This window comes from Lepidochelys olivacea, assembly GCF_965140295.1.
Source record: "Lepidochelys olivacea isolate rLepOli2 genome assembly, chromosome: 15".
In the NCBI taxonomy this organism is placed as follows: domain Eukaryota; kingdom Metazoa; phylum Chordata; order Testudines; family Cheloniidae; genus Lepidochelys; species Lepidochelys olivacea.
This window is the reverse complement of record NC_140425.1, coordinates 9027194-9099282: the sequence shown is the minus strand read 5'-3', so window position 1 is coordinate 9099282 and position 72089 is coordinate 9027194.

The following is a 72089-nucleotide window of genomic DNA, read 5'->3' as shown; positions in this document are numbered from 1 at the left end:
ATTGAGAGCATGTGATGAGAGAACCTTTGCTTTGAATGTATCAGTTTAAGATAGGCACTAATGGTGGCTTAGCTTTATTTCTCTTGTACTCAGTTCTGACTTTTGCCTCTCATTACTTGTACTCATTCAAAATCGCTCTCTTTGTAGTTAATCAACTTTGTTTTGTTGTTTTAGCTAAATCAGTGTGTTTGTTTGGGAAGCTCCATTTGGGGCAACAGGATTTGTACATATTGTTTCTATTACTAAAATGGCGGACTTTATATGAGCCTGTATTGTCCAGGAGAGGGGGGACCCTACGAAACATACATTTCTGGGGAAAAGTCTGGGACTGTGAATGTGCTGGGGGAACCTTGCAGAGTAACTCAGGCTAGTGGAAGCCTGAGTGTGACTAGCAGGTTGCAAGTGCACACATGCCGAGCTAGGAGTGACTTACATGCTAGACGCTGTTTGTGGAGGAGTGGGGGCAAAACCAGCCAGGCAGGGTAAAGGGCACCCCAGATTAGGGGGCAGGGCTGACACAGCTACTCACTACCCTAGATATTGTACCCGGGTATAGGTCAGATGCATTCATAGACTCTCAGGGTTGGAAGGGACCTCAGGAGGTCATCTAGTCCCACCCCCTGCTCAAAGCAGGACCAGTACCCAATGTTTGCCCCAGATCCCTCAATGGCCCCCTCAAGGATTGAACTCACAACCCTGGGTTTAGCAGGCCGATGCTCAAACCACTGAGCTATCCCTCCACACTCTGCCCAGTGTGGTTATTTTGAAATGGAATTTCAAAATGAATGACAAGGTGATTTGTGTGGCCTAGATGACCAATACGCTGATGAAGAGGCATTGACAGGCAATCAGAAATTGCCACTTGTGTACGATCATTTGTTTCACAACTGCGCCAGTTGCTTCTGGTTAGGTTCCCCAGCACCCCGCGGTCTGAACAGTACACACCATCTATTGGATACAGAGCATGGGATGTAAAAGGGCCATATGCTTTGCGGTGCCCATGAGCATTGAGCTGAAACGTATTTCACGTATGGCTATAGATGGACTAAGGAGGTGATGTGTTACAGGGGCACTAACCGAGATCAGGCTAGGCACATAGTAAGACACAGTCCCTCCTCAGAAGAGCTTACAGTCTAAAGAGCTAAGTGGTGCGAGAGGAAACAAAGGCATCGGGAGGAGAAGTGACTTGCCCAAGGTCTCAAAGCAGATCGACTGGGAATGAACACAGATCTTTGGAGTCCTCATCTAGTCCCGTAACCACAGGACCAAACTGACTGTAACTGAGGCAAAATGAGTTACACCATGGGAAGCAGGCAGAGAATCAAGCCCCCATTGTATCCAGGCAAACTCGACCTTCCGGTAATACGCACAGATCTGATGCCATTCCACCCCAGAACTTTTCAAGGCTAAGTTCTTCTTGGGGACTAAAGCACCTTTCATCTGGGGCTATCAGAGCATAGGTGGGAGAACGGCGACTATCTGAGTTCCTACGCAGCGTAATTGTCGGTCCCAGGATAATAGAGGCAAAGTGGGTGAGACAACATCTTTTTATTGGACTAACTTCTGCTGGTGAGAGCGACAAGCTGTCTCTCTGTTATCCTGTTTGGCAGCCTGGGCACTGACCCTGATTCTAATCGCTACACAACGCTGGGCCACCTGTAAGCCTCAGATCAGTGGCATTACCCTAGGGGCCAGTCTGGCTCACTGTCTCGGTTCCCTCCCCTGCCTTGTGGGGTTAATAACACCTCTCGGAGCTATTGGGAGGCTTAATTAGTCATTGGGTGTAAAGCGCTTTGAAGATCAAGCGTGCTGCGTAAGTGCTAAATGCCATCAGTGCCGAAAGCCTGTGCTGTCTTGTGCTACTGAGGGAGTGAGAACTCAAGGGCAGGGAATGGAAATCTCCCCCCCAAATGCTTCTTTGCCTGTGGAAGCGGAGTTGAGGCCTAAAACTGGACCTTTAAAGTACATGGTGCTGCTTGGTGCATACGCCCCATTGCCAGTAGAAGTTAAAGGGGCACAAAGAACAGACCCACTTTGCAGGGGGTGTGGGGCTGGCTGTTAAAATGACCACAAGGCAAAGACATGGGGCTGGTGGGTTACTGTCCATCCCCTGCTCCATATAAGAGAATTTACTTTGGTGCGCACATGTAGCTTAGGTTTCAGAGTAGCAGCCGTGTAAGTCTGTATCCTCAAAAAGAACAGGAGGACATGTGGCACCCTTAGAGACTAATCAATTTATTTGAGCATAAGCTTTTGTGACCTACAGCTCACTTCATCTGATGCACGCAGTGGAACTTAGTAGATATGCACTTCTGAAGGCAGAATCTGGCTTACCTTTTCTGTACCTCAGATTCAGTCATTGGTGGTCAGCACCTGTCGTAGACCTCAGGTGATGACCACGGAAAGCTACCATTTGCACCTGTTGTGCTTATCCCCAGCTTGAAACTGGATTAAACTCCATCAATGCAATTTCTGGCTGTCTCATCTACACTTGCGCTTTGCCCTGGTGCAGCTACCCCATTGGCTAAACCAGGGCTCACCCCAGCCTAAAAAAGGGCGAGGATGCCCTTGGCTAAGAGCACTGCAGCACGGCTCATTCAGGAAGGAGTCAGTCTTATGTCACTCGTGAGAACCCTCCTTACTTCGGCAAGTGGCTGGAGAGGTTCCAGAGGAAGTGTGAGACTAGCCCTGTTTGATTGGAGGGATGATCACTGCGGGACCAGGCATACATAGGGGAAAATGGGAGTGAACTCACGTCTGCTCCTAAAAATAATTGTTCACAGCACAACACCTCGGCTACAAATAACTGCCTATCGTGTTTCAACTTATCCTGGTTTGGTGGCTGCTGACTCTGTGTTTTTGATGGGTTTCACTGATTTCCTCAGAGCCGTTTGCTTTAGTGAGTGCAGCACAGATCCTCAGCCGGTGCCAGCCGGCTCAGTGCCATTGAGGTGAAGAGAGTTAGGCTGGCTGACACCAGCTTAGCACCTGGCCTAGGACTCTTAACCTGGGAACCCAAAGCACCTGTAAAGAAAAGGGAGTTCATTGACTATTTTGGAGACCGTCAAAGAGCCAATGGCGGAGAAGAGTGGTCCCTAAACTCACTCCACCGTCGCTGGGAGCTTGGAGTGGGTGAGAGAAGGAAGGCAAGAGAATATCAGACCCACACCCCAAATGCACTGCACTTGGTTATTGGTTTTCCACGTAGAGCAACAGACCCCATCCAAGGCTGGCACCCTGTTGTGCAAGATGTTGTGCAAACACGGTGTCCCTGCATCCGGTAGATAAGGAGTGAAAAGGGAAATAGAGGCTCAGAGAGGAGACATGATTTGCCCAAGGTCAAGCAGCAGCAGTAGCATGGAGGCACCCTGACCCCCAGCCCAGTTCACTCTCCAGTAGGCCAAACTTAGGGGTGCCAATTTTGGTTGGCTATATTCCTGGAGATTTTCATTACATGACATTATCTTTAATTAAAGATTAATATTTAATTCCTGGAGACTCCCGGAGAATCCTGGAGGGTTGGCAACCCAAGCCACACTGCCAGTCTGTTGGGTAGGCAATGCAGCCTTTCTGAAATGCTTGTTGTTTAGGAAGGGTGTTCTGGCTCCTCTGTGTTAGAAGAGGGTCACCAGCCACGCCCAGACTCCTACGAACGTTCTGCTGGAAGAGAGAAACCGTTCAAACTTCTTTGGCCTTCCATGATGTCAAAACTCATTGATGCACCTGATTTCCCAGCTGTGGATATAATTACCACCAGAACGATAAAAATTACATTGAAAGCAAGTTGCCAGATATGACCTGTCTTGTACCATCCCAGAGAAGGGACTTATTACAGAGTTCTGCCTCAAATGTTTTATGAATTGTGTCTTATATAACTAAGGAAGGCTAGTACACTTTTATACTAATGTGCCAAGTTAACATTTCTGTTCTTGATTACACCTTTGATTTCAATGACTTAATAGCTACGAACTCCATTGCTCCTGACAGATTATATGTACATGGAGCAGGGTGAATAATCGATTTTTTTTGGGTTCTCTGACAGTTCTGGAGGTGCGGGGGAGAAATTTGTTTCAGCTCAATCCAAAAACAACATTTTAAATAAATGTTGGTGAATTCAAAAGTTGGGGGGGTTTTTAAGTGCCTCGTTTGACCCAAAATGAAATGTCTAATTTTGATTTTGAGCGTTTTTTAACATTAACATTTTAAAAATTAAATTGAAGGAAATTTTCAAACAAAAACCGGTTTTGAATCAAAACAAAAATGTCAAAATAAAACAGTTTGGTTTTGGGAGGATTTTTCTGTTTGGTTTTTCAAACTAAAGCAGGCAGATTCAATGGGAATTTACAAAATGTTTTAGTCAATCTGAATCTACAATTTTTGACCAAAAAAAAAAAGTTTCAGTTGAAAAATGTCACCTTTGTCACCTGCATACATCCTCCTGAAAGGAGGGCCAGATTTTCAAAAGAACTCAGAAGGCATAATGGGGGGTAAATCTGAAAAGAGATCTGCATTAGAGAGGTTGGAAAATGAGGTTTTCTTCATGATAGTCTTTTTCATTCACAAATTGAAATTTTCAGCAGAATTTTTTTTCTTTCGTTTTGGTTTCCCATCAGACAATCAAAAAAATTTGAAGGAAGCAGGTGAGCAGATGAATATCTGAATGCCCCCTTCATCCTCTCAATTTAGGACAATATGTATTTATAGGGTGGGATTTATTCCCCTCCATTTTTTTTGTCCTAGACTCTGATTTCCAACTCTTGTTCTTTCCCAACCTGGTCCCATCCCCATCTGGTACAATCCCAAGGGATAATTCATCCTCTGGCACTGGTGAAATAATTCCTTTCTCTCTCTCCACTTCATTCCCTCTGTCCCCTGAAATACACCTTAGATTGGAGCTCTTGCAGTTTGAGGCAACCTGGATAGGATGTGGGGAGGAGCCAAGATCTGGCATGAGCTCAGAGACAGCAGGAGCTCACAAGAACCAAATCCCAGCAGAGGACTCCCAGAGCCTGGGCCTTGCACCCTGGAGGCATGGGAGCTCAGAGGGGCTGAGTCCCACACAGGCTCTTGGGGAGCAGGAACCCAGTCCTGGCACAGTGCTTAGAAGTAGCTGGGAAGTACATGAGGACAGGAACTGAATCCAGTGTAATGCTTGGGGTGAGCTATCTCTCACAGGACTCCCATCTCTCCCAGCACTCGTCCAGATCTGCCGCTGAGTCGGTCCTGGCCTTTTCTTTTTCTGGTGCCTCAGTGGAATGATGATGATGATGATGATGACAATAATGATGAAGACTATGCGTTAAAAGGGATCATGGATACGGAAGCTGCGAAAGGTGAAATGCAGACTAAAACGGTAAGATGTTTTATGGAGACATTTCAGAGAATCAAGTTGAATCTGTTCTGCTGGGCTCATATTGCCTTCAGTACCTCGCTTTAACCCTTCGTACTTTAGCCTGGAGCTCAGCCCTGTTCTGCAGCACTGAAGAAGCCCCAACTTCTCACGTCTCTTTAAGAGCAAAGTTTGCCTCATTTCTCTCTTATTAAGGCCACTAGTTCCAGTGGGGGTCCGTCGTTGCCCCTACAGCAGTCACCAGGATTTGCACTTGGGACCTTCACAGCATCATCACACAGTCTGCCACTTGAGCTAAAGCACTGACTTCATTAGATGGTGACAGTAGTAGGCTGTTATTCCCCACCCACTAGCAGGAAACATGGTGCACACTTTGCATATATATTATATGTGCATTAAACCAGTCCTTATTAAAGTACTAGGCAGTCAAATCTAATCTAAACTAATGTATTCACTATCTCTGTTTGACTGTGTGTGTATTGTGCCCATCACCAGGGCATCTGATTGGTACGGTATGCTGAAGCAGCTTGGACTATTACCATAGCATATTGTAGCATTTCCTGAATCAGACAGTTTCTCCCCTCACCCTTCAAACTAAGGGCTAGGTTGTTTCTTTGGGCAGAGCTCTGGGCAAAGGTGGTACATAGCTGCACTGCCCCAGTTATTAGGGAAGTAACTGTGAGTCAGAGTGTCACAATTTGCTCCCTGCTCCCTTCATGGTCCAGGACGGACGTAGCCTGCTGCAGTATGTTGCTAAATGCGCAATCCTTACCCCCCAAGAGCTCAGCTCCAACCCTTTTGCTCATGGGGGCTGTATATATGACGCAGCCTGTTTATCCCTGTGCCCTGACCTAAAGTCTGGGGCTGCCATGCCGAGGTGGGTCTGAGTGGGTCTGACTCCCCCTTCTGGCTGTGAGTGGGTGTGTAAGGCTGGGCCATAATCTAGCTGTAAATCAGAATGCAATGATGAATGCGATGGTCTCTGAATGAAAACTTGCTTTTATGACAAAGCTCGGGAAAGGGAAGGGGACGGAGGAGCTCTGCAAGTGTCAAGGTGAGAAGGAAGAGCTATGTTCTGAGATGTAATTTCCGTCCAAATAATTTTCTCAAGCTATATAAACTTTCTTTATTTAAAATAAATACCTTCAAAAACACATTCTGTGTCCCCAGCTCCCTGACAACGTTCCCAGTAACAACTTTCACTTGCACTTATCCCTGAGCCAAAAGCGAGCAGTTTTACCTCCCCCCGACACGATTAATCTGAACAGTAAATTTCCTTGAGCAAAGTTTCCTGGTCCCAGACCACAGAATGAATGTAAGTAAACAAGGTGTACAATAACAGACTTGTGTTAGGGCAGGTTTTTCAAGTGGCCTCTAATATCTACTGTAAATTCTAAATCTCTCCACACTATGGAAGGGTTGGTGTGTGTGTGTGGAGGGGAGCAAATGATTGAAAATACCTCTAGGTAACTGTTTGAAGCAACCTGCCTCATATCCAGCAAAAGTGGATCAGGTGTCTAATGACCAAAGAAATCAGGTGAAAAATCAGTGCCTGGAGTCCTGTCAAATTGAGGCTGAGCTTTCCAAAGCAACTAGTGATTTTGTGAGCATCCATTTTTGGGAGTGTCCAACCTGAGGCACCTTAAAGGGGGCCTGACTTTCAGAAAGTGATGAGCCCCCAGCTTCTGAATACCAGGTTCCTATAAGGTGTCTCTAGTTGGGCTCTCAAAAACTGAGGTAGCCAAAATCACTAATTGCTTTGAAAACTCTTGGACTAGTTAATCTTCAGGATTCAGCCCATTAAAAAAAAAAATCCTCACAAGGAGCGGTAATAAGAAAGCCATAAGAGATGTGAAAGGCTTCCAATTCATACCTGTACATCATAGAGCAGTGAGTTTGAAGACTGAGGCACTCTCTTTATACCATGCAGAAGATGTGCAAATTGCTCTGAATTGCCTCAGTAAAGTGTCTGCACTTGGACCCAGAGGGATCATCTCAGGGATGAGAGAATTCAGTCTCCTTTATGCATTCATGCTTTGGTGTTTCTACTGAGTCTGCTAATAAGAGGGTCGCTTGTGGTGAGAAGGCTTACTAGGAATGGACCAACTGTTTTCATAGACCATCAAATGGGTCACAGCTTTCAGTTAAGCACTGGCCAGGCGAATTTGATCTGACAAATCAGAGGTGGATACCAGAGCCCATTTCTCTACCCTGAGCTATCCAGTTCCTCTCATCAAAGGGCTTCAAAGGTGGACTATGGATGTTCTCTCAAGGGGCTTCTGTTCCTCCTTGGCTCCTTTGGCCTGTCCTGGTGAGTTGTGCAGATAGACCCATACCAGGGCACCTCCAGTATTTCTGCATGTCTGGATGAGGAATGTGGGTGTTTTAGCCCTTTCCTAGCTAATGAACGAATTTTGGTTTGGTGTATGGTGACGTGTGTAGAGTAGTATGGCGAGGACAACAGAAGCATCCTTAATCTTTTGCTTGCCAGTGTGGGCATGTCCATCCATTAAATTTAATAATGAATAGTCAATGGAAACAATGCACAAAGGGAATGAGAGGAAAGACAATGCAGGATGTTTAACGTTTCAGCCCATGGGGGAAGCTTATCCATGAAGATTTTCCATGTCCAGGGGTCATGGAAAGGGATGGGAGGGGAGTGAAGCTGGTGCAATAAGATTGGCAGTAACTGGTTTTCCAGCCATCACCTCAGATCCAGGTTAATTTCTTACCTCACAGGCACTGAAGAAGGACCTTTGGTGGAGAAAGCAACAAGAAGAAAGTCAAGGAAAGCGTGGGCCCCTTACTGAATGAGGGAAGCAACCTAGTGACAGAGGATGTGGAAAAAGCTAATGTACTCAATGCTTTTTTTGCCTCTGTCTTCATGAACAACGTCAGCTCCCAGACTACTGCACTGGGCAGCACAGCATGGGGAGGAGGTGACCAGACATCTGTGGAGAAAGAAGTGGTTCGGGACTATTTAGAAAAGCTGGACGAGCACAAGTCAATGGGGCCGGATGCGCTGCATCCCAGAGTGCTAAAAGAGTTGGCGGATGTGATTGCAGAGCCATTGGCCATTGTCTTTGAAAACTCATGGCGATCGGGGGAAGTCCCGGACGACTGGAAAAAGGCTAATGTAGTGCCCATCTTTAAAAAAGGGAAGAAGGAGGATCCTGGGAACTACAGGCCAGTCAGCCTCACCTCAGTCCCTGGAAAAATCATGTAGCAGGTCCTCAAGGAATCAATTCTGAAGCACTTAGAGGAGAGGAAAGTGATCAGGAACAGTCAGCATGGATTCACCAAGGGCAAGTCATGCCTGATTAATCTAATTGCCTTCTATGATGAGATAACTGGCTCTGTGGATGAGGGGAAAGCAGTGGACGCGTTGTTCCTTGACTTTAGCAAAGCTTTTGACACTGTCTTCCACAGTATTCTTGCCAGCAAGTTAAAGAAGTATGGGCTGGATGAATGGACGATAAGGTGGATAGAAAGCTGGCTAGATTGTCAGGCTCAACGGGTAGTGATCAATGGCTCCATGTCTAGTTGGCAGCCGGAATCAAGTGGAGTGCCCCAAGGGTCAGTCCTCGGGCTGCTTTTGTTCAATATCTTCATTAATGATCTGGAGGATGGTGTGGATTGCACCCTCAGGAAGTTTGCAGATGACATTAAACTGGGAGGAGAGGTAGATACGCTGGAGGGGTAGGGATAGGATACAGAGGGCCCTAGACAAATGAGAGGATTGGGGCAAAAGAAATCTGATGAGGTTCAACAAGGACAAGTGCAGAGTCCTACACTTAGGATGGAAGAATCCCATGCACTGCTACAGACTAGGGACCGAATGGGTTGGCAGCAGTTCTGCAGAAAAGGACCTAGGGGTTACAGTGGATGAGAAGCTGGATATGAGTCAACAGTGTGCCATTGTTACTGTGGAAGTATAACATTGTATAAGGGGACATGCTGGACACATTGTATATAAGAGGGCATGCCAAAACATGTTACAAAGTATCTGAGGGAGCACACATAGGGACAGTTAGCTTTTGAATGGAGAAGCAATTAAGATAGAGCCAGCACATCTAAGAAGCAGGCATCAGGATGGAAGGTGTGAAGGGCAATTAGTTAAGTTAACTGGAAGCTGTTAAAGGAGATTGTTAAGGGTGGCAGGTAATTGAAGATATGTGACTGGTCTCAGGGATCTCGAAGGGTGGTGACTAAAATCTTTTTCTTCTTTTGTCTGTAACTTCTCTGTAACTTGTTCTCCAAAAACTGTATAAATTAAAAGACACAAGCCCCACTCGGGGGGCTCACTTCTAAATGTATTAGCAGAGCAACTTTGCTAATAAAACAGAGTGGTCTGGTAAATTGTGAGTCTGAGTCAAACTTTGACATTACCAAGAAGGCCAATGGCATTTTGGTCTGTATAAGTAGGGGCATTGCCAGCAGATTGAGGGACGTGATCGTTCCCCTCTATTCAACATTGGTGAGGCCTCATCTGGAGTACTGTGTCCAGTTTTGGGCCCCACACGACAAGAAGGATGTGGAAAAATTGGAAAGAGTCCAGCGGAGGGCAACAAAAATGATTAGGGGGCTGGAACACATGACTTATGAGGAGAGGCTGAGGGAACCGGGGATGCTTAGTCTGCAGAAGAGAAGAATGAGGGGGGATTTGATAGCTGCTTTCAACTACCTGAAAGGGGGTTCCAAAGAGGATGGATCTAGACTGTTCTCAGTGGTAGCAGATGACAGAACAAGGAGTAATGGTCTCAAGTTGCAGTGGGGAAGGTTTAGGTTGCATATTAGGAAAAATGTTTTCACAAGGGGGGTGGTGAAGCACTGGAATGTGTTACCCAGGGAGGTGGTGGAATCTCCTTCCTTAGATATTTTTAAGGTCAGGCTTGACAAAGCCCTGGCTGGGATGATTTAGTTGGGGATTGGCCCTGCTTTGAGCAGAGAGTTGGACTAGATGACCTTCTGAGGTCCCTTCCAACCCTGATATTCTATGAAAGCAAAGTCTTCTACCAGATTTCTGATTATATCTATGGCAGGGGTCTCCTAAATGGTAACTTCTGGGCAAAGCAATCATTGATTCTCAATGAGACTTGTGCTGCTAAGTCATTTAGGCACTTTTGAAAATCCCATCATAGATCAAGTGGAAAAGAATGCCTCTTTCTGCTTAACAATGGAAAGCCGTATTTTGAGTGAAAGGGTTGTAAGCATTAGCTTGACATAAAGGTCCATTGGTGGTTTTCTTGGACCACCGGACTGTGATTCATTGTTTTTGGTTATTATTTACTCTGAACGAAGACTCTGCTTGTAAAACTGGTTCTGTTCTAGCTAAGTTGGGAGGAAGGAACAAATATCAGGTTTTGGCATTAAGGGCCTGATCCAAAGCCCACTGAAACCCTTAACTTCAATGGACTTTGGATCAGATCCTAAGTGTGTGGAGAGTAGTCTACTAAGGCAAAAATGAGCTCATGTCTAGCTACGCTTGTTTGATCTATAAGCCAAGAGGAGTTGCCAATTATACAGTCTGGGGGCAGTAGAAGGTCAGAACCTTTTCAGTGCAGTATAGAACATAGAGCCTAAAATGATAGACCAGGAGACAACATAAGATAGTGTGAATAAGGATGAACTTGAGGTATTTACAGTCTGGGCCTGTTGTCCCAGACATTAGATCTGTTTTTGAGGAGATGCGAGGAGAGAGAGCCTTGTAAACCATTTATATTGCCATTCTATGCTTTCTAATATTGGCTTGATTTCTTTGCTCCAATACACCCATTGTTTATCCTTGAAAGAGGTGTAAAGATCCAACTCCAATTTTTGGCTTGCCTTAACCTGTAGGAGAAAGGTGTCATAGCTAGCTAAACACTGAGCGTGCAACCTTGGCCTGGCCTACACTTAAAAAGTAGATCGACCTAGCTTCCTTGCTCAGGGCTGTGAAAAACGTCATGCCCTGAGTACCGGGCTTAGGTCAATCTAACTCCCAGTGTAGTTGCATTTAGGTCAACAGAAGAATTCTTATGTCAACCTAGCTACTGCCTATCTGAGAGGTGGATTAACGACATAGACAGGAAAACTCCTCCTGTTGATATACGAAGCATCTACACTACAGTGGCATAGCTGCATTGCCATAGTGGTGCTGCTGTAGCATCGGTAGTGTAGACGTACCCTTTGAAAGCCTTAGGCCTTGTTCACACTACAGACACTTTGCTGGTATAGCTATACTAGCAAAGCCTGCAAGTATAGTGTACTTATGCCAACAGAAGGAATGTTTCTGTCATACTGGTAACACACCTCTCTGAACAACATTAGCTATGCCAAGAGAAGCATTCTCATGCCAACAGAAGCTGTATCTACACTGGGGGTTTTGCTGATGTAGCTATGTCAGCTGTGGTGTGTTATTTTCATACCCCTGAGTACATCGCTAAACCAGCCTAACTTTGTAATGTAGACCTGGCCTTACTCATGTTGGCTAGAACTTATTTCCATGAGTAGCCCCATAGACCTCTTGTGTGAGTGAGTGTCATTAATATGCACAAACATTTGCCAGTGTGAGTGAAGGGTTGAGCCCATTGTATATTAGATGTAATTAAGTGGTTTTGTGCGATATGACTTTGCTAATGTTTTTGCTTCCAAGGGGTAATTTTCCCCTGGGTCAAAAATCATTCAATGTACTTCCAATTCTTCTTAAATTCTTATTCTTGAATAAATAATTTAAAGCAGCCAACATTGCCCTAACTTGGTTCCCACTGAAGTTAATGGGAGTTCAGGGAATCAGTTTTGAACCTTAGGCTATTGTGCTAGTACAATACATCACTGCAAAATTTAATTTTTCCTAGATTTGAAAGAAAATATCACATCTGATTTTCCATCGAACGTCTATTTTTACTAAGGCAATTAACACCTTGGATCTAAGCACAGATTGTTTCCATACAAGTAATATTAGCCTCAGACAAACGTATAATTGGGCATGTGGTTTTGTGGCTTTGCAAAACTTTTTCAAAAATGAGCTTGATGGGCCAAATGCATCTCTAGGATAATTTGTTTTAATTCATCTGAATTTCACCAGGATGAATTTGGCCCAATCTATCAAACTCTCTTCTTTCTAAAACGTCACTTATTTATGTTGAATAGGGACATTCCTAAAATGGGTAGCTCCACATTTATTTATATTCTTTGGCCCTGATCTGATTCCCTCTGAACTCAGTAGCAAAATGCCCATTGACTTCAATGGAGCAGGGTCAGACATCTATACAGTATCCCCAAAATAAAGATCTCTTCCTTGGATCAGTGCTGGTCCACTAAGGCCCTGGTTCAACAAGGCACTTGAGAACATGTCTAGCTTTAAACATGTGAGTAGTCCCATTAACTTCAATGGGACAACTCATGCACTTAAAGTTCAGTACATACTTGAGTACTTTGCAGAATCAGGGTCTAACTAGTTGAGAGACCTATTAAAAAGCAAGAGTTCTGTTGCGCAATGTGTCCTAACTTCAGAGACACCTGAGGGCTAGGATGAGAGGACCGACAACACACTTCTGAGTAAGCACACCTTTTAAATTGTGAAGTGACTGTCATTCCAGGAATAACCTCATCCAGTGTCAATTACTTTAGTATGGACAGCCTATCAGTCAGTGAAAAACACAATCCCTCATTGTAGGCTAACAGATTTTAAAGCTAGAATTGAACCCATTATGAGCATCTACTCTAACCCTGCGTAATGTAGGCCATAAAATTTCACCCAGTTGCTTTCTATTTTGCCCAGCAACTTGTGGTTGAACTACAGCATAGCTTTGATGTAAAGACTCTAAGTGGCAGAGAATCCACCATATTCCATGGTGAGCTGTTCCAGTGGTTAATTACTCCCACTGATACAAACTTGTGTTTGCAGTTTGAATTTGTCTAGCTTACATATCTAGCCTGGAACATGTCCTTTGTCAAACAGATTAAAGAGCCCTCCACTATCAAACAACTTCTCCCTGTGCGGGTAGTTATAGACTACCATCCCCTTAACCTTCTCTTCAATGAGCTAAATAGACCAAGCTCTTTGGGGCTGATTTTTAAAGATATGTAAAAAGAACAGGAGTACTTGTGGCACCTTAGAGACTAACCAATTTATTTGAGCATAAGCTTTCGTGAGCTACAGCTCACTTCATCGGAGCTGTAGCTCACGAAAGCTTATGCTCAAATAAATTGGTTAGTCTCTAAGGTGCCACAAGTACTCCTTTTCTTTTTCCGAATATAGACTAACACGGCTGCTACTCTGAAAGATATGTAGGCACCTAAAGTTGCTATGTGTAATAGTATTTTCAAAAGCACATAGATGCAAATCAATGGGAAGCTTTTGAAAATCCCACTGCATCTTTAGGCACTTAATTACCTCTAGCAATCTGGCCCTTTATGTCTCTCAATGTTGGGTGTGTTTTGTAGACCTCAGGACATACTTGTAGCTAAAAAAAAAAGGAAACTTTTTTTTTTTTTGCCCATAGTTACAATGAGTACATTACAAAGTAATACAAAGCAGCTCATATGCATTTTACAAGGCCTGGAAAGTGCTGCAATTGGCTGATCATTGATTACTGCTTCCTAAAATAAACTCCTGGCACCAGCAACACCATTGGACTTCCCCTTCTTGACAAAATTTACAGCTATTTTCCTTCTGGGAAATTCTTGTGGCTGTAAAATGAAGGCAAGTCTCTAGCTTTGCCTTAGGGGAATTAAAAAAGCCTCAATGGATTGATAGCATTCTGGAACAATTGCATACACAACACTCTCTTGATTATGTGAATTTGTCCCTTTGATCAGACACATCTTCCCCTGCTCTCTTCTGGGTCATAAACATAGGTGAGTCCTGATGACATGGTTGTAAACTATGCTATGAAGTGAAGGGCTAGAGCAGAGTGAAACACAAGCTTTGGTTGGTGTCCAAACAGGGAATTGCAGAGGGAACTGTTTTGAGAACAAGAAGTGACCAAGCAATCCAAAAGCCATTGAGTTTCAATGGTAGTCACTCTACTGACAGATCTCCGGTAAGAGGCAAAATAATTCCGTCATCATGGATTCCGATTGTCTCTGATCTGCATCCCAGATGTCTGTAAACTACAAGGACATTAGTCTGTGATTAATTGCCATTTGGGTTTCATATTGTGCTTTATCTGCACTTGATTGTGTAAGGAACAAGTTAATAGTAGCCATTAATACTAACCCCTACCATGTGACTCCGATCCATATCACCTGGCTGGGGCTAGGAAATAAAGTTTAGACTTTTAGCAGCACTCCTGTATGTCACATCTTTCTTACATGTTGGCCGTGCTATCTGGTTCTCTGCTTGTTTGGATGTCACCCTCCTGCTGGTGTCTCCCACTCAACTGACTGTTCCAATGGGGACATCTGTTTTCTCTTCATCTCCCCTTATGTAGCTGCAGTGCCTGGTGGAAACAGCTGGGCTCAGTCCCTGGTTTCCAGATGCTTTTGTGACTTTCCAAGGTTATTCTTTCCAGTGAAGAACCTGGATGCCTGTAGTAGCATCTGTAAAAATGGAGGAGGAGCCAGCTCCATGTGACCTGTCAGTTTTCCATAGACCCCGAGAAAGTGCTTGACAGGGCACAGTTTGAGACTGTCTGTATTAGTACCTCCAAGATTAGGTTTGGAACAGAATATCCATTCCTGGAGTCGGGGGGTTTATAGCATGTGCAAGCTGATTCACCGGTACGTGGATTTATTTTATCTGCAGACTGTTGCCTATTTGTTATATTGAATGCATTTGCTAGATGTCACTAGTTCCTACCAGACTGCTGGCAGGTTTGTTCTAGGGCCAGAGGTGAGCACAGAAATAACTAAAATTATCGGGAGCGTTAGCAGTAGGGATGGGTGAAGCGCTTCAGAGGAAACAGAATAATCTGAACTTTTGCCAAAAATTCAGACTGAAACCAAATCGAAACTATTTGTTTTTTTTTTAAAGGAAAATCAGCTGATTCTCAATGGTATGTTTGTTATTTCTGTTGCGCTTTTGTGCTTCTGAGATTGACTGCAAATGGAAGCAGAAGAGACCAAATACTATGAGGAAAGGTTGTTCTCTGTCTGCTCCCAGTTAGGTCAGGAATACACAATGTGAAAAACCTCCCGAGGGAGCCTGTAGTTGAGAGATTTCCCATGCAGTTAGGCAGGGCCATAAAGAGGAAGTATGGTCCAATGGTTAGAGTGCTAGCTTGGAATTTGGGAGTTAATTTCCCTGCTCCGCCACAGATTTATTGTGTGACCTTGGGCAAGTCACTAAAGTCCAGATCCTTGAAGGTATTTAGATGTCCAGCTCTCTGGGTTCAGGTCCCCATCAATAAAATGGAGATAAGAGCCCTGCCCTATTTCACAGGGGTGTTGTGAGGATAAGTCCATTAAAGATTGTGAGGGGCTCACTACTATGGTAATGGGGGTGGGGAGACTGTGAGGTTGTAGGGTCCCAGAGCTCAGGCTGCAACCCCAGCTCAAACCTCGACACTGCAATTAAACAGCCCCTTAACCCGAGCCCCATGAGCCTCAGTCAGATGCCACCAGCCAGCCACAGGTGTCTAATTGCAATCTAGACATATCCTCTTCGTTTGGTCCGGGTGAACCAAATTCATCCCTGCTGTAATGCTATTGAGAACAGTAGAGTTACACCAGGGATGCATCTGACGTGGTCTTTCCAATCTTGTCGCAGATTCCTTTGAGATTAGATGACAATTATTAGAGAACTTCTTAGGGGCAGTCTGTGCTCTCATTTTCACCAGTGTAAATGCAGAGTAAGTCCATTAACATCAACAATGTTACTCCAGGCATGTATCTGTTTAAATGAAAGCAGAGAGCTGGTCCTTTTCATGTTGCTGTGGAGGAGCAGGGGTTTGGTTATTTGCTGCAACAGAAATGTCTTTAGTATGCAAATGGAATTTTTAAAAAAACCCATAAATAAGGGAAACTGCAGAGCTGAAACCACAGCCCTCATTTAAAGGACCGCTGACAATAAGCTTTTAAAAATAGATTTTAATTTTCTCTGCTGTTTAAAAACACCTCCTGTAATGTTAAAAATTATCACAGTTCCTTCACTTTATATGCAGTTATTTTCTTTTAACTAAGCATTGGTTTGTTTGTGCTGTCCTCCCCATGGCTCTAAAGGGGTATGGGGACTGATTTTAGGGACATATGAATTGTCACCGTGGATGAGACCCATGGTCCACCTAATTCTCTAACCTGTCTGTGACATTCAGAACAAGATGAAGAGTCAGGTGCAAGAAATCCTGCAGTTGGAAGTTATGGGATAACCTACCCCCAGGGCAAATTTCCTCCTGACCCCTGTTAATTAGAGGCTGGCTTAAGTCCTGAAGCATGAGAGTTTATGGGGGTCCAGATCCTCAAAGGTACTTATGTACTTAACTCATATTGAAATCATACCTTTGAGGATCTGAGCCTATATCCCTTCCACATCTCTTGATAATTTTGTAACATTTATAGCTATAACCCTGGATCATTGTGTTATCCAAATAAATGTCAAATTCCTTTTTGAATCCCATTAAGATCTTTGCCACGGTGATGTCTTGTGGCAATGAGTTCCACATGGTCAGTGTGTACAATTGTATTTTCTTTGATCAGTTTCGCATTTGCCACCATTTCATTTCATGGTCTTGACTTAGGAGAATGGCGTAGCTCCACTGACTTCAGTGAACTCGCTCCTGATTTACAATAGGGAAAGTCAGGAAGAATCAGGCCCCTTAGCTGGAAATTGTACCATCAAGGTTGATGCATACATTGCCCTGTTCCCAGAAGCATGCACTGATGATGTTTTCACCACTCAAAGACCTGGTTGTGCCTGTATGCACAAAGGAAGGAGAAAGTGTATGGTAAGGAGACTACCTTCACTTTGCTCCCACTGTAAAAGGGCCAGGCATACTGTGACTCCTTACATTCCACAAAGCTAGTGGCATTGGCCTCTGCAAAGATGGTTGGAAGGAGAAAAAGAGGGGTCATGGCACCAACCCTTCCGCCTTGCACGCAGCCAGTTAGCCAGGGAGGGGCAGGCTCACAGCACCCACTTTATGGGTGGCATAGTGGTTAGGGGGAGACAGTGTCCCTCCTCCCTCCAGGCTCCTGCTGAGTTGGTGCAGTTCAGCACTGCTACCCGCTTGGGGCTGTAGCCACACGTTGTCATTTTTCATTGGTATAATGGCACTCTGCTCGGCCATGCCCTCTATCAGTCCCCACCCTGCTTCTGACAGGCCCCCTCTTTATAGCAGGGGTTGGGGGTGGCTTTGTATCAGCAGAGGTTTCCTCAATACAAGGGGAACCCTCGGCTGGTTGTTTCTTGCCTGATTCCACTCAAGTAGTGTAAAGGGGATGTAGCACACTGGAGAATGTGGGTCTTGATCTTTTCGATTTGTATATACAGCTAGTAATGTTTCAAATAACACTACATTAAAGTGCAGTAAGGAACCCTTAGTATGCATTAGCAGGGTCTACACGGATCAATTAATGTGCAGCGCATTAGTGCGTTTTAGAAACCACACCTTCATAGCCCACAATTACTGCTCCATGTCGACAAACGCTCAGATACAAGCCAGGGAGCAGGGATGTCACAAACTCCCCTGGGAAAGGGGTAAAGTCAACATAAGTGGAGTAACCATTTCCTGTGTTTTTTCCAGTGGTTACCAGATAAAATGAAATTGTTGTTTATTTTTTAAATCAGGGGTGTTTTACCAGTGCTGATTGGTTAAAACATAAAATCAGAAGCCTTAGATATAGATTAATGTTGAACTGATCTGAAACAATATTTTCTGAGGGGAAAATCAAATAATTTCAGCAGGGCAGACAGTTCCTTATAAAAAAATGTCCATTTTTTGGAAACCACGTATTCCATCAAAAATACATTTAGCTGGAAAACTGCCAACCACCACGAGCTGTGTGCTCTGTAGGTGTCTAAATGAGCATTCTAATAACAGTTTCCCAGCATTGACTGAGAACCGGACTCCCGAGGCTGATAAACAATCTGACTTCCTACGCAGTGTGCTTTGTCCTATCTCCGTGTTTGAAGTATAGAACTTGGATGCCTGTAAAGATTTGTTAGTTTATTAAAATCTCCAGCAGAATTGGTTGCTATCCAACAGGTTAGGCTTTAGATTTGCTTTCCCCACCTCCAGCCCACGCCAGCATCTCCCACGCCTTGAAAGCCGGAGGAAAGGTTTTGTGTGAAATGACTTACCCTCTGAAAGAGATTTTAAAAAGTGCAAAGGGGGTTGGGGGGTAAGCAGTTCGCCCCATGTGGAAGACAAGCAGGAGGATCCTGGGACCTACAGGCCAGTCAGCCTCACCTCAGTCCCTGGAAAAATGATGGAGCAGGTCCTCAAGGAATCAGTTCTGAAGCACTTAGAGGAGAGGAAAGTGATCAGGAACAGGTTTCAGAGTAGCAGCCGTGTTAGTCTGTATTCGCAAAAAGAAAAGGAGTACTTGTGGCACCTTAGAGACTAACAAATTTTTGATCAGGAACAGTCAGCATGGATTCACCATGGGCAAGTCAAGCCTGACTAATCTAATTGCCTTCAATGATGGGATAACTGGCTCTGTGGATGAGGGGAAAGCAGTGGACATGTTGTTCCTTGACTTTAGCAAAACTTTTGACATGGTCTCCCACAGTGTTCTTGTCAGCAAGTTAAAGAAGTATGGGCTGGATTAATGGACGATAAGGTGGATAGAAAGCTGGCTAGATTGTCAGGCTCAACAAGTAGTGATCAATGGCTCAATGTCTAGTTGGCAGCCGGAATCAAGTGGAGTGCCCCAAGGGTCGGTCCTCGGGCTGGTTTTGTTCAATATCTTCATTAATGATCTGGAGGATGGTGTGGATTGCACCCTCAGGAAGTTTGCAGATGACATTAAACTGGGAGGAGAGGTAGATATGCTGGAGGGTAGGGATAGGATACAGAGGGCCCTAGACAAATGAGAGGATTGGGCCAAAAGAAATCTGACGAGTTTCAACAAGGACAAGTGCAGAGTCCTGCATTTAAGATGGAAGAATCCCATGCACCGCTACAGACTAGGGACCGAATGGCTAGGCAGCAGTTCTGCAGAAAAGGACCTAGGGGTTACAGTGGACGAGAAGCTGGATCTGAGTCAACAGTGTGCCCTTGTTGCCAAGAAGGCCAATGGCATTTTGGGCTGTATAAGTAGGGGCATTGCTGGCAGATCGAGGGACATGATCGTTCCCCTCTATTCGACATTGGTGAGGCCTCATCTGGAGTAGTTTGCCCAGCCTGGGGCCCCACGCTACAAGAAGGATGTGGAAAAATTGGAAAGAGTCCAGCGGAGGGCAACAAAAATGATTAGGGGACTGGAACACATGATTTATGAGGAGAGGCTGAGGGAACTGGAATTGTTTAGTCTGCAGAAGAGAGGAATGAGGGGGGATTTGATAGCTGCTTTCAACTACCTGAAAGGGGGTTCCAAAGAGGATGGATCTAGACTGTTCTCAGTGGTAGCAGATGACAGAACAAGGAGTAATGGTCTCAAGTTGCAGGGGGGAGGTTTAGGTTGGATATTAGGAAAAACTTTTTCACTAGGAGGATGGTGAAGCACTGGAATGTGTTACCAAGGGAGTTGGTGGAATCTCCTTCCTCAGAAGTTTTTAAGGTCAGGCTTGACAAAGTCCTGGCTGGGATGATTTAGTTGGTGTTGGTCCTGCTTTGAGCAGGAGGTTGGACTAGATGACCTCCTGAGGTCCCTTCCAACCCTGATATTCTATGATTCTATGAAATCCTATGCATAGCACTTTAGCGAAATGTCTGGTATGTCCTCCTCTAGTGTGTGGTTTATATAGAAGATAACAGCTTACTACTGCTGCCAGTTAAGAGGTAGCTCTTTAGCTCAAGTGGAGAGAGGTCTGTGCTGTGGTGCTGAGGGTTCCGGGTTGAACCTGCAAATGACTTGTGTGAGACATTGTTCCGTCATCCCTGCTCTGATGATTTAAGAGGTGCTGGCTCCTCTGCATAAGAATCAATCTCAAGAGTGGATTATAGCTGAAATCTGGCAAGTTTGATGCCTCTCAACTGGACTCAGGAAGGATCCCTTTTTGGATGCACAGGGAGAACCCAAACACCTCCAAAGCATCTTGATTTAATTCTCACCTGACGTAACTTGCAGTGAGTCTGACCACAGGCTGGGGCAGCTCACTGAAATGGTGCAGCTTTCTCTAGTGCCTGACCACAAATTAGTAGCCACAGTGGTGCTCAAGCAGAGTTTTTGGCCGGCAGTTTTGAGCCGATCCCCAAGAGGGAGTGAGTACACCACACAATGGCCTTCTCCAAGGAAAACTGAACTGAGCAAACCATGTGGATGGCAAAAGGCCACTTACCTGACATGTCATTTCCTTCCCCACCCCCCCAACCCGTCACAGAAGCACACGCGCACAAATCAGCCCATTCATGGCTGCTGATGGGAAACACATCCATGAAAAGGGATACTTTTCCCTGAGGTCTGAGAGGTTTGCTGAATTCTTCCATCACCTGACACTATTCAACTCTGGAGCACAAAGACTGAGGCTGCCAGTCTCTGATGTGTAAGCCACTTGGCTCAGAAATCGCCAGTAGTTCCTTGGAACCTTTTACACTTCATAATTGACTTACAGCAGGGAAGCATTTAAAGAAAAGAGATGGATAGATAGATAGATAGATAGATAGATGACACTTATTCATAGCAACAGGTAACTTTTACACTGTCTAATTTCAAATTTACTCAAATGTTCTGGGTTCTAATGCTGGATTAACTCCAACACCATTGAGTTTAAATTCTAGTTTGGTGAGAAGGAAAAAGGAATAGATAGGAAAATATTTTGTGAAGAAATAAGGTGGAAAAACCGGGAGAAGAGAGGGGACAGAGTGAAAAATAAATGCAGAGAAACAAGGGGAATTTAAAAAACATAGTACTGAAGCAAATACATTTATCCTGGAGCAGGGCAAAACAGACTTCATGAATCTAGCTAAAAGTCCTTGTCTTAAAGACCTTGGGTCTGATTCACGCCTTCCTTGCACATTGGGTTGTCATTTACACCAGTGCAAAGTGGATGCAAAATACAACCTTCGACTTTAATAGCATTTTTCATCCACTAGCACTCCTGTAAATGATTATACCAGGGCCAGGGCAATGATGTACTTGGCCTCTTATACTCGAACTCAAATATATTATATTGGGATCAGGGTTCAGATGAAAGAAGTTGGGGAGACATTGTCAACATGGGAAGAGATATACAAAGAGAAGCTAGGTCGTTGAGATATACGGCTCAGCTATCTATAGCTATAGCTATTATGGTAAGGCATGCCGTAGAAAAGCCTAATCCTTGTTATTCACCAAGTCACCTCCTGATCCTGCCTAAAGATCCCTCTTTCTCCAATGCCCGCAAGAAGCGAAGCAATCACACATTCAAAAAACCAAAACAAACAACCTGTCTCCCCAAGTTCTCCCTCCCAACGGCTTTCCCAGTATGTCCCATCTTTGCTGTTCTTTTTGGGCCAGAATGGGATTCCTATCCTCACAGTGAAAACAGCGCCTTGCACCGTGACGATCCCCGTTGCCTCCAATGGGTCTCTCCGCCTGCTGCAAGGTGCTATTCAATGTCAAGCTCTTCAGAACAAGGCTGGTCTTCATTTTGTGTCTTGAGTGCAGTGTTAGTGCTTAACAGTGAAAGAAAATATTAATCAGTAATGATAACGGACAATGAAATTAACCTTTTTTATGCTTTGAAGCACATTTCTCTCCTTCCTAAGAAAGTGGCCATTCTATAAGCGGGAGGAAGTACATAGATAATATCAACCCACATAATTTTGGAATGAATGTATTGGGTGGATGGCACTAAATGTATTGCTCATAAGACAGATAAATAATAGTAATCCACGGAGACAGAGGCAATTAAAGTGACAGCAACACTGATGGATTGCTAAATGCAGTGACTCGACTAGCAGTAAATAGATATATGGACACCCAGATACAAAGGAAAATGACAGAAATATGAACCTGGCACATCCCCAGAATGAACTCTGAAGAGCTATTGTGGATGCTGCATGCTACCTACTGTTCAAAGAAGTCTTCCAGGACCCACTCAACTGTACTAAATCATAGGGATAATTTAGTGAAGCTGTGAATTGCACAGAGTTTGCCAGGTATCTTTCACTTTGTGGTTACTCAGTGCATCCATAATTTGACTGAAGGAGCTTTATCCTTCACTGTTTGTGGGGTAGAGAGATTGTGGGGATAGTGGCTTGCAAAATGTTAGAATTTTAGCTGCGTTGAATAATCTAGTGGGGTATTTTCGATAGCTAATGCTAGAAAACTGAAAAGCAAGAGCCAAAGGCTAGTTTCAGTTAGTTCCCCGTGTACAGCTCCATCGGGACAGGTTCTGCTCTCAGTTCCATCTGTTGGAGATATGGAGGAACTCCAATGAATATGGTGAAATTACTTCAGATTTGCATCTTTGTGTCTGGGAGAAGAATCTGGCCCCGTGGCCCAATCTATCCTTTTTCTTTGGTCTCGCTAAGCTGGATCAAAGGGGCCATAGGACAGACACAAGCATCCCCCTCTGGGGAATAACCCAGAATATTGGTCTCCTGTGCTGAGTGCAGAATTGGCTGTGACAGCTCTGCACTGTCTCTGCCACAGATCCGGGTGGAGGGGGCGTTCTAGGGTAGGCCAGGGGTGGAATGGGCCTGGGGGTGGGCTGAGAGCGGGTTGAAGGAAGGAGGAGCTGTGCTGGAGCAGAAGGAGGGTGGTCTGGAGGACTGTAATGTCCCAGCTATTCTGTGTCCTGCAAAAGGAGCCACTGAATCAGGGATGCAATTTAAGGCAAGACTACTACTAGCCTGTGCTTAGGGGTGTTAGGATATAGATATTCAGGCCTGTCTGCAAAGGCCTGTACTTTAAGAATTTAGGTGTATTCTTATCACTTGGCTAGTGATAGAGGTATAAAAGAAAGAATCAAAATCACTGTCTGCTGGTGTAAGGGCCTTCTCTTACTGGGACAGTCTGAGGCCCTGTTCTTAGGCTAAGGCCTTTGGCTAAGCAGCAGAGGCAGCCATAAGCTGGGAAGCGACCGGTCACCTCCTCACATTCCAAACTAGTCCCATTGAAATAAGGTGCTATTGGGCTGTTAGGCACTATCAGGACAGGATTGTATTCCTATCACCTCCAGAGAAAGGGAAGTGCCTAGAAAATGTAAAAGGAAACTTAGTTTGATAGCATCCTGTCTGGCAAGAACTCACTTATCAATAGCTGGGATGTGAAATCCTCACTTCTGTATTGTCTTGTCATTATAGTTCCCACTTTGCTGTTGTTTGTCTGTATAATCTCTGTCTGGTTCTGTGATTGTTCCTGTCTGCTGTATAATTAATTTTGCTGGGTGTAAACTAATTAAGGTGGTGGGATATAATTGGTTACATAATCATGTTACAATATGTTAGGATTGGTTAGTTAAATTTCAGGAAAATGATTGGTTAAGGTATAGCTAAGCAGAACTCAAGTTTTACTATATAATCTGTAGTCAATGAGGAAGTGACTGGGTGTGGGTGGGGGTGGGCATGTGGGTGTGTGAGATGGGAACAGGGAATGGGGGTAAGAAAATTGGAATCATGTTTTGCTAAAGGGGGAAATGGGAACAGGGAATGGGAGTAAGGAAGTTGGAATCATGTTTGGCTAAGGGCAGGAATGGGAACAGGGACACAGGTGTAAGGCTCTGTGCTGTCAGAGCTGGGAAGGAGGATACTAAGGAAGGAAACTGGAATCAGGCCTGCTGGAAGTTCACCCCAATAAACATCGAATTGTTTGCACCGTTGGACTTCGGGTATTGTTGCTCTCTGTTCATGTGAGAAGGACCAGGGAAGTAAGTGGGTGAAGGAATAAGCCCTCTAACAAGGGGTGCACCAGCTTCCAGAGCTGCTGAATAGGAGAGACTCAACTGCTTCACCTCTGTCCCTCTGCTGGGACCTGCACTTATACAAGGATTAATCTGCTTCAGAGTATGTTTACATTCCAGCCGGGGCGGATCTGCTCTCGTTGTGCTCTAGCTAGCTTGCTAAAAATGGAAGTGGGGATGCCATGGCCTGGCTTCAGGGTGGGCTGCACAAACCCACATGACCCCCCCCCCCCCAAGGGACCTACTTGCTTCTGCACCCTGTGCTGAAGCCCACACCACAGCAGCCTCACTTCTATTTTCAGTGAGCGAGCTCAAGTACAGCTAGCCGCAGGCATGTCTACACAAGCTGCCAGTCACACCCTCAGCAGCCATGCAGCTGTACCCTCAGTGTGCTTAGCTTAACATGTATGGTTTAGTGGCAGATCAGAGAGACTAGCAGCATATAGCTGGTCTGATAAATAACTCCCCTGTCTCCACTTTCCCCTGTCTATTTCCTGTTACTCCAAAATTTAGTCTTTCTTTCTTTTCTTTCCTACCACAGGGGAAATGCCACTATTTACCTTGGAGCAAGAACTAAAAGGCCAGAGCTCGTTCCCACTGACGTCCTTGTCAAAACATCTCCATGACTTCTATGTCAGTAAGGCTGGGCTCATCAAAACTCTTTCCAAAGACAAATTTCACTCAACAAGACTGTTGGAACAATAAACAGCTGTCAGATGTTCTGCATACTGAGGTCTTCCCAACTGTAATTCTCATTAAGTCAATAGACTCCGAAAGGCAGGGATGTGTTGACATGTAAGTAACTCACTGTGCAAAGACACAAACACACACAGGGTGAAAAGGGAATAGTTAATTCAGGCTGCCCTGTAATTCAGAGACAATTCGTAACGTGTACACCCCATTCCTGTGTGTTTCGCAGGCCGCATTCAAACTGGTGCCTGTTTGGACCTGAATTTGAGTTTAATGAAGAAAGAGAAGGCAAGGTAATTTTTCCCTGAGGCTTCATTTCTTCCCAGAGCCCTCTCAGTTTCTTTGTTTTGGTGCTTTGCTTGCATGCACATTCTCCCTCTTTCTCTGTTAATTAACTAATTAACCTTTGCTTAAAAAAAAAAAGGCTTTGAAGCTGAAAAGCGCTTATGTGTGAAGTATTGTTGTCTTTATTTTTTATTCTCCTGGTATTCAGGAAGACAAACGGACATGACGAGAGCACGTCAAAGTCTATTCCTGTGCTCCAGAGTTTATGCCGTCATAGCAACTCACAGCCTACACCTACAGAAGGTGTTTTTCTGCTGACGTAGGAACTCCACCTCCCTGGATGACATTCGCTAAACTGACAGAGGCACTCTTCCATCAGCACTGCTGAATTGACGTGTGGGTGGGTGGGGTGGTTTGGAGTTTTTTTGGCCAGGGTAGCTATGTTGGTAGCTAGTGAGGTGGGTTTTTTTTCACACCCTGGCTGAGTTAGCTGTGTTGGCATAAGTTTTAATTGTAGGCCAGGTCAAAGATAGTTTTCAAGTGAGATAACTGCCTTTCACCTAGTATGGTCACCTATGAAAAGTGAGTGCAAAACGTGAAAAACACTGTCAATTCAGTACAGAGAGACAATCTGGCCTAGCGCCTAAGGCACTGCCCTAGGTAGTCAGCAAACCTAAATTCTAATCCTTCCTCTGTGACTAATGGTGGGTAAATCATTGCATCTCTTAGTGCCTCCCTTCCCCCTTTGCACGTCTTCCCTGTTTAGGCTGAACACTCTTCACAACAGGGATTGTCTCATGGTTGTACAGTGCTTAGCACAGTGGGGCCCTGATTTGAGTGGGGACCCCTAGATGCTACTGTAATACAAAGGACTGAAGATGATGGTAAGAACATAAGCTTAATTTTTTCAGTCCCAGTTTTTTGCTTCCATCTGCTCATCCATGGTCCAGCAGGGGACGGTAAATTGAAGTTCTAAAATACGAGCCAAGCCAGGATCAGAATGAGGAAATAACAGGAATCTCTCAAGAAAGTTGTTTCTCAAGACAGCTGGCTGAACACAATTAAGCTTTCAGCAGACATCTGAACTTTCAAATGCTTATTTAAATGGAACAAAACCCAATCCAGATACTACTTTTTTCTTCCTCCTCTTCCTCTTTGCTGCTTATGACTATTTGTTTCACAATGACCATGGCTTAATTTTGGATCCACCCGTCATTAGTTCAAAGATGAAAACGTGCGGGGGCTGTTCCTGCAAGCTTTTTATGTCTGGAACTTGTAGCAATTAGGTCAAATGATTGTTTGCTAACCTCATTTATCTTCTATATGTAACAATGCCCCTGGCTGGGTCACCTGTGGGGATCGGAGATGTGACCTGTGGCTCTAAAAGCATGAACTCCCACTGCTAGTCATACATGAATGAAGCATGTGTATTTAGAACAGCAGCAGCCTTGTAAACCATTGTATGTGGTCAAGTCACCATTGGAAGACAAAGGGCCACCTTGTTTTAGCAGGTGTTACACATTATTATTTGTTTGTATTTCCAGGGTGCCTTGGAGTCTCAGTCAGAGACCAGGATCCCATCAGGCTAGGTGCTGTTCAAACACGTTTCCTCTCAGTGCACTTTCCTAACTCCTGTTAATGCTGGAGCCCTGAGTGAAATGTGTAATCCTCTTGTGCATGTACAATACCTGATAACAACAGCCGTTGCTCTCTGTACCTGAGCGAGAATAACCCTGCCATGATAAGGTGCAGTACAAACGCCAGCAATAGATAACAGTCACAAAACAGACTAGTGTAACTGCAAACAACTTATGTTCACCCACTGACTCAACCAAAATGAGCCTATGGCATTGGCATGACATAAGCTGTTGTTATGTACCTCACTGGTTGCAAACTGCACAGACTCTGTGGATTCCCATATATGATCCCATTAAGAAACTCTGGAGGCCAATTGTTAGGATATAGATATTCAGGCCTGTCTGCAAAGGCCTGTACTTTAAGAATTTAGGTGTATTCTTATCACTTGGCTAGATAGAGGTATAAAAGAAAGAATCAAAATCACTGTCTGCGAGTGTAAGGTCCTTCTCTTACTGTGACAGTCTGAGGCCCTGTTCTTAGGTTAAGGCCTTTGGCTAAGCAACAGAGGGAGCCATAAGCTGGGAAGCGACCGATAACCTCGTCACATTCCAAGCTAGTCACACTGAAAGAAGGTGCTATTGGGCTGTTAGGAATACAATCCTGTCCTGATAATGCCTGTCACCTCCAGAGAAAGGGAAGTGCCTAGAAGATGTAGAAGGAAATTTAGGTTGATAGTTTTCTGTCTGGTAAGTTTCAGAGTAGCAGCCATGTTAGTCTGTATTCGCAAAAAGAAAAGGAGGACTTGTGGCACCTTAGAGACTAACCAATTTATTTTAGCGTAAGCTTTCGTGAGCTACAGCTCACTTCATTGGATGCATTCAGTGGAAAATACAGTGCGGAGATTTATATACACACAAAACATGAAAAAATGGGTGTTATCATACACACTTTAAGGAAAGGTTTCAGAGTAACAGCCGTGTTAGTCTGTATTCGCAAAAAGAAAAGGAGGACTTGTGGCACCTTAGAGACTAACCAGTTTATTTGAGCATAAGATTTCATGAGCTACAGCTCACTTCATCGGATGCATACTGTGGAAAGTGTAGAAGATCTTTTATACACACAAAGCATGAAAAAATACCTCCCCCCACCCCACTCTCCTGCTGGCAATAGCTTATCTAAAGTGAAAAGATTCCAGCGAGAAACTGTTGAATTGGAATTCATTTGCAAATTGGATACAATTAACTTAGGCTTGAATAGAGACTGGGAGTGGCTAAGTCGTTATGCAAGGTAACCTATTTCCCCTTGTTTTTTCCTAACCCCACCCCCACCCTCGACGTTCTTGTTAAACCCTGGATTTGTGCTGGAAATGGCCCACCTTGATTATCATACACATTATAAGGAGAGTGATCACTTTAGATAAGCTATTGCCAGCAGGAAAGTGGGGTGGGGGGAGGTATTTTTTCATGCTTTGTGTGTATAAAAGATCTTCTACACTTTCCACAGTATGCATCCAATGAAGTGAGCTGTAGCTCACGAAAGCTTATGCTCAAATAAATTGGTTAGTCTCTAAGGTGCCACAAGTACTCCTTTACTTTAAGGAGAGTGATCACTTAAGATGAGCTATTACCAGCAGGAGAGATGGGGGGAGAAAACCTTTTGTAGTGATAATCAAGGTGGGACATTTCCAGCAGTTTACAAAAATGTCTGAGGAGCAGTGGGGGGGGGAATAAACATGGGGAAATAGTTTTACTTTGTGTAATAACACATCCACTCCCAGTCTCTATTCAAGCCTAAGTTAATTGTATCCAGTTTGCAAATTAATTCCAATTCAGCAGTCTCTCGTTGGAGTCTGTTTTTGAAGTCTTTTTGTTCTAATATTGCTACCTTTAGGTCTGAAATCGAGTGAACAGAGAGATTGAAGTGTTCTCCGACTGGTTTATGAATGTTATAATTCTTGACATCTGGTAAGAACTCACTTATCGATAGACACAGCTGGGAAACACTTACGTCTTTATAGATGTTAGAGAGCTTATTCCTTCACTCTCCCACTTCCCTGGTCCTTCTCGCATGAACAGAGAGCAACAATACCCAAAGTCCGAAGGTGCAAACAATTCGATGTTTATTGGGGGTGAACTTCCAGCAAGCTTAAATCCAAGTTCCTTTTTCCTTATTTTCGAATCCCAACTTACTTTCTGTTTGCCCCTAATTTATATAGTAATATTCTTAGCTATACCTTAACCAATCATTCTACTGAAATTTAACTAACCAATCCTAACATATTGTAACATGATTAGCTAACCAATTATATCCCACCACCTTAATTAGGTTACACCCAGCAAAATTAATTATACAGCAGACAGAAACAATCACAGAACCAGACAGAGACCATGCCAATAAACAATAGCAAAGTGGGAACTATAATGACAAAACAATACAGAAGTGAGGATTTCACAACTACATCTATAAAGCCATAAGGACAGGTTTCAGAGTAACAGCCGTGTTAGTCTGTCTTCACAAAAAGAAAAGGAGTACTTGTGGCACCTTAGAGACTAACCAATTTATCTGAGCATGAGCTTTCGTGAGCTACAGCTCACTTCATCGGATGCATACCGTGGAAACTGCAGAAGACATTATATACACACAGAGACCATGAAACAATACCTCCTCCCACCCCACTGTCCTGCTGGTAATAGCTTATCTAAAGTGATCAAGTTGGGCCATTTCCAGCACAAATCCAGGTTTTCTCACCCTCCGCCCCCCGTGTGTATATAATGTTTTCTGCAGTTTCCACGGTATGCATCCGATGAAGTGAGCTGTAGCTCACGAAAGCTCATGCTCAGATAAATTGGTTAGTCTCTAAGGTGCCACAAGTACTCCTTTTCTTTTTGCAAAGACATAAGGTTTTCTCAGCTGTGTCTATTGATAAGTGAGTTCTTACCAGAACTTCCCTTTCTCTGGAGGTGACAGGCATTATCAGGACAGGAGTGTATTCCTAACAGCCCAATAGCACCTTCTTTCAGTGTGACTAGCTTGCAATGTGAGGATGTGTCCGGTCGCTTTCCAGCTTATGGCTGCCTCTGTTGCTTAGCCAAAGGCCTTAACCTAAGAACAGGGCCTCAGGCTGTCACAGTAAGAGAAGGACCTTACACTGGCAGACAGTGATTTTGATTCTTTCTTTTATACCTCTAACTAGCCAAGTGATAAGAATACACCTAAATTCTTAAAGTACAGGCCTTTGCAGACAGGCCTGAATATCTATATCCTAACACCAATTATATCCTCAGACTGGGTCATGACAGCCTGGGTCTGATCCTAGGTAATTAGACAGCTACATTTGCTGTTTAAGAGTGTGAGTTTTATTATTATTTATTATTTCCATTATGGAACCCTCAATAAGCTTTAGAGTTCCATGATGCTAGGCATTATATAAGACCTCATCTACACACAAAAGTTGTACTGCTTTAAACTATACCAGTATAATTAAAGTGGTACAACCCCACTAGTGTGGATGCAGATATAGCTTATTCCTATATAGGAAAGGGAATAAGCTACACTGGTATAAGGCATTTTTTTAACAGTATGATTGTGTCCACCCTAGAGTTTATACCAATGTAACTATTTTGGTAAAAAAAATCACACCCCTACCCTGTGTGGTTATAGTGGTGCAAAATCTGTGGCCTGGTCTACACTTAAAACTCATAACGACATGACTATATTGGTCAGTGGTATGAAAAATCCACCCTCCCCACTCAGTGACATAGCTATGCCAGCCATACCCACAGAGTAGATGCAGCTATGCCGATAGAAGAGGACGTCTGTCAACTTGGGTCTGGTCCTCACTGGAAACTTACATCTGCATAGATACGTCGCTCAGGGATGTAAAAAATCCACACCCCTGGGAGACATAGTTAAACCGATCTAATCCCCAGCATAGACCATGCTGGGTCAATGGAAGAATTCCTCCATTGGCCTAGCTATCGCCTCTCAGGGGGTGGATTACCTGTGCCAGGGGTAGAACTCTTCTGGTCTGTGGAGGTAGCGTCTACACTGAAGCACTGCAGTGGTGCTGCTATAGCGTTTCAAGTGTAGACAAGCCCGCAGCTCGCATCATTCGGTCAGGTGGTGTTACACAGCAGAAAAACTCCTCCTGGCCGTGTGCACTGTATCTACACTAGAGGGTTATGCTGGCATAGATGTGCTGACAGAGGCTCTGTAGTGTACACACATCTTGTGTGTACACCAGGCCTCAGGTCTCGTCTCCACTATGGGAGCAAGTTGACCTAAGTTACACAACTCCAACTATGTGAATAACGTAGCTGGAGTTAACGTAGCTTAGGTCAGTTTACTGCAGTGTCTATACTGTGCTGGGTCAACGGGAGACACTCTCCCGTCGACTTACCTTACACTTCTCGTCCCAGTGGAATACCAGCGTTGACGGGAGAGCGAACTGCAGTCGATTTAGCAGGTCATCACTAGACCCACTAAATCTATCCCTGGTGCATCAATCCCACAACATCAATCCCCAGTAAATGTAGATGTGTTCTTAGTGACAAGGAAGACAGTTCCTGCTCCAGAGATCTCCAACCTACATGTCAGACAGGATGCAACTGGCGGATAAGACAGGCAAAAGGGGGCCGGGAGGATGAGGTTACAATGAAACAAACAGAGTTTAGCAAAAGGCTCAGGTCACCATTTCATAGAATCGTAGAATATCAGGGTTGGAAGGGACCTCAGGAGGTCATCTAGTCCAACCCCCTGCTCAAAGCAGGACCAATCCCCAGCTAAATCATCCCAGCCAAGGCTTTGTCAAGCCTGACCTTAAAAACTTCTAAGGAAGAAGATTCCACCACCTACCTAGGTAACCCATTCCAGTGTTTCACCACCCTCCTAGTGAAAAAGATTTTCCTAATATCCAACCTAAACCTCCCCCACTGCAACTCGAGACCATTACTCCTTGTCCTGTCATCAGCTACCACTGAGAACAGTCTAGATCCATCCTCTTTGGAACCCCCTTTCAGGTAGTTGAAAGCAGCTATCAAATCCCCCCTCATTCTTCTCTTCCGCAGACTAAGCATCCCCAGTTCCCTCAGCCTCTCCTCATAATCATTTTTGTTGCCCTCCGCTGGACTCTCTCCAATTTTTCCACATCCTTCTTGTAGTGTGGGGCCCCAAACTGGACACACTACTCCAGATGAGGCCTCACCAATGTTGAATAGAGGGGAACGATCACGTTCCTCGATCTGCTGGCAATGCCCCTACATATACATCCCAAAATGCCATTGGCCTTCTTGGCAACAAGGGCACACTGTTGACTCAGATCCAGCTTCTCGTCCACTGTAACCCCTAGGTCCGTTTCTGCAGAACTGCTGCCGAGCCATTCAGTCCCTAGTCTGTAGCGGTGCATGGGATTCTTCCATCCTAAGTGCAGGACTCTGCACTTGTCCTTGTTGAACCTCATCAGATTTCTTTTGGCCCAATCCTCTCATTTGTCTAGGGCCCTCTGTATCCTATCCCTACCCTCCAGCATATCTACCTCTCCTCCCAGTTTAGTGTCAAGGAAGTGTTATTTGCCTAGGCACTGTGAGGACCGTAAATTGAGAAGTGTATTAGGTTAGCCTCCTTGACTCTCTGCATCGGTCACTGGAGCCAGTAATTTAAAGTGACACAAGAAATGTTGGTATAGCAGAAGAATGGAGATTTACACGAGATAAACATTGTAAAAGAAAGAATGGCCTAGTGACCAAGACTGGGAGATGAGTCTTCAGCTCTACCTCAAATTCTGACAATGAACTGCTGTGTTTGGGCAAATTACTAAAGCACTCTGCTTTACTTTACCCATCACCCCTTTGGAGTGTTCCATATGGTGTAGTGAGGACTGTGTTGGAATTGCAAGTTATCACTCTGAGTAGGGGGGTTTCCTGGTCTTGCTTGCAGGCTAAGGGGCTCTGTAGGGACGTGGAATTCTGGATCTCAGCAGTCAGTCTGCAGCCTAGAGTAAGGTGTGTTGAGTTGTGCCTCTCTATTTTAGGGAACAGCCTGCTTTGTCTCTTTCTGGTTTGGGGTTCTTGTTCTGCAGTCTAAGATATATCTGTGTATACTTTGCAACCTTCCAGAAAGTATAGTAAGTTTTTATCTAACTTCTCTGTGTGTCTGCCAGGAACATAATATTCTGAGGCCTAACTAAAGTTTGTAAAGTGCTTTTAGATCTGATGAAATTGTAGTGATGTAGGAGCTGGAAGGACATCTAGTCCACCCCCCTTGTGCTGAAGTAGGAATTAAGTAAACCTGCTTCAGCACATGGTAGTGATGCATGAGTGCAAATGACATATTCTCAAGTAGGTGCTTGCTGTGGACTTGCTCACAGGGAAATTCTGACCGGATGCCAGAATTTAAGCAATTGGCTGGGATGCCAAACCCCATTCTTCTCAGTGACGTGCTGAAGAAGACACACTAGGGCCTTCCACCAAAGCAAAGTGAAATGTGGGCCAATTTCCTTGTCTATTACCCTGTCCTCTCCCTCCTCTCTGCAACAAATGTATCCCTTGTACACAGTGCAAGGGAAATATTTCTACAGGATTCTTCTTGTTAAGATATGGACAGCACCCTGCTGATCCCTTGGGCTTATCTGTGAGAGGCATGTGAGTTCTGGCCTTATTCTTGATCCTGTACAGTAGACTTTGTTCCATTGGTGACAGCTAAATACCTGGTTATTGTCTGAAATAGGGATGGGTAAGCATCATGGAATTTCCAAGGCTTGGCAAAACTCACAAACTATTTTTTGGAGTTTGCAAAACTAGTGTGAGTTCATGAATCCTTTCTTCTGCTGTAATTTAAAACTGTATTTTTCAGTTTTAAAACAAAGGTCCTAGTTCTTTATACCCGTACAACCCAATTTGCACCACCGATCTGGCCACCTGGGAATTCCCCCTGCATTTGGGGAATCCTCAAGGGGCGTAGGCCAGATGTAGCCTGTACCTCCCCTTGCAGCCTTCCCAGCACAGTGAGTGTGGCTGAGGAACAGGAGGTGTGTTGTCACATCACTATGTGCCACTATTCCTAGGTTCTAGGACAGCCCCTTGGTACAAAGTTGATAACATATGTGCAATATTTATAATTAGATCTGTGCAAGTAACTGATTTTTTCAATTCAGTGGCCGGACTGAAAAAGCAGAAAAAATCCCACCATTTTTGGTCAAGCTGAAACAAAAAAATTTTTCAAAAATGTTGACAAACCGAAAAAAACTTTAACTTTTTCAAAAATTAAAATTGTACTCAAATTCAAAATGAAATGATGTTTTCAAATCAAAGAATCAAAATGTTTCATTTTGAAAATGTAGAAATAAAATGTTTTAAATTTTCAGATGTTTTCCTTTTGTCTTTTTATTTCTAACCAAAACAATTCTACCTAAATTTTCTACGTTTCGATCAATCCGAAGTCTGCATTTTTCATCAAAAAACAAACAGAAACCTTTTGCCTAAAAAAATTTACCCAGTTCTACTTATAATGTCTGAGTCTTCCCCTCCTCTCTCTCTCACACACACAGATATTCACAGCTCTTTTGTCTTCTGTAAAATGCCTCTGAGTTATAATCTCTTCTCAACATATTTCCATAAATCCCATTCTATTATAATAATCAATATGTATGATAATAGAAAATGCAGGACTGACCGTCTCTACCCATGTGACTTTTAGGACAGTATGTGTTTGCTTTGCAATCCAAATCCCAGTAATAAATAATTTGTCTGTCATAAAACAGACTCAAGAAAACTTGTTTCTCCATGCAACAGGTTATGTTCACCTAGAAACTCAGTAAAACTCCACCCTATAGTTATCATGTGGTGCCTTTTGTTTGGTTTTTAATTGCAGTAAAATATGTGAGACAAGCACGTAAAAAAAAAATCCATAAAACATGCAATAAGACACTTGAAGCACAGATAATGGCTAAAGTCTATTTAATTATGTCCTGGGACAGATTCCAAGGTAATAAACCACTACATATCTGTGCTATATTAAACTGGTTGTGTTAGTATTAGATACTTGTTCTAAAGTAGAATCTAGGGGCATTGTGCTAGGGACTGTGCAAACATACAGTATAAAGATAACAGAGAGTCGACAATCTAGGTATGTATCAAGCCTCTTGAGATGGATGGAATTGACAAGTGGGTCTGGGATTGTTACGAAGATTACTACATTTAAATCCTCCCTGCATATCTCTTCATGGAGGTAACAACATTTTAGAGAGAGGCAATAATATTCAAAATGTGTTGAGGTTCTACGTCTGCCACTCGCTGTGTGGCTTTGGATTTGGTAAGTCATCTATAAAATAGGGATGATGATATTTGTCTACCACATCAGGATGTTATGAGCTTAATTAGCCCTTGTAAAGCATTTGAAACTGCTGGATGAAAGGTGCTGTATAAGTGCAAAGTACTGTAATTATATATTCTCCAACAGTTGCTTGCTTAGGACTCGATCACAGGAGAATATGACTCGATGCCAGAATTTAAGCTACTGTCCAAATACATCCTTCTGGCTCATAATTGAAATGAGTAATCTGAAAACGCTTGATCCTGTATATTAAAATTAATATGTTCACTGTGGATTTGATCCAAAGTCCATTGAAGTCAATGAAAAGGAGGACTTGTGGCACCTTAGAGACTAACCAATTTATTTGAGCATGAGCTTTCGTGAGCTACAGCTCACTTCGTCGGATGTCAATGGCAACCTTCCACTGGCTTCAGTGAGCTCTGGTTAAGGCGGTGAGTGACAGCTGAACACTTGTTTATTGTTCTCATGGAGGTCAAAATAGCTTTAGGTGTTGCAAAACTAGTTCAAGTTTGTGAGTCTTTTTCTGCCTGGAATTTCAACCTGTGGTTTTGGGGGGAAGGTTACCAAGCATGTTCCAATTTAAAAACAAATGTTTTTCTAGTTGAAGGAAAGCTCATGTTGTATTCTACATGTTGAAGGGTCCTTCTAAAACTAGGAGATGAGTGGCTTCCATATGGTATAAATACTGTATTCATAAAAAGAAAGAAATTGAACAAAAAGGGAGCAGAGAAGGGGCGAGAAAAAAATCCAAAGAAACTTATGAATTTTTGGAATCTTTGGATTTTTTTCTCTCCCCTTCTCTTCTCCCTTTCTGTTCAATTTCTTTCTTTCTTTCTCCTTGTTCTCTATACCATTTTTCACCATTTCTTGTTCCTTTGGAGATTTAGATATGATTTCTTTTTAAATTTATCTCTGGAATATAAGCCATTGCTTTGAACTGTTTATATGATCTTTTATTTTATTTTTTGCTGCGTCTGTGCCCTCTGCACATATAGTCAATTCCTTAAAGAGCCAGTCCAAGAAGGAATGTAAAGAGAGATGGGAAAAACCAAATGCAAGCAAGCAAAGGCTCTCCCATTATGATCATAAACTTTAGAACTTTGCAGTTTCCAACCCCTGTATCGATGTTATTATTTTTTGTGTTATGGTACCACCTAGGTTCCGCAACTGAATCAGAGCCCCAGTGTGCTTGTGCTGTGCAAACCCACAGTATGAGACCATCCTCGCTGCAAAGGGTATAAAATCTAAATAGCAAAAAAACCCAGAATGAGATGAAATGCCCTGCCTAAAATCACACACACAGCTGGTGATAGAGTTGGCCTTATCTCCTTATTCTCAGGCCAGCACCTTAACCACATAATCAATTTTTTAATTTTTAAATTTTTTAATTTAATCGATTTTTGTGCCTAAACTAGTTCTCCTTCACACCTTGTGAGCTAAACTGTCCCCATGTTATAGATGAGGCAATTGCAGCTCTCACTGGCTTCCCTGGGAGGTGTCGGCACTCAGCACCTCTGAAAATTAAGCCATAGGTGACTTGCACAAAACCACACAACAAATCAGTAGCAGAGACAAGCGTCGAACTCTGAAGTTTCTAAATCCAGTCCCTGAGCTCAATCCACAAAATCACATTCTCTCCAGATTAATTGACGGGCATGAAATAATCTCCTGCAATAGAAGAGGATTTATAGCTGCTGTTAGATGGGTGGGGGAAGCAGGCAGGAGGAGAGATTTGAAATCCCTTTTGAAATTCAAACAGCCATGAAACGCCCAGCCCAGTGTGTTTTATTGTTATTTAATTGAACGGTATCCTATGTTTTTCTCATCTGGCAGCAGGCCAATGCTTAGAATATTTAAAGAGACAAGGTGGCTGAGGTAAAATCTTGCATTGGATCAACTTCTGTTGGTGAAAGAGACAAGATTTTGAGGGTATGTCTACACTGCCCACATTACAGTGTGGCCACAGCAGCGCTGTGAAGTGAGCAGTGTAGTTACGCTTTGTCGCCCGGGGAGAGCTCTCCCAGCAATAAAAACCCACACCCCGAACGAGCAGTGGTAGCTAGTCAAAAAAAACCTTTAGATAGTTTATTACAGGACTGGTTACAAGCTTCTTTGGTGCAAGATTTAGGAACCCAATTGATCTGGGAGTAAGTGACTGGTCTCTTGAGACTGGAAGCAGCCTGAATGTGGTGTGATTTTTGGCGAAAGTGACCATTTATCACTAAGTCCAGTTTGTCTGGATAGCAAGACAGACTGGAGAGTCACTCTAAGGGGATTGTCTGATTCCATGGTAAGACTGTTATAGTGATCAAGGAGTTCACATTTGTTCCTGGCTTGGTGAAATCCATAGACACACCACCAGTTTGGGGTGTCTGCCCTGGTTTTGCCAGTCTGCCCTGAGGCAGGCACTCCCGGTCGTGAGCCACTCCAGACATTCATTTTATTGGAGAAATGCATGAATAATAGTGGATCTCTGAGACTAATACTACCAGGGCATCCTGTTGTCAGGCCTGGGCAAGCTTAGCTCTGCTAATGGTCCTTGATTCTGCAAGCCCCACTCCCCACTAACACACTATCACAGCCCTGGGTGTCTCAAGCAGAGTTTTCCAATTATGCAAAATGTAGGATTTAAGCCAACAGCCTCTAAAGAGACCAGCACCATCTGAAATATTATATAACTTGTAATGGGCTTCCACTCTCCCACTAGCTGGGTTGCAGATGGATGTGGTTTGAGACAGGTTGAGGGAATAGAAAGTGAAACAAAGCATTCTTTAAACATTAAAGTTTGGTGGCTTTGTTGTACAGTGCAATCTCACCTAATTCATTTGGATACCCCTAGTGCTACATTGTGCTAGATTTGCTCAGCCTAATAGCCTGGAAGCGAACACAGTAAGAAGCACTTGTAGCCATTAATATATTATGTCATTCTCATTTTAAATGGATTTTATTAGATCTGGCATTCCTAATCCGTGCTCAACAGGCAGCCATTTTGCTTACAAGCGATGCCACTTGTGACTTCAGTTGTGCAAGGGCCCAGCAGAAGATGCTGTAAGACAATATGTGTATTAAATATGTGTAATATCTGTATTAAAATTGGCTTAATGGGCAGACAAAAGATTTCAGCACCTAATATTATATCATTCAACATTCTATTAAAATATCAGTGTTCTCCTGTAGGGTTGTTAAGTGACTATATAAACAACTCACTTGTTTAATATTATTTTCCATAGCGATCCCACACAATGACATCTCTATGTCTGGTTGAAAAAAAGGAAGTGTATTTTGTGAAGGAAATAAAATTATTTTGCTCAAAGTGTCTGATGAAACTTTTCCTTTAATTTTTGTGTGTTTGAGGGGGAAAACCTCACTTTCTCCAAACTTTTTTTTTCCCATTGGAAAAGAGGCCATAGGAAGGGGAAAAAAATAGAAGAATGTGGGGGTTTCCCCTCATTGAAACAATTGGTTAAAAAAAGTGTATGTGGGGGGGAGAATTTTGCATTTTAAATTTTTCTGTCAAAAACCAAATCCTGTTCACAAAAACCTGGACCCCACCTCCACTGCTGGGCTCAGAATCTGATTGATTGATGCTTTTGACAGGAACTTATACCACCTTGTGTAGCAAGCTGCTCAGAGACCACAAACTAACTAAGGGTTAAATTGGGTAGGCATTTGAATGGGAGATCATTAACTACACCTAGGTATTAGAGGAAATTATGTTGGTGATTCATACGTTCCATGGCCAGAAGGGACCATTATGATAATCTAGTGAGTCTGACCTCCCATAGGACTTCCCCAAAATAATTCCTAGAGCAGAGCTTTTAGAAAAACATTCCATCTTGATTTTAAAATTGTCTGTGGTGGAGAATCCAGCACACTCCTTGGTATATTGTTCTAATTAATGATCCTCACTTAGATTCATAGATATTAAGGTCAGAAGGGACCATTATGATCATCTAGTCCGACCTCCTGCACAACGCAGGCCACAGAATCTATACACCTTATTTCCAGTCTGAATTTGTCTAGCTTCAACTTCCAGCCACTGGACTGTATTAGAACTTTCTCTGCTAGATTGAAGAGCCCATTATTAAATATTTGTACCTCATAGTGTCAAGGTTCCTTCCCCACTCTGAACTCTAGAATACAGATGTGGGGACCTGCATGAGAACCTCCTAAGCTTACTTTTACCAGCTTAGGTTAAAACTTCCCCAAGGTACAAACTATTTTACCCTTTGCCCTTGGACTTCCACTGCCACCACCAAACGTTTTATCTGGGTTTATTTTATTAGGAAAGAGCCAGTTTGGGAACGTCTTTCCCCCAAAAATCCTCCCAACCCTTGCACCCCACTTCTTGGGGAAGGTTTGGTAAAAATCTTCACCAATTTGCGTAGGTGACCACAGAGCCAAGCCCTTAGATCTTAAGAACAATGAAAAAAGCCTTCAGTTCTTGAAAAGAAGAATTTTAATAGAAGTAACAATAAAAAGAATCACCTCAGTAAAATCAGGATGGTAAATACCTTACAGGGTAATTAGATTCAAGACATAGAGAATCCCTCTAGGCAAAATCTTAAGTTACGAAAAGACACACAGACAGGAATATCCATTCTATTCAGCACAGCTTATTTTCTCAGCCATTTAAAGAAATCATAATCTAACGCATATCTAGCTAGATTACTTACTAAATTCTAAGACTCCATTCCTGTTCTGTCCCTGGCAAAAGCATCACGCAGACAGGCAGAGAGAGCTTTGTTTTTTCCCTCCCTCCAGCTTTTGAAAGTATCTTGTCTCCTCATTGGTCATTTTGGTCAGATGCCAGCAAGGTTGTCCTAGCTTCTTAACTCTTTACAGGTGAAAGGATTTTTCCTCTGGTCAGGAGGGATTTTAAAGGTGTTTACCCTTCCCTTTATATTTATGACACATGGCGATAACTTTAGACTGTAGTCAAGTCACCCGGTAGTGGGGTGGTCACCCCGCTCAGGCCCTGAAGGGGTTAAAGGCAGCCCTGGAGAGGGCTGCAGTGGGGAAAGGGATTAAGAACATCTGGGGGAAGCTGACTGTAACTGAGCATGGGTGTGGCTGGCTTAATCAGGGCCCAGCTGGCCCTTCTAAGAGGGCTGAGGGCCAGGAGCTGGAGGAGTCCCACTCTTGCTCTGGAGTGGGAAGGGCTAGCTGCCTGGGAACAGGGTGCTTGAGCACAGCAGCACTGGGGAGCTCCAGCCTGATAAACCCCTAGGCTGCAGGCCTTGGCAAAGGCCTACAGAGGCACTGGGGCTTCAGAGGGGCAGCCTGAGGATAGGCAAAGGCAGCAGGTCCTATCCCCTTGCCAATGATGAGTGTCCATTACACTGCAGTCTGCCCCAATGAATGGAGGCTAGCTAATCACTGGCAGTAGCCACTGAGGCAAGATGGGTCTAGAGGGTTGGGGGTTCCCAGACCGCGGGTCCTGCAGGGGCAGATCCCCAGGGAAAAAGGCACCATGGTCCGGGAGGGACATGGAGCCAGTGGCAGGTGAGACACTGGCGTGCAGAGGGCGCCCCAGTGCTGGCGAAGAGCTAATTCCCTGGACAACCAGCAGGAGGTGCCGCACCGGTGAGTCTTGCCCTGCTACACACCCACTTAACCTTTTATTTGTTAAGCTAAATAAATTGAGCTCCTTGAGTCTGTCACCGTAAGACATGTTGTCTAATCCTTTAATCAGTCTCCTGGGTCTTTTCTGAATGTTCTCCAATTTATCAACATCCTTCTTGAGTTGTGGGCATCAGAACTGGACACAGGATTCCAGCAGTAGCCACACCAGTGTCATACATAAAGGTAAAATAACCTCTCTACTTCTACTTGAGATTCTTCAATTTATACATCCCAGGATTGCATTAGCTTTTTTGCCCACAGCGTCACATTGGGAGCTCATGTTCAACTGATTATCTGCCATGACCCCCAAATCTTTTTCAGTGTCACAGGTTCCTTTGTTGATGCTTTTTTCTGTGAAGCAGAAATACATCTTAAGTACTTGTATGACTTCCAGCACCTACAATCCTTAATGTAGTTATCCTCAAAACACCCCTCTGAGATAGGGCAATGCTATTATCCCCATTTTACAGATGGGAAACTGAGGCCCAGAAAGATGAAGATCCAGACCTTAAGAGGTACTTAAGTGCCGAACTCCCATTGAAAGTGACTTGGCCAAGGTTATAGAGGAAGTGTGCAGCAAAGCAAGGAATTGAAGCTGGGCCTCTCATGGCATAGTTTAGCACGCTAAGCACTGGACCATCCTTCCTCTTTACTCTGTGAAGGTAGAGAGCACTCTTCTATTGGAAGTTGAGGGCAACTCAGCACCTCTTTGGGACATCACACCAAAGTTCTGGCAATGTGTGGTCATTTAAAGATGCAATGGCGTTTTCTCAAGAATTAGGATATTCACCTGGTTATGTTATTGAGTCAGTCTGCTGACTCAAATGGCCCCTTCAGTTTCAACAGGCAGTGGCATTCTTCACTTCCTGTCCTAAAATGTTCTCTGCTATAGCTGTCTGCTGTTAAACAGATGCAGCTGGAAAGAAAATTGTCTGATGGATGAAGTGATTTTTATATATCTCTTACTCACCTCATACTTCACAGCAGTATTGGGGGGAGGGGGCTTAAGTACCAGTGTCTGCAAAGCACTTGATTCTAGTGATAAGAAGGACCCCCAGAGATACAATGTGTTCATCATTATGATTATTTATTATTCTAGTGTCACAGCTGTGCATAGTACTTTATAGAGATGTAAGAAGAGATGCTCCCCGTCCCTGAGGTAGGCCAGATTCTTCCAGGCTTAGCCACAATGAGTAGTGCTTGACTTAATGAAACGTCCCAGGGCCAGGTCATCAAAGGTATGGCTGTGCTAAGAAGCATAGGTACCGACTCTGTGGGGGCCCCGGGGCTGGAGCACCCCCGGGGGAAAAAATAGCAGGTGCTCAGCACCCACCAGCCACTTGCTGATCAGCTGTTCAGCAGCAGGCAGGAGGCCCTGGGAGAGGGGGCAGAGCTGGGGCAGGAAGAGGCGGAGGGAGAGTTGGGCCTTGGGGGAAGAGGCGGAGTGGGGGTGGGGCTTTGGGGAGCACCCACCCAGAAAAATGGAAGTTGGCACCTGTGCTAAAAAGTCCTGGTGACTGCATGGACCACAAACCGTTTTGAGATTGGGGGTGAATTCACCCTTCAAGGAACGGAACTGTCAGGATAAATTAATCTCCAGCATCCCCACCTGAGACAAAAGTGCTTGGGAACCCACTCAGGAATTTTAGACTGGGTGGGCAGAGGAGCCTTTGCTGAGTATTGTTTTGGGTAAAGCTTGGGTGTGGGTGAGGGTAGGGAGACCACCTGGACACAGAGACCAGAGGGACCACTCCGAGAGAGGCAGAGGCAGAAGGCAAGAAAGCCATGCAGCAGCTGGTGAGCACAGTGAGACCCTGGGGAAAGCTAGAGAGAGAGTTTTTGTGTCTGTTGGCTAAAAAATCTTGGGCTGTAATCTAAGAAAATGCTCATTTTTTTTTCTCGGTTCCTCCTCCACTCAGAGGAGCAGGACTTTGTACATTCTTTGTAAATAAACAAGACTGTCTCAGACAAAATACCAGACACCATCAATTTCTGCTTCCAGCTGGAACGCTCCCAGGGCCCCAAACTTTGACTAGCTGCTCAGGTCAAAAGGGGGCAACAGATTTAGGTGCTTAATTCCCATTGAAATGAATGGGAGTAGGCTCCTAGGTACCCTTTGAGGATCTGTGCCCTGGGGTCTCCCTACAAGGTAAGATTCTATTTGCTGGGAGGAAGGATGGGCAATATCAGGCCCTGTGTTTGGAACAAAATCGTTAGATTGAATTTTTTTTCATGCTAGTTATATTTTAGGTCAAGTTCAGGAGCTGGAGTAGACAGCACAAGAGAGAAGGTTTATGGTAACAGGCTAACCATAAGGAGTTCATTTTCAGGAGCAGACTGGCTAGATTGCTTGGTGGTTATTATGGTGGGAAAGATATAATGATAGGATGAATCTATTAGTAATTACAATCTTTAGTCTACTAGTTACCATGATTATTAACTTGATTTTCTAGAACGTTGGGCTGAGCAAAATGGGAGCGATTTACCTTTAAGACATTTTTGATCCCATCTACAAAGAGGAAAGGGTTTGCAGTTGTACAGCTTCACCAATAAGTCTCCCAAGCACATAACTTTATGCAGCCTCTGACTCTTTGCTTCTACTCATGCAGGTTTTGTGAAGAAGAGAAGGGGGCTTGAGGCGTAGAGCTATGAGAAGAATCGTACAGCGGTCTATGAAAGAGCTGGGATAAGGTGGGGAACACTTCTCTGTTTAAAAAGGATTCAAAATAGATTCATTCAAACACACCAACCACCCTTGAGAGTAGGTAGAATGTTGCCCTGAGTCAAACTTTTGTCAAGATCAATTGAAGGCCTGAATTGTCCCTGATGGCTTTGAAGATGCCATTGCTACAGACCACGGAACATCTGAGATGCTTGAAATCTGCAGGCCAAGGCCAGAGGTTATGATGAAGTTAGGAGAAAGAATTGGATGAAGGTAGCAGGTGCACTTAAAGAAAGGCTCTCTGAGTATATGCTGGGTTCCTTGAGTCTCTGGTCTCAAAGATGTCTCCTGGTGAGTTTAGAATCACGCATATTTTACCTGTCTGGAGAGCAAGTCCATTAAGTGACTCACTCTCTGCTAAGACTTGAAAGGAAGACTACTGGCACCAATACAGGAGACTCTGCCATTTGACCCAAAGGACCCTTTCTATTAAGTCACAGTAGTTTGCTGTCTTTCTGAGCTGCCAGAGAACAGGACGAATGCCTGCATCCTCCATTTTAACAAAGCCCAGGACCCCAGGAACAAAAAGCTGTTCCTTTGAAATGAATGCAAACTGCACTGTGCTGTACAGCATCAGACGCAACACAGGGCATGTCAAACCATGCGCTGGGCACTGGCATAAAGAATCTGTGTCCCTACTGAGGTATTAACCAAGGACTTCTGAAGCAAAAGTGAGTGGGCTGAACGCTGACTTACAGGATTTCACAAGGTGCACATTAGAACAGACATTGGCATATGTGTGCCAATTTGATAACAAGACACCTTTTGTTGCCTGGCATTACTAGAACCTTTTGTTATTCATCTCAGGACTCAATGCTACTGGGGAAGTGTCCGCGGCCGTTGTGTTTACAAGTGTGTTATTTCAATGTTCTCTTTTGTTCCTGATGCCCTCTTTGAAGCTTGGAAAGCTTGGTTTTGTGCCTCTTAGCATAGATTGAAGCAACGTGATTTGGTACAAGGAACACCAGGTTGAAACGCAGGGGGCCAGATTCTAGTCACTGGTTTGGTCCCTTTATGTTGCTTCAGCACAGAACCACTCCCACTCCAACTCCTGCCTATGGCCCCACCTCCAGCATGCTCCTACATTGCTCCGCTCCCTGGGGTCATGCAGGAGTTGGGGCCCAGCTAAGTGGAGACAGGATGGGAGCTGCCAAAGCACTCTGCTCTTGGAGCAGCCCATCTGCAGCTGTGGGGAATCATGAAGTCCTGACCCCATAGATTCCAAAGCCAGAAGAGACATCTGTGGTCACCTTGTCTGATCTCCTGTATAACACAGGCCAGAGACCTGCCCCCAAATAATCCCTAGAGCAGAGCTTGCAGGAAAATATCCAAACTTGATTTTAAAATCATCAATGATGGAAAACCCGCCATGACCCTTGGTAAATTGTTCCCAAGTCGGTCGTTGGGCTGCCTTTCCATACAGGTTCATTGTTGTAATATTTGTTGTTCACTGTCCAAGGTGAAACACACCCTCATAGGGTTAGATGGTGACTTGGACTATATTCCAATGCAAGGGAGTAAAGTAGCCATCTTTATCTTGGTATGTGGGCTACCTGGACCTTGGGTCTACATGCCTAGAAGTAAGTGGACAACCTGCCTGCTTCCTTCCTTCCCAGAGCAGGTGGGCAGGGAGGTGAGGGGACTGGGCAGAGCTTTGGCTTTCCTCCTTTCCCCACTCTTACACTCAGGGACCAGAGTAGATGAGTCAGTATGGGGGCAGAAAAAGGGAATAGGTTGCTGCTGATATAGACCAGGAGTAATTTGCTATCCTTACTTGAAAGGAAGGAGAATGCAGGGGAGATGTGACTCAGGGCATGTCTACACTGCAGTTAGACAACGCCAGCTGTCCTGTGCCAGCAGACTTGGGCTCTCAGGGTTCAGGCTAAGGGTTTGTTCAGTTGCAGTGTAGATGTTTGGGCTTGGTCTGGAGTCTGGGATATACTACCCCCCTCCCGGGATCCAGCGTCTACACCACTATTAAACAGCCCCTGAGCCCAAGCCCTGGGACTCTGGGTCAACTGACATGGGCCATCCGCAGGTTTTTAATACCTACAGAGGGCTGTCTCTGAGTCACAATGAGTCCTGGGGCTACTCCCAGAGCGGTGAAAATTACGCGCTCTCCTTTCTCAGAGCTGCATCTTTTGGTCTGTGTCTGAATAGGGCCGAGCTGAGTGAGGTCCTGACCCTGCTTAGGACTTTTTGGCTCTACCTGAATACACATGATATTATAATTCTTAATAGTGCAGAATACACAGCCCTGAATTCTGCCCCCGATCCCGTACGTTGGATTAATTTTGTGCCCGCTAAAACTGTGGCATATCAGAACTAACCAAATGATGGTGACGTAATTTGAACTGGGCAGGAAATTAGTACAAGGCAGGGGTGTCCTTCAGTACTCTTAGCAACTTTTTCTTTGCAGATAGCAATCATTTGGACAAAGTGAAGACCGTTGCCAGCTGAAGTCTTTGAAAACGGTGGGTCCTTGGCACCTGTGTAAAGCAGGTCCAAGGGGTTGACATCTGGGCACCCTAAATCAGTGGCCACTTTTGAAAGGGCTGGCCTAACCCTCTCTGCACTTCTGTTTCCCATCTGTAAAATGGGGATAACATTCATCTAACAAGCCTGGGATTTGTGAGGCTTCATTTATTCATGCTTATAAAGCAGCAGCGTCCAATAGAAATTCGATGCTCGCCACACTGCTAGTCACACTTATGGTTTTGAATTTTTCTTATTAGCCACATTATAAAAAAGCCACATGCATTAGCCACAATTCAATAGCCTATTAGCCACAGGTGGCTAGTGGCAAACGTATTGGACACCGAGAATGCCGAGAACCTCGTTGGAAGGCACTAGACAAGTGCAATGTATTATTAAATGGTAATGTGTATGTATTTGTTTAAAAGCTGATTTGTATTTAAACTGGCGAAACTGGGGGGGAGAGGGGGGGTTCAGTCACCCAAAGCATCACTTCACAAAGGGTCGAAATGACGCTCACATTTGTGCAGTGCAAATAGGAAAACATGCCTCCCCCCCCCGCTTTGTATTATGAGTACACCTGGAGGCCCCAGCTGGCTCAGGGTCTCATTAGCCCAGATCCTCAAAGGTATTTAGGCCCCGAGCTCCCTTTGACATCAATGGGAGTTAGGCACCTCAATACTTTTGAGGATCTGCCCAGTATGCAGGCACTCTACCAAAGCCTAGTAAGAGACAGTGATCAGGAAGTGCAACTATTAACACCAGGGGTTAAAAATTAGGAACTTTGGTTCTTAGGCTATGTCCCCACTGCCCTGCCGGTTCAGACTAAGGGGGTGTGAATAGCTACACATGCCGTAACTCCTCTGTGTGGACGCATGGGCAGCCAGTGACCCAGCCATTGGGGGAGGCTAGCCCCCAACCCCTTCCCTTGTTCCTGAGGCCCTGCCCCTCCTCTTCTGTACCCCCTCCCCCGCAGGAGCCCAGAGCACCCCCACCATGGGCCCCAGCGCCGGGCGGCAGCACCCGCAGCTCCGATGCGCCAGTCGGCCAGCCCCAGAGCACCGCGGGCCCCAGCACCAGCCACTCCAAGTCCCCGTGGCAGGCAGGCCGGCCAGCCCCAGCCAGCTTGGGCCAGGGCAGAGTGCCGGGAGCTGCAGGAGGCAGTCTGGGGGGTGGAGCATGGGTGGGGCCACACCAGGCTGTTTGGGGAGGCACAGCCTCCCCCAGCCTATGATACCCGCCACCCATGTGTGGATGCTTGCAGGCCTGAACTAAAAGGCTCCTGGTTCACATTAATGTAGCCCTGTTTGAAGAGGACTCTGTTAATGCAAACTAGGAACCTTTTAATTTGTGTCCGCAATGTCCCCACGAAGCAGCGCAGCACTTTGGGGGTGCACGTCTATTCACACACCCCATAGTCCGAACTGCGGGGCAGCGTAGACAAGCCCTTTGACTCACCTGAGCAATGACAAAAAGATACTTTTTTTGGCAAATGAGAAGGTGGTTTCTTGTTTGAAAGGCCATGTGATCCAGAGGGTAGGACTCTGGATTAGGATTCAAGAGTTTTAGGGTCTGTTCCCAGCTCTGCCAGAGACCTTGGGCAAGTAACTTCTTTCCTTACCCTCCCACCCTTTGTCTGCCTTGTCTACTTAGATTGGGAGAAGCCCCTCTCACTCTCCGTTTGTACTGCACAGTGGAGCCCTAATCTCAGCTGGAACCTCTAGGTGCTACTATACTACTAATAATAAATAATAAAAATTGGCATTGGGAGGAGCAAGGCAATCTTAACCACAGGATTTGTATAGAACATGTGACACCTGATCCTGGAGTTCTTCCTCATTGGACAATCCCATTGACATCACTGGGGTTGCTTACATCAGTAAGCCCTGGACTCTTATTCAGCAGTTTTCATTCACAATGTGTCAGAAGTTATAATTAATGCAAACAATATTTCTCTGGCTGCATACATTTGCTTCAGCCACTAGAGGGCAGTCAAATTATACAGATTTTTACCAGTCAATAGGCTTTTGGTACTTGAACATAGTCTTCCCAAATACACTATGAAGGTATGAATATAGAAAGGAATTGAAGTTCTTCTGAGGCCAAGAATCACCAGGCTGTAGCTGTCTAAGGGATCTGGATGCTAAACTACCACCCTAAATGTCTAAGTAGGTTTACAGCTACTTATACCTAGGTGAAAGATCTGCATGTGTTTCATGGGCCTGTTGGTCTTGCTTTCCTTTCCCGCAGTAACTCATCCGAAGGTGAGCAGTAATATTGCATGGCAGGATCAAGGTCTCTTTAATGAAGCTGCAGTGAAGGTGTGTAGCCTGAATACTGTGTTACTGGACAATAGCTTTAATAAAGGCAAAACCGTTTGTGCATTCAAAAGAGAAGCTAAAACCCAACTCCAATCTCTAAAGGGAAGAGCAAGAAATGGAAAAGAGGGGCCTCTTCTAAATTCATGTCTGAGCCCATTTGTTTCTGTACAATTGGATGAGTTATTACATGGGTCTGATGTCCCTAATTTCCATTCAGATTCCCCAGAGCTACACTATGGGATGTCTACAGCTTGGTAGAAAGGGATATATTTTTTTCATTGACGGAACAGTTTTCCGCCAGCAAATGCTGTTTTGTTGAAATTGAAATATTTCATAGGAACAAGCCGCTTTCAACAGGTTTTGATGGAGAAACTTTTGAAATGATTTGAAAACAAAATGGACCATTTCCTTTTGACATTCTTGTTTTGTTTCTGTTATATATTGCATTGTGTTGTTATATCATAATGTTTCAACATAGAAATGAACCAAAATGAGCAAGTTGAAGTGAAAGTTTTGATGAGGACATGATGATGTTTCTGAATTGAAATATCTCAGAATTTCTACTCCACAAAATATTTTGAGATTTCAACCTTTGGCCTTTAGTCGGGATGAAAACAAATTTTGAAATTTCAGAATTTCCCATGGGATGGAATTCCATTTTCTGAGTATCTGTACATCTTTGCTTAGTTACTTGTTGCATTTCTGTAATGCATTCGTTCTCCACTTTTTCTGTATTGGGCCCTTCCCTCTGGGACCTTCTCCCATCTAATTAGGACCTAGCTAGGACCTCTTACTATTTAGCAGCATGGGAAGGCTATCACTGACACCTTTCTGTAGCCCCACTGGGAGCTGTGACCATCCATGGTGCGAGCCCTGTCAGTAGTGCACATTTAACGTGAGATTTCCAAGCCCTTTACAAATATTTCTTGACTAAGTCTCACAAGGCCCTGGAGAAGCAGGTTAATATTACAGTCCCCATTTTACAGACGGGGTAAGTGAGGCAAGGTCACCTGCACCAGCTGGCAATGAGTTGGTGGAGAAGCCAGGAACGTAACCCAAAAAGTCTAACCACTAGGTAATGTTCCTTTTCACCGTAACTTTGCAGAAAGAATCTCAGTACAGAGCACCATTAACACAATTCTCCAAGCTGATGTGCTACGAAATTCAGAAGCCAAAATGCAAAACTTGTCAAAAGATTAATGACAGAATTGCCCCATCTCCTGGGTCTTAAAGCCCTGGGCTTGACCATCTAGTAGTTCAACACAAGCCCCTGTTGGTGGCAGTATTCTGATTTCAAACCCTGCTGTTTACCAGACTTAAAAGATGAACTTATCGTTTCAGTCCAAACGATGAAAGAAGCCCATTTTTCATTTGTCTAAGTAGCCCTCCTCTTCTTTCTTAAGCAAGATACCATGCACCAACTGATTACAGCAACTACCAGGAACCGTGCATCAAGAGAACAGTTGATAAATGAGCTGGATAGAGATGGGACTCAGGATATGGTAAATATAAAATTAAAGATCCAGGCAGGAACCACCCATGCAATTCTTTTAAAATCAGTGGTGTAACTGAGGGTACAATTTAGCCCTGAGCCTTATATAATGCAGCTGGCACCCATTAATTTTTGGTGACATAAACCTGCCTTCAGAAAATCTATTTTCTGTCTCATTCCCACTAGAGACACAGAAGGCCTGATTCTCAGCTGTTGTAAATCGGCATTGTACTATTGAGCTCACTTACATCAGCTGAGGGTCTTCCCTGTAAGAAGATCTTAATGGTCTCCTGCTTGACCCCCCCACAGGTTTCAGCACCGCAGACCATGGCATCGCCTCAGGATCAGCAAGCCACAGGAGACCAATCAGTTCTGCAGGGAGAAATAACCCTGACAGCACACGTGATGTTCCCATCTTCATAATGTGGCATGCTGGAAAATGTTCTGGGAAAGATAAATGATTGGCTTTTGAGGCTGTTCCTCTTAAAATAACTAAAACCAGTTTATGGAGAGTAAAAAAGTGGCACTAAGGTTACAGGAAAATTCCTCAAAGATGATTATTCTGCATAAAAGATAAGGGGCAGTTTCTCTTTCCTTTCAGAGCTTGAATCTTTGATTGCCCTGTATTCAGAGCTCTAATCAGCAGTAGACATTTCTCCCCCTTCCCCCTGCCTTTTTATTGCCCCTTATTTATATTGCAACCCTATAATACATTAATTGTGATGCCCCCATGAAAGCAATCCCGCTTCCAAAACAAACCGCCCCACAGGGGCCTGAAAGCAGCATATGTGGGCTACGCATTGCGGATTTATTGCTACAAAATGGTTTTACCAGCAGAACTCGATGCAAGAAAAGAAACCCCGACACACACGTCAAAGAAAAGCGTTAAGGACTTAAAACTCAAAGCTCCCTTAGCTTAACAGAGGAAAGGTTAAGGAATGACTTGATTACATCAGTTTGTTACAAGGAGGTTAATTAACTACTGGAACAATTTACCAAGGGTCATGGTGGATTCTCCATCATTGGCAATTTTAAAATTAAGATCTGAGGGGTTTTTTAAAGGTGTGATATAGGGGATGTTCTCTGGCCTGTGTTATACAGGAGCTTAGGCCTTGTCTACACTGGCAAGTTTGTGCGCAGTAAAGCAGCATTCTGTGGTGTAACTCCTGAGGTGTGCACACTGCCAAGCCACTTAGAGCACAGAACCTGTGCAGATGCAGTGCTTTAAAAACACCACCCTGACGAGAGCTTTCTGGGCCGTGGGTACAGCGCCATGGTGCCAGTGTAGACACCCTGGTCAATGACAGTGCTGCAATTGGCCTCCGGGAGGTGTCCCACAATGCCTGTCTGGTCATTGGTTTGAACTCCACTGCCCTGCCCTCAGGTGACCAACCCTGAGCCCCACTCCTTCAATTCTTTGGGACTTTTGAAAGTCCCCTTCCTGTTTGCTTGGTGAAGCGAGCAGTGGTCTCAGCCATAGGCACTGACTCCATGGGTGCTCTGGGGCTGCAGCACCCACAGGGAAAAATTGGTGGGTGCTCTGCACCCACCGGCAGCCAAGCTCCCCTCCCCAGTTCACCTCCAGCTCCGTCTCCTCCCCTGAGTGCACCGTGTCTCTGCTTCTCCTCCCAGCTCTTGCCACCGCAAAACAGCTGTTTTGTGGCGTAACAAGCTGTGGGAGGGAAGGGGGAGGAGCAGGAACGTGGCACACTCAGTGGAGGAGGCAGGAAGAGGCAGGGCGGGGGCGGGGATTTGGGGAAGGAGTCCAATAAGGGTAGGGAGGGGTCAGAATTGGGGCAGGGACTTTGGGGAAGGGGTTGGAATGGGGGCGGGGCAGGGTTGGGAGCAGGTGGGGCAAGACAGGAGTCAGGGTGGGGCCAGGGGTGGGAGAGGCTCGAGCGCCAGGAGAAGTTGGCGCCTATGATCTCAGCGCATCTTTCCAGGTGACCATGCCTGCTCCACGCACCAGGTGATCCCCCGTTTCGAGCAATACTGAGCTGCTGGACCTCATCAGTATTTGGGGAGAGGAAGCTGTCCAGTCCCAGCTGTGATCCAGCTGTATAAATTATAATACCTACGGACAGATTTCACGATGCAGGACAGAATGGGGCCATGACTGGGACACACAGCAGTGCAGGGTCAAAGTGAAGGAGCTGCGGAACGCCTAGCAAAGGCACGGGAGGCAAACCACCACTCCGGTACTGCGACCACAAGCTGCTGGTTCTACAAAGAGCTGGACGCGATACTCAGTGGTGACCCCTCCTCCACTGCGAAGGCCCCTGTGGATACTTTGGTGGCTCACGTGCCAGTCGAGAGTGGACCAAGCCAGGAGGAGGAAATCTTGGATGAGGTTGTGGAGGGGGTGGGGGACCCAGAGGCAGAGAACAACTCAGAGGTCAGAGATGCATGCAGTCAGGAGCTCTTCTCTACTCAAGAGGAGGCTAGCCAGTCACAGTTGTCAGAGCTTGGAGAAGCGCAAACAGGAGAGGAGGGCCCTGGTAAGTGGCTTTGATTTTGGAAATTGCTGAAGCGAGTTGTTGGGGGCAGGAGGGTTGCAGAAAGCAGGCTTGTGTCTGTATGATGCACGTACCACCACATGCCTAGTCTGAGTGGTGGAACAGGGTGTTGATTGACTCCCTCACTTCACTCCAGGAAACTCTCATGGAGATACTGGGCAATCCCCTGCTGCAGGTTCTTTGGCAGAGCTTCTTTGTTTCTTGCCCCATTAAGGGTAACTTTCCCACACCACTCTGCCGTCTTGGGGGGCGAGGGGGATCATTGCTGCACACAGGAGAGCTGCAAAAGGGCCAGGGTGGAAGCTGAAGTCTTGGAGAAGACCCTCCCTTGAGGCTCATGTGTGCTTGCCTGTGTTAAGCCAGTTAGTGACAGGAATGTGAATAGTGGCTGTGTTTTAAATCAGTGGTCTGTGTGCTGCAAACAATACTGCTTCTGTAAAATGTTGCATTTTGGCTTCACAGATGAGACCTTGGGAGCCCAGCCTCCCTCTTTGTTATTGCTGCACAGATTTAGAAAGCAGCCACGAAGACCTAACGAGGACTTCCTATGTGATGTCATGATACGTTCCATGGCCGAAAAACAAGAATTGAAGGAGTGGCAGGACAGCAAGAAGAGGGACTGAAAGGAGAATGCAGCACATGAGAACGACACCCATCCCTCTGCAGTTTTGCCCTGCTGATGTACAATATCTGCTGCACTGTACTCCAAAGGACAAGGCTGCATATCTTTAACCGTCCCAGACCCCACCTCCTCCTGGGACCCTCCCTTCCTCCATCCCCCTCAGTGCTGTTGTTTTTAAATAAAATAATTATTTTGGTTTGAAAGCAATCTTTATTCCATTAACTGAATGCAAATAGAGCCCGGCAAAGCAACATGCAACTTTCTTAAAGCCTTCATAGTGAATCATCTGCACCAATCACAATCACCTCCTAGCGTTTCAAGCACTGCACTCCCAAGCATAGCAACAAATATTAGTGGCTTTCAGCTTCAAATTGCTGTCTTAAGGCATCCCTGATCCTTATGGCCCCGCGCTGCGCCCCTCTAATAGCCCTGGTCTCTGACTGTTCAAATTCAGCCTCCAGGCACTGAGCCTCAGCAGTCCAGCCCTGACTGAAGTTTTCACCCTTCCCTTCACAAATATTATGGAGCATACAGAATGCGGCTATAAGCATAGAAATATTGTCAATGGCCAGGTCCAGATTCCCATATAGACAGCGCCAGCAAGCCTTTAAACAGTCAAAGCACACTCAAAAGTCATTCTACACTTGCTCAGCCTGTTGTTGAACTGCTCCTTGCTGCTGTCAAGGTGTCCCGTGTATGGCTTCCTAAGCCACTGCATTAAGGAGTAGGCAGGGTCTCCCAGGATCACAATGGGCCTTTCAGCCTCCCCTATGGTGATCTTCTGGTCTGGGAAGAAAGCTTCGGCTTGCAGCTTCCTGAACAGGCCAGTGTTCCGAAATATGTGTGCGTCCTGCACCTTTCCAGACCAGCCTGCATTAATGTCCGTGAAATGCCCACAGTGATCCACAAGCACCTGGAGAACCATAGAGAAATACCCCTTCCAATTAATGTACTGAGTGGTTAGGTGGTCTGGTGCTAGAATTGGAATATGTGTGCCATCTATCCCCCCTCCACAGTTAGGGAAGCCCATTTGCACAAATCCATCCACAATGTCATGCAGGTTGCCCAGAGTCACAGTCTTTCAGAGCAGGTTGCGATTAATGGCCCTGCACACTTCTATCAAAACGAGTCCAACGGTTGACTTTCCCACTCCGAACTGGTTTTCTTCCACAGTGTAATCACCATGCGCTTCTCCAACGATCGGGCAACTCTCATTCTCGTGTCCTTGCACCGCAGGGCTGGGGCAAGCTCATCACACAGTCCCATGAATGTGGCTTTCCTCATCCGAAAGTTCTGAAGCCACGGCTCGTCATCCCAGACATGCATGATGTGATCCCACCACTCAGTGCTTGTTTCCCAAGCCCAAAAGCAGCTTTCCATTGTAGTCAGCACCTCTGTGAATCCCACAAGCAATCTCATGTTCTACTACTACGCGTGGCAAGATCAATGTCAAACTCCTCTTGCCTTTGTGGTTTAAGGAATAACTCCACTGCCACTCATGACATGTTAGTGAGAGCGGGCAGCATATTGGTCAACAGTGCAGGATCCATGCCTGCAGACCGAAGAGGCAGAATGCGCAGTACACCAACCGTTGAAAGATGACGCCAAATGCAGACGGAAGCCCAGGGATTGCTGGGATGCGAAGCAATGCACCACAGGGCACTGGGACAGGACCCAGGTTGTCCCGCGACCCCCTCCGCCTTCCCACAGCTCTTAGCGGCAGAAGAGGAAGAGCTGCTCTGTGGCATAGCTGCCCAGAGTCCACCACTCCAAATACCATTGCAAGTGCCACAAGTGTGAACACGTTATTGCCCAGGCAGCTGACGGTGTGACCACACAACAGCGGTGTCCCTTCAGCGCTCTCTGAGTGGCGCTGTAACTGCCGGAGCCATCACTCTGCCAGTGTAGACATAGATGATCACAACAGTCCCTTGGACTCTATGAATCTAAAACAACCCCATAAAAATCTCAGATATCTTGGCTCTCTGTCTCCCGCCCTCTTGGGACTCTATCTGCATCAGCTTTAAGAGTTGCCAGCTGCAGTGTGGAATGTCTTGATCGTTAAAGGAGGATAGTCACTCCATTACACACATCCAGCCCCACTGGGACATAAGAATGGCCATACTGTGTCAGACCAAAGGGCCACCTAGCCCAATATCCTTTCTTCTGACAATGGCCAATGCCAGGTGCTTCAGAGGGAATGAAGGTCCGTGGGATTCCATGAATATATACAGGGGCAGAATGTTGCCCATTGATTCCAGTGGCAGGGGCATTGTCGTGATGGTTTAATCCTGTTCTCAATGGAGTTGATGGCAAAAGTTCCATTGACTTCAATGAAAGCCTGATGTGCCCTGTGGTAGAATTGGGCTCAATGAATTTATGGTACTTGGATTAGGCTGGTCTTAATAGCTCTCTGAGAAACCAGTGCTGATTGGAGGAGGGATGGATTCCAGGCTTTTCAAAACAATTTCAGGGGCCAGATCCTGGTCCCATTGAACTCAGTGGCAAAAGGCCCATGGACTGCCATAGGAGTAGTCTTCCAGATCTGAGGGTGAAATTGCACAATGAGAGCACACGTCTCAGAAATGGACATTCCCACAAGCACCTTTTAGTGGCAAGCAATGGAGGAATCAGGTCTCAGCTTTGTTCAATGGGGCTGGGAGTCAGGAGTTCTATTTCTCTCTCAGCCATAGGATCTTGGTCCATTTGAGTGCATCACTTAACCTCGGCCTTAGTTTCCCTAACCATAAAACAGAGATGATACTTAGCCACTTTTGCACAGTGTCTTGAGTTCCTGCAGTGGCAGGCGCATGCTGGAGCAGTGCACAGTATCATTATTCACATTAGTTATTGATTAGCTGGGCTTTGCGAAGATGCACACACTGTATTTGCCATTCACCCGAGGCTTTCAAAGCGCTTTACATGCATTAATGAGGCCTCAGAATAGCCTGGCGCAGTAGCCTAGTACCCATTATTACACGCTGTCTACGGAGGAGGAAACTGAGGCAGAGAGCAGTTTTCATGCCTTACAGCTTGTCAGTGGCTGAGCCAGGAGTAGTGCTCAGGAGGAGTTTGTAGTCCCCTGCTCTGACCACTCTACCAGCCCAGTTCTCAAGGTCATGGCCAAAGCTGACAGGTCAAGAATACAAAGAATCTAATCTGGTGAGCCTGATTCTGTTATTCCAGTGGTTCTCAGCCAGGAGTATGTGTACCCCTGGGGGTACTCAAAGGTCTTCCATGCGGTACTCAACTCATCTAGATCAGTGGTTCTCTTCCTGGGGCTTGAAACTACTGGGAGGGGTCACAGGATGGGTTTGGGGTGGGGGATTTACAAGTGCAGGGCTAGCGTTAGGGGGTGGCAAGCAGGGTGTCAGCCCTGGGCAGCGGGACTTGGGCTTCAGAAAACGCTCACAAGTAAAAAACAGGCTCAAGTGTCACACTGAAATATTTATATTCGAATCGATTTATTTTGTAATTATGTGGTAAAAATGAGAAAGGGAGCAATTGTTCAGGAATAGCGTGCTGGGACATGTTTGTGTTTTTAGGTCTGATTTTGTGAGCACAGAGTTTTTAAGTGAGGGGAAACTTGGGGGTACACAAGACAAATCAGATTCCTGAAAGGAGTACAGTAGTCTGGAAAGTTTGAGAGCCACTGTGTTATATACTAAGGCACCTTTATGTGGGTCTGGCAACATAAAGGTGCCTTAAAGTGGGCAGAAACAGCCTCCTGAGAATACCCTCTGTACAGAGAGCCTCTCGAGCCAGAGCTAAACTGGTATAAAGGCTCTAAACTCCTGATATAGGGTTCAGATCCGGGGAATACTGGGGCCTGGCTGGAAAGCACTGCACTCCAGCTATTCTCTACTCCCCATGGGGACCATGGGAGGCAGAATGTAAGATAGAGCAGCCTGAGGTTGCTTTAATTTACACCGGGTCCAGGCAGAGTCCCAGAATAAGGGGAGTCAAGAGGTCATTAAAGCCATCTTTGGCTCATCTCCTCCACCATCCTGCCCCAAGTGCAGGAACAGAGGAGCTGAGACCTGGGCCTGTTGTGTTTTCATTTGCAAGTTGCACAGTCTCGCTGAATGGAAGGATTCCGGTGCCTTGGACTTCACTGCAGATCTGCAGATGGACCCAGAGGTGGGCGCACTCTCCCCTGCGATGATGGGGAAAAGCGTGGCCTGTGTTGTTATTGTAGGGTCAGAGTCACTTCACTGTTTGTTTATCCAAGGAATCATCCCTACAGCCTTCACTGAAAGAATCATAGAGTATCAGGGTTGGAAGGGACCTCAGGAGTCATCTAGTCCAACCTCCTGCTCAAAGCAGGACCAATCCCCAATTTTTGCCCCAGATCCCTAAATGGCCCTCTCAAGGATTGAACTCACAACCCTGGGTTTAGCAGGCCAATGCTCAAACCACTGAGCTATCCCTCCCCACCTAGATAAATTTTTTAGACAAAACTAAAATTAAAAACCAGCCAAACTGTCACCTAACTGCAGGTCAGACAAATGTAACTGATATACTTCAATTGGTGCAATCCACTCCCTCTCCAGTGGATGCAGCTATACCGGTCAAAAGATGCTTATACCAGTGTAGCTTATGCCCATATGAAAAGGGGAATAATTTGCCCTGGCATAAGTACCTTTATACTGGGAACTGTGCTGCTTCAACTGTTTTGGTAAAAAAAAAAAAAAACCACACCCCCAACCAAAATAGGTAAAGCAGTACACAAACTATATAGATCAATCCTTAAGGTGGATTCATTATTTCATGGCCTCCCAACCTTGGCAGTGTTCCTTTAAAATTCTTTGGTTTAGAGACGGGGGATAAGAGAATGGTGTTGATTGACTGATGTCTTAGGAGCCAGCGGGCAGATAGCTCACTAATACATTTCAGGACAGATGCACAGTTCCCTTTCAGACTGCAGGCGGCTCATAACTAAACCACACACACACCCTCCCTTCCTTCCCAGTTCCATGTCTCTCTCTAGTAGCCCTAAGTGGCTTTCCAAATGTGTTTATCAGAAATTCTTTACATTTTTACCCCACGTACCATGCATGGAAACCAACTGGGCTCTCAGATGTGTTGCCCTGAAATCAGTGTCTAATGTACATCTGGTTGCTAGTGTGTCCCCAGTTATCTAGAGGAGACGATCCTGTTGAAGGAAGAAGAGTACAAGAATCAGCCGCATGCCCGTAGCAACCAAGCTAGTGATAAACGTCTGCCACGATTACATTCCTTTTTTATGTCTCCAAGCTTCGCGAGCTAATCCCTTATGAGAGTGGAGTTAAAGCAACGCTGCACTGTATTACATTCAGTCTTTTGACATGATTGGCTGAGAACATGATTGGCAGAGAACATGATTGCTGCAAAGCAGGGCAGATTTTTGAAACCTAAAAAATCCCTAAAAAAGTTCATGTGGATAAAAAAGAAAAAAAGACTCCGTCATTTTTAATCGACTTTATTCCCTTTGATTTTGCCAGCTGTGGGATCTGAGTCTCAATCACAAAAGTATTCTCCATCTTCAAGCCCCGAAGTGGCTTTGGCTGTTGGATAAACTCGTGTCTGTTACCAGCTGGTGCCTGCTTTGCTGAGGGGGCCAGGCATGTAGGTGCCATGTTTGCCTGAATTTGTTTGTGGTGGTGAAAGCAACAGTCTGAAAGGCCCAGCTTGATCTCCAGTCACACCAAGGGAGCTCAATATCTTTCCAGTCTCCTTTGCATCCCCACACGGCTAGACCTTTAACTGAACAAGACTGAGGGTAAAATGTGAGCGAATAATGTTAGCATAGAATTTCCTCCTGCTGTTAGGGCTGATTTCAAAGCGAGAAAGATCAGGCGTTATAAGGCATGTGGAATTAGGATTTTTTTTAATGTTTGGTATCTATCTATTTGTTTATCAATCTAGTAACATTCCAAAATCTCAAATCAATAGCTCAACATACCTTTTAGTACACCCATAGATCCTGCGTTATAGATACACACACACACAAACTGTCTTACACACGCGCGCGCATAGAAATGCAACATTATGTATATGTTTTTTCCTTTTCCAGCATTCCAGCCTTCTAGGGTTGCCCTTGTCTCTCTCTGTGATTTAGGTTTTGGAGAAGGGATGGGTAAGGATTTGCTTTGACATTTAAAGGCAATCCATGTAATTAATAGCACTGGCAGCATCCATCTCGCCCTCCATATATCTGCACAACAGTATCTATTTTTGACGTAGCTGACACGCCATTTCCTTTGGCAGCCCAAGGGCGGCTCATCTTTAAATTAAACTCGTCTCCGACTCTCCAATCTGCGAGTTGTACAGAGGCAGACACTGGTGGGGTATATCATCTGGAGACTATGCAGGCGTATTTGAGCAGGGTGATGTATTATCAAAAGGGCCCTGCATTACTGCTAGCTGGAACCAAAACAAGCTCTAAAGTATTAACTAATGACATGGGAAGTCCCTTAGGTATCTAATCACCTTTAATGTGCAGATTTAGAAGACAACTTTAAAGGAAGAAAAAGAGATTAGCAGGTCAGGTCACAACACACACCCACAAAAATACAATTGCCTTTTTTTTTAAATTCAAAACCAGATTCATATTTATATTCCACCTTGACAGTAAATAGACCACTCAAAATTACACATGCGACCCAGCTATAGGGTTCTGATCTTGGAGTAAAACTTTCTTGAACTTTAGAGTGTTTCAAGACCAGGACTTTGATTCTGTTGTGGGCCAGCTGCAAAGTCTGGATCTGCAGGCAAGCTTCCTCCAAGTTTTGCAGGAGTTTGGCTTGAGGGTTGGTTCTGTCCAATTATAGCTGTATTGGTCAAATGGCAACCTTAGACTCAACTCTAGCTATATTGGTTCCTTACTGTAGTATCTGAGTATCTGAGAGCCCCATAATCTTTGATGTATTTGGCCTCACAACATCCCTGTGAGGTAGGGAGATAATATATCCGTTGTACAGAGTGGGAATAGAGGCACAGACAGATTATGTGACTTGCCCAAGGTCATACAGGAAGTCTGTGGTGGAGCAGGGACTTGAATTCCAGTTTCCTAAATCCTAGGCTAATGCCCTGACCGCTGAGCCATTCTTCCTCTCAAGCTACTCTTTGGCTGGTCTACACCTAAAATTTAGGTTGATCTAGCTGCATTGCTCAAGATTGTGAAAAAATCACATCCTTGAGCAACATAGTTAAGCCAGCCAAAGCCCCACTGCAAACACCACAAGGTCAAGGGAAGAAGCCCACCGCTGTAGTGAATGACTACACTGAAGCACTACTGTGGTCCAGCTGTAGCGGTTTAAGCCTAGACATTGCCTAACTGCGGCGGTGCGATGCCAATGTAACTTCCATCAACCAACGTTTGTATGTCGATGTGGCTGTAGACAAAGGTTTCCTCACAGTCTTGGGTAGCTTTAGCCTACCTCTGTTAAATGTGGCTATGAGCTGGCTGAAACCTTGTTATGGATTGGATAAAACCCTCCTTCCAAGTGGTGGGTGAGTGAGTCCTCCTTTAAGCTAGGTGGAAGAGACAGTTAAGGAGCCACACCTACAACAATGCCTAATAGAGCCTGCCCAGAAACTAGCACCATGTGGGTGGAAGGTTCAACTAGATATTGTGACCAGGTGGACGTGTGAAAGAACACACAGAAACTGGAGGATATATCTACTGTATAAGCCTGCACTGCTGCAGCTATGGCACGGTAGCGTCATGCAGCAGACACTTGCTACAGTGATGGAAGGGATTTTTCTCTCTGCGAGGTGCTAGCTAGGTTAACAGAAGAATTCTTCCATCCACCTAGCTGTGTCTACATGTGGGGGTTAGGCTGACCTAACTACATCACACAAGGCAAGATATTTTCCACAGTCCTGAGCGATGTAGCTAGGTAGACCTAAGTTTTAGGTGTAGACTAGGCCTGGGAACAGACAGCCAGGGGGAGGCAAGAAGACCAACCAGGAATCTTTGCAGTCTAACTCTAGAAAAAGCTAGAGAAAAAGCTTTTGGGCCTGATGTTGGCTTATGAGGCTGGTGGTTGCAAGCAAAGAAACTGCTCCTTTTGTAATTGTTTCCTTCTGTGTTCAGAGCCACAGGACATTGTACTTTCCTTGTAAACAAACAAACAAGGCTGCATCAAAGAAAATACCAGACTCCATCAATTTCTACTTTCAACTGGAATGGGCCCAGGGCCCCGAACCTTGACTAGCCACACAGGACAAAAAGGGGTAAGAATATTAGTATATATAATATATAACGTCCAAAGTGATGTGGCCGCAGGTAAACTGCTAACAAATGCCCCAGATATGGGTTTTTCACACCCCGTGAGAGACATAGCTATGCTAACGTCAGTTTTCAGTCTAGACCAGCCCTGAGTGATGACTGAGGGCTGATCCACACCACAGTTAGCTCAGCTCAACTGCATTGCTCAGGGCTCTGAAAAATTTCACATCCTATGTAATGTAATTGAATCAGCCTAAGCCCCAGTGTGGACACCACTAGATGGACAGAAGAAGTCTTCCATTGACTTAGCTACTGCCACTGGGAGAGGTGGATTTACTACAGGTGCAAAAGAACCCCTTCCATTGCTCTAGGGTCTATGCTACAGTGGTGCAGCTGCTGTGGTTGTAGTGTTTCTGGTGTAGACATACTCTGAGTGAACCTAAGACCTTCATGATTTGCCCCCTGGAACAGGGAGAAGAGATACAAGAGTAATAGGAAAGCTGGGCCTGGGGGGGGAGACAACATGATGAAGGAGAGAGCAAAATGTCTTGCTCATGGCAAACAAATGCCTGCCCAGTGATATAAATACATCTTGGGGCAACGATTACATCATAAGCCACTTGAGCGCCATTCTGATCCCATTTGTTATGATGTCACCTAGCAGATGTATTTATAACTTTGCAATTCACAGGTTCCCCATGAGAGTGAAGAGTGAGTGGTTTATGATTTCACCAGCGTATTGAGCTTGAACGTGAGCCTTGTTGGCAGCATTCCTCAGGATATATATTGCCTGCAACGTGACTGCCCACATGAAGTCATGCCAGTAGGAATAGGCCTTAGAACTCGAGACAAGGAGGAAGAGGCAATGACCATGTTTGTATCTCACTTCACCCTCTACCTTCTTATGAGCTGTAGCACTTTGTTGTAGACACTACCTATGCTGACGGGAAGGGTCCTCCCATAGGCATAGGTAATCCACCTCCTTTGGCAACCTAGTGCTGTTTACACCAGGGACTTAGTTTGGATTAACCACACCACTCATGGGTGTGGATTTTTTTTAACTCCACCCCCCTGAGCAACATAGCTGGGTTGACCTAGCTTTTTAGTGGTGACCAGGTCCTTGTCTTTAAATGATCATTGGTATTACCGGGGCACATGAGTCCAATGGAGCTTGGGGCTTCATTGGGCTAGCCACCTTAGATACAGATAATGAGATAGAGTCCCTGCCCCAATGCAGTTAAAGTCTAACTAGACAAGATAAACAAAGGGTAGGCACAAGGGAAGATTATTGTCCCCATTGTAAAGCTGGAGAACTAAGGTCCAGAGCCCTCAAAAGCATTTAAGTACGTAACTCCCATTAAAATCCATGGGAGTTGGGCACCTTAGTACCTTTGAAGGTCTGGATCGAAATGACTTGCCAATGTGACAGTGGGAGTGTATGACAGATCTGGTTATATAACCTAGGTATCCAGGCCAAGGCCCCATCAACAAGGCCATCCTTCCTCTCTAACTTGGCTTCCATTCCCTGTCTCTCCCTTTTAACAACTTGAGTAGTTGAAAACCAGCCTTTGAAAGCTAGCTGGCCTGGTTGCTGCCTTGGCTAACACTCAGCTGGAGGCTGAGCTACTTACATCTTTCACTTTTGATTATACAGTCCCAAACTGGAACAGGAGATGATTGCATCAGCGAGAGCGGAAAGGTGCGCACCTACATGAAAGGCTATTTAAAGCTACCCCACTGTAGTAGTCTGGGGGAGGCAGAGGAGCTTGCAGTGAACTATTACCAGGGAGTTCAGCGGGGGTGCTCCAATGTGACCACCTGGACCAGACAGTAAGTGGCACTGCACGGACGCTGTGGCATAGGGAGGCAGTGACAGGATGCGGACGCCTAGCTCGGCTGCCAAACCAATGGAGGCCCATTGGAGGCCACTGGCCTTTTGAAACCGTTTTCTCTACTGGGTCCACACATGCCTCTGCACCAGACACCAGGAATGAGCTAGCAGCGCACTGGCTGGTTTTCTGGGTCAGCCAATAGCCTGGCTGGCACACTTCTCGTTGCCAGGCCTAAATGATGGAAGCCTGGAATGTATCGTCTAATATGGCAAGAACAAATGTTCTTCTTGCCTATGGTGATAATACTCCAAGAGTCAGCCTGAGAATTGGGGGGCGGGGGGATCCCTGGAAAGCGCTGTGTCTTGTGACGTGATCCATACAATGGACAAGCTGGTAAACAGTCAGCTACCACTTTGAATGAGGCCAGTGCTGGGCAGTATGCCTCACCTTCCCGGTTAATTACTGTACAACTAATACATCCCATCCCATGAGCATGGCACAAGGCGTTTGTGAGTCACTAGGTGTTTGGAAGATTGCCAGCATCAAGCCAAAGTAATGCGTAAAGAGCAATTGGCATGGCACGAGTACACTCCTGGCATTTGCCCTTTTCTGCCAAATAGCCAGGAAGATATTTTTACTGCAAAACTACAATTCTAGCACAAGGGGCTCCTGATTCCTTCACTGAGGCCTCTGAGCATTGTTTTACCTCAGTGTTACAGTGGCCTAGTGGCTAGAGCATGGCATTGGGATGCAGGAAATCTAGATTCAATTCTTGGCTTGGCTGCTAGCCCACTAGGTGACCTTGAACAAGTCACATCCCTGCGCCATGCCTCAGTTTCCCCATCTGTATAATGGGGCTGACTGCCTTTGTAGAGTACTTTGTGAGCTATAGAGGAAAAGTGTTGTATGAGCAGTAGGTATTATTTGCTCTATGCCGTTTGTCACCCTATCTATCTGTCTCTCTATCATCTAGAGTGAAAGCTCTTTAGGGCAAGGACTGTCCTGTTCTTCTATGTGTATGTGGGTTTTGATCCCAAATCAGAGCCTACAGACACAAAACAATGACAACAAAGAAGCAGCAGCAGAAGAAGAACTATCTACTAAACTGAGGTCAGATACCAGAAACCTGTGAATTATGAGACCTGGAGGGAATAGTGAAGATATTTGGCTAAATCAGGGCTTCTCAACCTAGGGGTCATGACCACAAGGGGGGTTACAAACAGCGGTCAGGAGATCATAACCACTGTGCCCTTCTCATATTGCTAAATGGAAAGGGGGTCCTGGCTAGACTGGGGGGAGGGCTTCAAGGGAAAAAGGGGTGCTTGCTAGTGAAAATTTGAGAACCACTGGGCTAAGTAACTGTGCAGCATGAAAACTCTCTCTGTCTCTCTTCCTCTCTCTGTCAGCATCGTCCCTCATAATCATTCATTCTCTCTATAAACAGATTTCCTAGTAATGGTTTGCATTTTCTTTGAAGTGCCCCATTCATTCTCCTGCTCTCCCCATTCATGTGTTCAAGATCCATTGACAGGGAGACAGAGACAAACATCTAATGTGCTTGAAATATGCTTGGGAGGGAAGGGGGGTGGGGAGGAAAGGGAAGGGAATGACCTACCTTAAAATTCTTTATTAAATGATGCTTTGATTCCCCTTTTACAGCTGTGCCTGAGCAGCGGTGAATAATTATTAACTTTTTTTTGTCTAAACGTCAGCCCCAATTCAGCAAAGTGTTTCAACCCACAGTTATGTCCATTCCCATTCAGCAACTCACTTGACCACGTGCTTAACTTTAAGCAAATGCTTGAGTCAAATTGAAGTCAATGGGTCTTAAATATGTGCATAAAGTTCAGCCGTGGTTTCCTGAACAGAGCTGTTGAGCCAAATTCTAGTCACCTTACCCACACAAGGACTCAGTCACCGAATCAGAGCAACGTTGAGCCCTCGAGAGGTCATCTCGTCCAGCGCCCTGTGCTGAGCCAGCACCAGGTATACCTAGACCATCCCTGGCAGGTATTTGTGTAACCTAGTCTTAAAAACCTCCAGTGAGGGGGCTTCCACAATCACTCTTGGTAATCCAGTCCAGTACTTAACAATCCTTAGAGTTCGAAAGTTTCCCCCTAATATCTAACTTAAATGTCCCTTGTTGCAGATCAAACCAACATTTCTTGTCCTACCTTCATGGGACATGGAGGGCAGCGGATCACCGTCCTTTTTGTAATGCCTTTGACATAGTTGAAGGCTCTTATCAAGTCTCCCCTTCATCTTCATTTCTCAAGACTGAACATACCCAGTTTTTATAATCTTTTCTCATAGGTCAGATTTTTTCTAAACCTCTGATCATTTTTGTTGCTGCTCTCTGGACTGTCTCCAATTTGCCCACATTTTGCTTGAAGCGTGTCACCCCAAACTGGACACAATACACCAGTGCAGAATGTTTACCTCCCACCTCTTAGGCCATGTCTACACTACGGCACGATAGCAACAGTGTTGTAGCTATGCCACCGTAACTCTGCGGTGTAAAGGCAGCCTACAGCGATGGAAGGGGGTTTTTCCATTGCTATAGGAACACCACCTCCCTGAGCGACAGTATCTAGGTGGACAGTAGCATTCTTCCATTGACCTAGCTGCGTCTGCACTGGGGATAGCTACGGTGTGCAGGGGTGTGGATTTTTCACACCTCTGAGTGCCACAGCGATGTCAACCTAAATTTTAAATGTACACCAGGTTTTACATACAACACTTCTGTGAATACACCTCCGAACAATATTAGCTTCTTTTTTTTCCCAATTGCATCACATTGTTGGCTCCTATTCAGTTTGTAGCCCACTATGACCCTCAAATCCTTGTCTGCAGTCCTACCAGTTATTCCCCATTTTGTCGCTGTGCATTCAATTTGCTTTTACTGAATTTTCAGCCTGTTGATTACAGAACAATTCCCCAATTTATCAAGTCCATCTTGAATTCTAATCTTGCCCGCCAAAGTGCCTGCAACCGTCCAGGTCTGCTGTGACTAATCAAGTGAGTAAGAAGTAGAATTCACCCCTGTAATCAGGACTATATCAAATCTTTGGAAAAGAAAAGCCCAGAGAAACAAAACATTATCTTACATGTTTATAACTCTCCTTCCATTTGCCTAGTTGCATTTTGAACTGGAATTTTATTAGCTTTTTCAAAGGAATCAAGTCCTGATTCACCTTTCGAGGAAAAGGGCCATGAATAATGGCAACCAGACAATGATGCTTCTCTCCTGCACCTTCCTAGAACCTGGTCTACACACAGATTTTTTACTGGTAAAACTATTTCAGTTAGAGGGTGTGATTTTTTGCTGAAATAGTTATATCAATACAACCACTACTGTGGACAGTTACACCAGAAAAAAGCTTCCTCATATTGATATAACTATTCACCTTCTCCTGCAGGAATAAGCTAAACTGGTAAAAAGCGCCTTTCTGCCAGTATAACTGTGTCCCCACTACAGGCATGGTAGCACTTTAACTTTACCAGTATAGTTAAAGCAGTACCACTTTTATGTGTAGACAAGGCCATAGGCTGTGTCTACATGAGAGAAACTACACCCCGACCAAGATAGCTGTGCCAACAAAACCCCCAGTGTAGACGCAGCTAGCTGACAGATGACCGTTTCTGTTGACACAGCTAACTATATTCAGGGAGGTGGTATACCTACAACAGCAGAAAAACTCCTTTTGTCAGTGTAGGCTGCCTCTACCTAGGGGTCTATGCCAGCATAGCTATGACAGTACTGGCTCCATAGTGTAGATAGAGGGCATGCCTTCACTTACCGGGGATCGATGCTGCTGCAACTGATGCACCAGGGGTCTATTTAATGGGTCTAGTGAAGATCTGCTCACTTGTCTGCAGATTGCTCTCCCGTTGACTCCAGCACTCCACCGGAATGAGAAGAGTAAGGGAAGTCAATGGGACAGTGTCTCCCGTCAACGTAGGACAGTGTAAACACAACAGTAAATCAACCTAAGCTACGTCAACTCCAGCTACGTTATTCATGTAGCTAGAGTTGCGTAACTTAGGTCGACTTACCCTCGTAGTGTAGACAAGGCCATAGCCATATTGCCCATTACAGACCTTTAGAGTCTGACGGTATGTCTACACTTGAAATGCTACAATGGCAAGCCACATCTGCTCCACTGTAACACTGCAGGGTAGACACTTACTACAGTGACGAAAATGGTTTTTCCTTCACGGTAGGAAATCCACCTCTCCGAAAAGTGGTAGTTAGGTTGATGGATGAATTCTTCCATCGATCTAGTGGTGTCTACAGTGGGGCTTAGGTCAGCTTAACTACATCGTACAGGGTGTGACATTTCTGACAGCCCTGAAAGTTGTGATTAAGCCAACCTAACTTTGTAGTGTAGACCAGCCCTGAGGTTATGTCTACACTACAGAGCTTACCATTGGCATAGATATATCAGGTGTCATAAATATAGCCGTATAGCCCATTACAGAGCTTTAGAGTCTGAGGCTATGGTATTTACCCTCCTATTGGCATAGGTATTGCCTACACTAAAGCACTGCAGGGCCGCTGCTGCCTGGGCCGCTGTAGCGTTTCAAGTGTAGACAAACCCTTGGGGGGTTGTCAGCACAGCTAAGGGGTGTGGCTTTTTCACACCCCTGACTGGAATAACTATGCTGCTTTAGGCTCCATAGGGTAGATATAGCCTAAGTGACTTGCCAAAGTCATAGACAGCATCAGTAGAAGAGTAGAAAACTGAACCCAGGACTCCACAGAGCCAGGGTAGCATCCAAACCACTGGACCATCCATGCTCTCTTATGCTGTGTTTTAGTTTGGTTTAGCTTAATCCAATTCTGATGTCAACTCAATTAAGATAAACCTGGTTTAAACTGAACTAAGAGTTTAATAATAATAAACACAGGAGTTTGCACTAAATTGATTTAAAAGAAATAAGGAATTTGCCCTAAATTCATTTAAAAGCAATAAGAGTGTCCACACGGGCGTTTGCACTAAATTGGTTTAAGAGCATATCTTTTAAACTGGTGCAATTTTCCTAGCTAGATGAGGCGTGGGTGTAAATGAGCATTCAGGCCTCAACTCTTCTTCTTCAGTAGTTTGCAACTTTTTATTGGTGTCACCTTCATATTTTTCCAATCTAGATTGCTTCTGTGCAGTACAACATGTGAGACATGCTCAAATTCACTGTTAGGGTTCTTCTCTTGCAGTAGGTTCCTTGAATTTCAGCTGGGAATTTGATTGTGTTTCAGTTGCTTCAGGGTTGTTTTTATTTTGGGAGGGTAGAGGGTAATTTATTGTACCATTGTGACTTGATGTGTGTATGGGAGAGTTGTTAAAGTTTGCTGTTTCTTTACCAGATTTTGCATTTTCTTCTTTGTTACAGAGGCATTTGTGGCTTTGATTTAAGATTTATATTATACCAGGCTACAACAGTCCTTTGAATATGGGTCACTACAGAAATGAAAGTGATTGTTACTCTGCTATTTATACTGTTAAAGAGAACTGGAGCTTCATATCAAGATTAACTGAAAGGCTACTTTGGACAGGCTAAAGCTGCATGTGTGTGTGTGAACGCGTGTGGAGAGGCAAGCGATTTGACTTGGGGGTGGAGGGAATGTGACCTCAGAATGAGGAAGGGGGTGGGGTGCGTGTCTGGGCCAGACTTGGGAGAGGGCCAGAAGCAGGAAAGGAGGGAGGGGCAAGCCAGCCCTATAGCATAACACCAATGTGTTTTACATTGTAATATCAAACACTGCCTACTCTGTATTTGCCCTTAAAGCAGGCAATAAAAGAGCTATTTAAAGGGAACTCCTCTCATTCATATCTCTGTATGTATGAAAACAAAGCAAACCATATGGCGTGCAGATAACACTGATCTGTCTCTCTCACACACACACAAACACACACTGTCCCATTCATCTCAGTGAGCGAATAAGAAAAAGAACAGCACTGATGTTAACACAGAGGGGTTTATTAATGGGATCTGAAATGGAGTCTCAATTGTAGATGTTTCTGGTGGCGGGGGATGGATGGTCCCTGACTTGGGGAAAAAATCTTAGCAAATTCCCTGCCACGCTGTCATAGGTTCATAGATACTAAGGTCAGAAGGGACCATCATGATCATCTTGTCCGACCTCCTGCACAACGCAGGCCACAGAATCTCACCCACCCACTCCTGCGAAAAGCCTCTCACACACACACACACCACCACCAACTTGCTTTCACTAGAGTAGACCCCCCCCGAGCACTGACGATCTTGCTGGTGAGCCCTGTGGCTGTGAGATGATGAAGCTGCATTCGTGACCAAGTAGCCAAACCCTGGTCCCCTATCAGGAAGCGGCTGAGGATGCACAGATGTTGGCATGGGGGTGGAGCTGCCTTTCAGAACTGGAGTGTATAACCGATGGCAGGGAGCAGCTGTCACAAACAGAGGCTCTGTCTGCCCTGGAGAGCCAGACAGTGTCCTAACCCCCAAAGTGCTAACCTGCCAGGCCTTTGTGATGGGGGAGAGAGAGGCAGGTGGGGTGCTTATTTGTAAAAGGGCAAGGTGGGGTAGGGGGTGGCACGAACAAGCTGCATGGAGCCCGTGGTGATGCTGCTAGGCATAAACTGACTAAGCAATTGCTTAGGGCCCCCTGCAGCTCAAGGGGACCCCGCCTTAGTATTACCCCCCAAATACCATTCATCTTATTGAATGGGGGTGGAGGGGAGGTTGAAACAAGTGCATTGGCAAATGTTGTGTGTGGTCTATTTGTCTGGTTTGTGAAGATAAAGCAATTAGTAAACTTATGGGGGTGGGCAAGGGGCGGAGGGGGGTGAGGAACTATTCCTGCTCACAGCCTCCCGATGGGCTACCAAAGCCTCTGCACCCCGTTTCCCAGCTGGCATCTGCTCATTGTGGTGAGCCACCTGAATGCAATTCAAAATGTGTGTTGCACAAAGGCCCCTCCTCTTTGACTGCATGCAAACGGCACCTTTCAGTCAGCGGGTCGGTTACAAACATCTCCAGTTAGGATGATCAGGCATTAACAGGGCAACCTCTGCTAGCCCCCGCGCTACCATGAAGCCCTAGGAAGCATCAGTGTCGGTAAAGGAGTGGCTGGGGCAAAAGATGTTTTTTTCTTCTCGTCTTACACAAACCCTTACGGACAGGAATACTCCGCTCAGCTCCTAAAGCAGTGGCTAGGCTATTGAGGGAGGGCCCCGATCCCGAAGCCCTTCCTTGAGGCTACTGGTAAAGTCCTCAGCCACCTACTGTAGCTTTTGCCTGAGTAAAGCTCCCTGGATTTTGGCTTCAATAAAACATTTCCAAACCAGGTAGAGCAGGCACTAAAAGACAATCTCAGACCCGCTAGCCTAGGGGTCTGAGACTGCCGCCAGGAAAAACAAATGGGACACTTTTACCAACGGCTGCAGGATAGGGTCCTACTAATGGACATGCGCGGCTTTTCTTCTTTTTCTTTTTGAAAATAGAACTTTGTTTTCAAAATCCGCGCAACCCCCGATGTCTCGGAATCACTGGGCGGTGGGGTTTTGTTCCTGCTCGTTTGTTTCTTGGCGTGTGTGCTTTAAACTGGCAAGTGAACTCGGTGCAAAATTTAGCGCCGGGCCAAGGTAAAAGGGTAGCGGACTGGCCTAACAGGCCCGGCAAGATGCGTTATTTGGGCTGATTCTGGGCTTTTGTGTGAGTGGGCAACTCTGGCGCCTGTGTTTCAGTTGTGTGGCCCCGAGCTCAGTTCCACGGAACTGGAATGAAAAAGGAATTGGATTGAAAGTGGTCCACTGGGACAGGAACTGGGGGTCACTTCGATTGGCATTTTGGGGAGCCGATGAATAAGATTGGGCAGGCTTTGAAAGCATCTATGGGGAAAGCCTCGTTGCCTCCTGATCCAGAAGGCAGCGGATAGCTGGGCATTGATCCAAGAAGCCAGTTTCTGTCCGGCTTGCGTGTCCTGTCGTTAGTCTCCCAATACCTATGAATCACCGATGAGGAAGCCATGGGCACATAGACCCCCGTCTCTCTGAGGCAAAACATAAAATAAACCGGCGGAGAGCAAATATCCTTTAGGGTGTTGTGGAAGGAGAAACTCCCCTGCTTCGGAAGCTGAAATCGATCATTTGACAGATCCTCAGGCGTCTGAAACTTACATGAGTTTAACACCAAAGTGTGGGGGGGACGGGGACCGAAAAGCAGGCCCCTGGCATGATCCAGATTATCTCTTATTAACACGTTGTGCCCTGATAAGGCAGGGCTCTCTGCAGACATGTCTCCCTGGGCAGTGTGTGGCTGAAATGCCCTATCTTTTGTCCTGGTTTCTTCTCCTCCAGCCACCCCGAAGCGCGTGCGGTTCTTGGATTTTCCGGCGCGACTCAGGAAACAAAGAAACGCTTTAAAGTTGGCTATAAACAAACCAACACGCCAAAGAAAACTAAAGACCGTCTTAATGATTGCTCTCCTTGCGATGGTGCACAAATGTCCAGGATTGTCCCACGCGGGGGACTGAATTGAAAAGTACATTTGTTTTTAAGCTCATTTAGTGCATATTTGAGAGTTTAATTGCACATCAATTATTGCCCTTTCCACCCACCTGTCAATTAAAAATCATCCCTGGAATTAAAAATAAATCTGACCCTAAAAGCAGCTGCTTACCACCGAATGTTCACAATTCTGTGTCTTGCATGGGATAAAGTTTAATTTTGCAACCCGCTTTCCTTGCAACGACGGTGCAGATAATTTGGAAAATAGGTTCCCCTCCCCCCAGTTCCTGCGAAGTCACATTAAATTTGCTGGGTAGAATTTAGTTCATTTGAACCGGATTCTTACGTTGTTTGTCCATTACTAGGGGGAATCTCCTAAACAAACCGGGGGTCTCTTCCGCCTTCTGCCCCTTGGCATCACATACACTTTTCGGAGCCATTCGGACTTTTCACTGCATAAGAGAGAGAAGAGAAGAAACTTCGGGGAAAGCGCCTCAAAAACGGAGGAAGAATCACGGTTCGGAAAGATTGATTAGTTGGCTGTTTTTACGTTATTCCCGTGCAGTGTTCAGCGCCCCTGAACGGGAAATCAGAGAGTGTAGCTGTACAATGGAGATCGACTCTTTCATACAATGATCGAGG